A 71,595-nucleotide genomic window follows, 5' to 3' on the forward strand; every position below is an offset into this window, starting at 1 on the left:
TAATATGGCTAACTGACTGAGCTAAAAGAGGCTAACCTGTTAGCTACTGAGCCCAGCTAGCCACAGCGCTACCCAGCTCTTTATATCACGCTCTAAGAGTTACTTTGTTCACCAGAAACAGATTTTTTTCAGGTTTGTTGTCAATCAGGTAAAACTTCATCGGTGATTAGACGCGCTAACGCTACAGAAGCTCCTGACTCGGCACCATGACGCTAGGCAACCACAATGTTTTACATCATGTGGCAACGTTCAGCCAATCATGTAGCGTAACGCCACTGGCAGGAAGCAGGACCCCAACAGATCTGGTTCCTACAGCGTCACCTATGAAAGAAACGGGTCGGCGGTACAGAGGAAAACCACTGCCTGTCGGAAAAGTTCCCATTCACAGGTTTCTGCTCAGATTTGTCGGGTCGTGGCAGATGATGAAGGCCCGCGGTGGGTTCTAAGTCCACCTCCCAGAACCTCTTTTGTTTCCCAGAACTGGAGCGGGTGTGTGAGCTGGTTACCTTGCTGAAGTCCACCGTGCTGTTCTCCCTGCTGCCTCCACTGATGCGCCCTTCGCTGATTTTGTTGTCAAGGTTCCCTGGAGCCGACTGAGGCGACGCCAGCAGCCCTGCAGAGACGGACAGTCAGAACCACCTTCTAAAAACCCATCCTGACCTCAACCGCACTTCCTGCACATTTTAAAGCCCTTTCACCAATTTTCTATCACAATGTACTGAAAATGTCCAGATGTTCAATCATCAAACCTCAGGATCATTGTCTTTTAGGCCAGAACCGGAGTTTTGACTTGGAATCATACAGTTACTTTTCTGAGGCTGACGAGGTCCCGGTTCTGTTAATGATCTTTTCTGTCCCCCAACCCTGAAACTAAACCTAAAACTAACCGTTACCGGTTAATCGCTTCTAGTTAGAGTGGCTCAGGTTATCCTGAGCTATCTCTATAGTTCTGCTGCTATAGGCTTAGACTGCTGGAGGACATAGGGACCCCTTTTTCATCATTCTGCTTCATTCCATCTCNGGCCGACGACTCTTTATCTCTGACGCTTGGTCTCCATGGTTACGCCTCCAAACAGGAAAGCGGTGGAAAGTTAACCCATTTACTATGTTGTTCCCATGGCGATCATGTGTTGAGCTGTTACAGCCCACAATACAGCAACGGTTTACCATGGTTGAAATCAAGTTAAGGTCAAATTAATCAGGCTGAGAAGGAGTACAGTATGCGGTAGTCATAGGCAGTAGTCTGAGCCGCGGTAAAAGAGGCCGTCAATATGGCGGCAACGCAAACTGCTTACGTCATGACGACAAAGCCCTATTCTGACTTTAATCTAAGAATTCTGATTTTTTTCTCAGAATTCTGACTTAAATCTCAGAATTCTGACATTTTTTCTCAGAGTTCTGACATTAATCTCAAGATTCTGTCCTTTTTCTCATAATTCTGACTTTTTTTTCTCAGAAAGCTCAGAAATAAAATTTAAAAATCAGTTAATTATTTTTTTTCAGTGGTCCTAATCCTCTTCCTTAGGTTTTAAACCAGTATTGATTATTATTATTATTATTATTATTATTATTATTATTATTATTATTATTATTATTATTATTATTATTTTTAAAGCGGTCGAACATGACCGGGCTTCCATACATTAGCCTCATAAACACATGGTCGCAGCATCGCTTCATTCAGCCGCCGCCTGCTGCGCCCCATCGGCCTCCGAACCGAATGCTTTCTATCCCAAATATGGACCGGGAATGTCCAGGATGACGTCTTTTAGTCATGGGGGGATGCGGGCTTGTAACCACATTTATTTAACTACGCCTCCTCCGGTCTGAAGTCATGCTGGTAGGCATTGGACAGGAAGAGAGTTGGAAAAAGAAACGGGACGCCTTCCCTCCCTCCCTCTCTCCTCCTCCTGCTCTCTTAGCGGATAACGGTGTCTGACCAAGAAGTTATTCGGGACCGCGGGAGACAAAAGCGCTCAATCCATAATCCATCCGCGCCCACAGCGCATAGATGTTTTACCTTTAGAGCGAAAAGGAGCCGGCAGTGATCAGACCATGGAGGATTTAGGTGAGTAGCGCAGATGATCTTTGTAACTACATGCTGGAATATCTTGAAGGGAATCTGTGGGAAGGGGCGGTCTGTCCAAACAGAGGAAATTTGCTCTCTGTTGATCATGGCACTTAGAGAGCAGTTGGGATTTTTTTCAAAAAAAGATGTTGGAAGCCTCAAAATAACCAGTTTCAGCAGAAAGGGATGCAAAACAAATCTATCCTACAATGAATGCCTTTTATAAATGTATGTTTTACATTTTTTATTTAGTCCAGTTGAGTTACATTTTTTAGATGCATTTTTCAACTGATTCTACAAACATCCACACCCCAGGAGACCCTGTGATAGACCCTTTAGGCTCTCCTCCTTGATTGCACTTCCCAGAAAAATGTATGCAGAATTTCCAAAGCAAAAAACAAAAAAAAGGATATTAAAAGTCTTGTGTGCATTCGTAATCAGAATCAGAACCAGACCTACTTTAATAATCTCAGAGGGAACTATATGTTAAACACAAGGGTGGCTGTGTCATACTGTGGGGTTGCTTTTCATTGAACTTTAAATGCAGTCCTGCTCAATGAGAAGCAACCCCTCAGTATGACACGGCCACCATTGTGTTTAACATATAGAGAATACAAATGCACACTTTTAAGATCCTTTTTTTTTTTGCATTTGGAAATTCTGCATACCTTTTTCTCCATCTTTCAATAACTGTATTCAAATAGACTCATTTCCCAAACATGATTATTGTTGTTATCTGTACAGAGGTACCTCTAACATGTCTAACATGCTATTTCCCATATATATTGAGAAATAATCTGGATTTTTTTCTTACGTGTGTTGGAAAATACATCCACCACAGGTGAGGATTTCTGCAGCTCCTCCGTAGTTGTTACCGACCTCTAGGCTGCTTCTTTTATTAAAAGCTTCATCTCCATGTTCAAATGACGAGCCTTATCAGCAAAGCTTGAGGTATTATTTTAAATCGTAACCCCTCCTCTTTACATTTTTGTTTTTCTTACTTTTGCAAAGCAATGTATTCTAAAAATGTTATTGCATAGACGTGGCTTAGTATGAAAGCCACACATGCAAACATGACATGTAAACCAATAAATTACTCCACATCTGCGTGACCGCCACTGTGGTTCTGCTAATTCAAGGAAGTCTTTGTAAATTAGATTAGAAATGATCCACAACTGTCCTCTTCCATCCGTTATCACTGACAAGCTGAGGGTGGAGAAAAAAAACCCCCGCTGTTATTAACTGAGTGGCTCTGTTTGAAAACATGAAGGGGTTTCCTTTTCCTTAATTAGCAATGCTTTTTTTTTCTTTCTTCAGAGCGACATTTTCTTGGAGCTCCCTGTCTGTGTAGAGTAGGTGTGTTAGAAAGGACCTGAAATAGCCCAGAGCAACTCTTCCATTTCAGCAAGCCACATAGTTTCAGGGAAAAAAAAAAAAAAAAAAAAAAGAGAAGGGCTTTCTCTCTGCCGCCCATTCGCCATTTGCTTTTTTTTTCTTTTTTTATCTGAAGTCATCGGGCACTTTTGCTTCTCAAGCAATAAAGGGGGGCTGGCAAGATGTAGCTCATCTGGGCACATCTGGATCGGATTGCACACACGAGGCAGCTTCACTCGGGGCAACTAGGGTCGTGTTCATCTCAGTTTACACAGATTTTTGTGTATCAGGCGAAACTTTCAGCGAGTGAGACCACTTGTTAGAAGAGCTCATTGGCCAAGGCAAACAAAGTCAGCAGGCAGAGCTAAATATGGTCATAATTCCAATTAAGAGAAGTTCAGCTCCTTATATGTGCAGTCTGTGTGTGTGTTGGAGGGACGACGAGACACAGCAGGCATCTAAGCCTCCAACACATGGCCATACCTCAAGTGTGAATCATCTGGGTGAGAAAGTGACCACAACGACGATCCAAGGCCGGAAACATCCATGTCCTTCATGTCTCATATATGAATCAACTAGAAAATTTCACAAGAGTTCATGTGTGGTTCAAAGATTTTAAAGCTGAGGAGAGGTAGGGAGCAGAAGCTGTATTTAGACTTGGAGCATAATAACATCAAATCTTGCATGAAAGGTGATAAAATACTATAAAGGTCTACTACAGCTGCAGAGAGAAGGATTTTTTAATGGAACGTGCAGCTTCCTTCACAACCAATGGTAGCTTGAGTTTTGTTTATACTAAAATAAGTGCACATTTTATTGCAACGCATTCAAACAATAAAATACATTCAAGGTTGTTTATTTATTTTAACCTCTGCCCAAAGTTTTAGCGACCCCTGCAGTTGGTATTCAGGATAAAAAGTTGTCATTTACCTGACTAACTTTTTAGGAGAAAATTTTTCCTTTTAGTATTTCTCCTTTTTACTTCTATGAATCCATTCATTTTCCGTAACACTTATCCCTGCTGGGGATACGAGGGGTGCTGGTGCCTATCCCCAGCTGTCTACGGGCGAGAGGCGGGGTACACCCCGGACAGGTCACCAGTCTATCTGCAACGCAGAGACAAACAGGACAAACAACCATTCACACTCACACCTAAGGAGATATAGGGAAGCCAATTAACCTAACAGTCATGTTTTATGGACTGTGGGAGGAAGCCGGAGTACCCGGAGAGAACCCACACATGCTCAGGGAGAACATGCAAACTCCATGCAGAAAGACCCCAGGCTGGGAATCGAACCCAGAACCTTCTGCAGCAGTACTATCCACTGCAACCCCTTTTTACTTTTACTTGATTGATATTATTTTGAAGTATGAATAACATTTTTGGTTAAAAAATAAGATGTCATGACACCAAAATGGAAAATGGACACAAAAACACAGTGTATGTTAAAGTGAGACTTCCTGTTTATAAACGAGCAGTTTTGACATACAGGTGTGTGCAAACTGTAGCTCTTTTAACACTTAACAACGGTTCTTCATGACTTTGGCTGAAAAATTAAGAGCAGTAAATGCATGTTATAGCATTTTCTCTGTTGTCTAATTGCATTTATAATCTAAACTGACTTTAAATATGTTTTTTTCTCTAGTTTTTATGGGAAAATGTTTTTTTTTTGCTTTTTTTAACATAACTTATCCCAACTTCCAGCAGCCCATTGCAAATGTATTTAATCTCTTTACGCAATATCCTTTTTTCATGTTAAAAGCTAAAATTTGAAATGGCACAGTTGTAAAAAAAAAAAAAAAACCCAACACACCTCTCATGGTATTTATTAGATATGTTAATTTCTTTTTTTTAAAAGATCATGTTATGTTTGTAGCTCTTAACTAGTTTTATTAGCTATTCAAAGACGCCTCTTTGTGTTTTAAAGGCTACAGGCTATGTACTAGAAGTACTTTGTTTTGTTTTCAGTGGATCATTGAGTGGAGTTGTTTTTGCAATGTGAAAGTTATCGGTTCCGTTTTTCCATATAGATATGTACTCCTGGGCAAGACACTAAATTCTGTAGCAATAATCTGTGCATTTGTGTAAGAATGTGTGATTTAAAGCACTTTGAATGGTCCGCATAAATAGAAAAGCTTATTAAGGGTTCAATCAGTTTATAACTCTAGTATGTATAACTTACCTTATTTAAGAATTGACTTTAAAAAATGTAATCTAATTAAAAAAGCTCAACAACAAAAGTCAGTAACGCTTTCTTTTACAGTACATCAATAACCATGTAACAACATGGTAATAACATAGCAAGTTGCACTATAGAACTTGGTAACAAGAAAAACTTTTTTTGGGTAATTACCCAACTCTCAATTATTACAGTTGTATGCACATATGACTATGTAACATTGTAATTAGCAGCAGGTTACCACATAATATTTTCTATTATTGGCCACCACCTACAAATATAAAACTGAACTCAAGTAACATATTAATAAGATTTTGTTAAGAAGATTGGCTTGCTGTCTTCTAGATTTGGTTTTCTTTTAAATACCAAGTAATAAACTGCATGTTAATAGATAACACATTAATTTATTGCTGTCTGCTAAATTAATATCAGTTATTTAGTAATAACGGTTTGAAATCTAAGAGACGTTACCTTTGCCGCCTAAATTTAAATCACAGCACTTAGTAAAATTCTCCATAAAGTTTTTCTTGTTACCTAATAATATAGTGTAACTTGCTATGTCATTACCAGGTTATTACAGGATTATTGATGTACTGTAAAAGAAAGCGTTACCCAAGTCTTTCCCGCCTGAATTTTCTTTTACTTCAAGATTTCTTTACTTTTTTTTTTTTTTTGTACCCTTTGCATGACCATAACTGACAGAAACAGAAAAGCTCATATTTAAATACTTTACTTCATAGGAAGTTACTCACAGCCTTGGTTATTTCCTGACAGAACATGTTTTTACTCCAACTTGGATTATTCTTTTGAGGACTACTCTTTATTTCTACTTGTTACAGCAGACAGAGGGATCTATGATTTTTCCTGCTTACACTGAAAATAAAATGCAATCATTTGTGGCATCTACTTAATCATATTTAGTTGTTTTTAACACAATTGTTGTATCTCCTACCATGCTAACATGAAAAGAAATATGTTGAACTAACTAAACATGATTAAGCATACGCATTAAAGCTTGCATTTTATTTATTTTTTTAGTGTAGACAATCCATCTAAATCAGGGTCCTGCAGTTCCAGTGCTCAAAGTGGCTCTTTGTAATCTCAATAATGGCTCTAATGTGGCCTAAAATGATATAAAGAAGCTGATAATGTAGTATAATAGTAGTCATAGAATCTTTTGTCTTTTCTTAAAATAGTTGCATTAAATGAACCCGAAATATGTTTTTAGATCTACTTTTCTTGCCAATTAGCTTTGAAATTTTGTCATTTTTTTGTTTTTACATTAAATAATATTGCATGGAAGAAAATCAATTTTTCGTCTTAAAACTATTTCTGCTTCTCCTTATTTAAAAAAAGTTATACAAATAAACATTTAGTTGTTTAAATGCAGCTCATTTCCTATATGATATTTAACAAAAAAAACAAAACATGTTTGATTCCAAGGTTAATTAATATTTGCAACTCTAAACAACTTTTACTCAAGCCAAACTGGCTTGAGGTATAGATCATTACAGGTTGGCTGTATGGTTAAGATGCCTGAGGAGAAGAAGGTGTATTCAGCATCTGATGAGAAAACCACGAAGACCCACTTTTAGTTTTCTAATAGAAACAACTGGATGTTTAGTTCAAATTTGCTGTTATTTTGAACACTTCAAATTTCGTTCCTTGGAAGAGAAACAGCATCACATATTTTCCACCATACTGATTAAGTTTTCTACAGATTTATCTTTATTCAAACAGCCAGGATCTTTCCAGTATCCCGGAAAGTTTTGCAAACACGCACATATTTCTTTGTTATGCTCGGACAGGAAAGGACTTTTCTAAACAGCTAGCTTACATAATGTCTAATGTCTTTTACTGAAACTTAATGACCACAAGATCCCAAATATTGCTGCTACCGCCTCTCCCACCATTCTCCTGTCTGCATACTGGGAAGATAAATATGCATCTTTCTTGCTCACAGTTGCAGCTGCTTTAAGATTCTCCATCTTTGCTCAAGTTGTTTCCTCTGAGCTTTTTCCTTGTGAAAATCATCATACATCTGCCCTGCTTTAATTGCATATTTACCTTACTATGTAAAAAATGGGACTCTGTAGAATATCATATGTAGCTTATTTACAAACTTAAAAACAAAACATTTTTTATTCTTTACTCTCTTTACATAGAAATCTGGGATTTTATTGTATTAAAGCAGTACTAATTCATAAGGAGTGAATGTGCCCTCCCTTAATGTGGGATTATCTCTTATTTTTTATTGAGATTTTTACCTGTTTTTCAGGCAAGCTTACCAAGCGTGTGGTAACTACTGTTTATTTTCTGATTTCCTATGTTTAATTTATTTCCATTCAGTTCAAGAAGACTGAAAACTGAATTGAAAAACACAGAGAACATCTCCTGATTGGCGTTTTGATTAATAATGTTTAAACATGCTCATTTTTGCAGCCAAAATTGCTGCCATAAAAGATTCCTGATTCCATTTACACTCAAACTCTTTCAAAATAATGTTTTTTGTCAGGTTATCTACTTGGTAAACTCATACTTGAAACAGAATCAATGCTTTTGGAGGAATTTTCTATGTTTTGCTTTCATCAAACCGATCAGTGACAACTTGTTGACTTTAAACGAGTACTCACATATGTTTCCAAGCTGTGATTAAGGCTGTGCTTTATAAAAACTTGGCACCTCATGCTGGAGTAATGTGGGATCTATCACATGCCTCATGTCAGCCGAAAACGGTATTGGGCGAAATTACACCCAACTTTGAAGGATGCATTGGTTTATTTTCAGTTTAAATATTAAAAGTACAGGGTAATTTGATTGAAAATTTCAATATTATGTCAATTTTAAAATAATTAAAATTGATATTCTAAAGAGTAAAATCCTGCTTCTGAAAAGTATGTTAATTTCAAAGCACTAATTGCTTAAATGGATGAAATATTGCATCAACCTTGCATGGAGGTGAAATTTAAACCCAGGTTGCTATGATAGGGAGCTTAACACAATCTGCATCTGTCTCCCCATGTACTCTTAATAACACCCTATAGATTCTCTATGTTTCAGTTCAGTTTCCTAGGCAATCATTTACAGTACTTCTATGGTCAATGGACCAGCTTTCGGTACCTTGGCAGTCTAGGCTAGAATGAAGGAAAATGAAAAATAATTCAATATCCCCATAAAACTTGTCAACAGATGAAAGTTCACCACTGTCTGATGAAACTTCACACCCCAGATAGCAAAGATGTTAATTTAATGTTGAATTGTCATCAAGACAGTTATTTCTGGTTAGCTAGTTAAGCATATGTGGAAAAGAAATCAGTGAAACAATGTTTTTTTTTTGGTCGAATTCTAACGATTGAAATGCCAGTAATGAATCATTGTATGCCGTTTGAAAAACGGTGCATTGCATGCAACATATATGATGGCCTGCAACATACATGATAAGAAGCACTTTAAAGGGATTCATGTTAAAAAACAGATAAATAAGAATGAGGGTTCTACTTAATGATGATAGCTATAGAGTGTTTTCTATGCTGCCCACATGAGTTTTTTTAACAGATGGTCTGCATTACAAATGAAAAACCCTGAATTATGTATAAACTGTACTTTGTCCTAAAATATGGAGGCTGTTGGAAAATAGATTTGCTATGCAAATGTCAGAATAATATAGCCTGAATTTCTCAGTTTTTATGTTTAATTCCCTTTATTTAAAGTCTAATAATCAATTTTTAAAAAAACATTTTCACCTGATACAATAAGAGACTAAAGCTACTACATAGTCCAAATAAATAATGAGGAAAATATTACTTGTTTAGAAGATAAAACCATCTTTGAGTCCTAAATATCTACTTTCCACTACATGTTCTGCAGCTTGATGTTTTTGGAAATAAAGAACTAATGCTGTACCTTATCTGATAGCTCATTCCTAAACCTCAACAGCTCGACTTAAAGCATCTTATTGTTTTTCCCAAAACAGCTTTTCTTCTTCAGTTTTTGTCAGAGGATTACTTTCGGACTGATGCAACATGCAGCATGAGCTACATGGTTGTTGCACATTTATGCATGGATTATTTTTGTAGAACTAGAGAGTTCCTTCAGTGACAACCTTCTGCAGCCCAGGTTTACAAAATAGTGTTATCAAAGGTCAATCCTCCCAGCAACTGTTGAACTTTATACCAATCACCACTCCCAACTGATTTAAGGTTTGCATCCCTGCTGTTTTACATTTTTTTTTTTTTTTTTTACAAAGATAAAATATAAAATCATATTTTGTAAATTATTTAAAACACTCTACTCAGATGCACATTGCTTAAATGTGTGATATCTTCATACTGTACAATTTATTTTTCTCATTGTGTACATTAATCCATACTGCAGCATCCATTTCCAGATAACTATGCTTCTAATACACCTGAATTTCACATTGACAGATTATAATGAATATATGTATTCTAGTTGATTTTATTGGCATCCAAGATTACTAAGTATGTTTTATGTATACAGTACCTACATAGATATTAATTGTTTGTTTAATTTAACTAATTCTCACATTTGATTTTTTTGTCACACATTTAATCTATCAATAAAATGCGGGTAAAATGTGGGAAAATGCAAAAGATAATTCATTTTAAGCATAATCAGCAATGTAGAGAGCTGTATTGATTGGTATTAAAACAATAAAAATTTGAACATTATGTAATGTTGCTTTTGTTTTTAATGTTGATCAAATATCTTAAAGGTTTTTCAGTTGTATTTCATGAATTTTCGTCACTGATCTTTAAAACATATTATCCACCCAATGGTTGAGGGAGCTTTTCTTAAACTGCATCGCTTAAGGCTCTGCTACTCTGATGAACCTTATGCTCTTTTTTTAAGTGAACTGCACTGTAAGAAATGTCTGTGAATTCACAGTATAAAGTTTTGCATTATTTTGAAGGAATTTCTCGTCTTGTGTTTTTATGGATCTTTCAAGTGTACGTATCAGAGCCGTTTAGGTAAGAGAGTTCTGACAACTCCACTGACGACAATGGGCAACATTTTAGAGTAAGTTACATTGGAGAAACATTTAGAAAAAAAACAAACAAAGTAAAAACGTAACAGATTTTACAATTTTTTTTTTTTAAACAGGAAAATCCACGTAAAACAAAAAACAAAAACAAAACTGAAAAGGTCCTGGTAATGTTCTGCCAGGAAGTTTGTTGCTTTTAATAGATTTTTTTTTTTTTTTTTTTAACTGTGTGTAATTCCTCTTTTTGAACATCAGCTTATTTTTTTTAACGTGTTTTGCCCCTGGTGTTGGATGCTGTGCAACTGGAAGTATTTTTGCAGGGTTTTTTTTTCCTTTTTGATGCAGAGCAGCAGTACGAAGTGGAGCAGTAAATACAAGCCTTCACTTCCATCAATCATTATGGGCACTAGAGATCTTTCAGAAACAAGTAGAAGATCTCAAAGCCTTAGCAATGACCCAGTTATAATATTGCCAGTGCAATGGAAATATCAATAAAGGGAGTTGAGAGTGCTTGTGAACAGCAGATGGTGTCATCTAGGACATGCTACTGTAATGATAAGCCTCTACAGCACATATAATGAACTTTTAGCAGTTGGTTTTAATCCATTTTATTTACCCAGAGAGTTTACTAGCTCTGTTTTGGTAAGTGTTTATATTCCTCCTTCTGCTGTTGCAAAAGTCAAACTGCGTGTCATGTTACCAGTTCTGTTGTTGCTATGCTACAGACACAACAGCCAAATGCATCTGTGGCAATAATTGGTGATTTCAATGATGCCTCAGCCTGTGTTATGCTGCCAACATTCCAATAGCTTGTTAGCTTCTGTACCAGAGAAAACAAAACTTTGGAGTTGCTTTATGCAAATGTCAAGGACTCCTACATCTCTAAAGTAAGACCTCCTTTTGGGAAATCAGATAATAGTCTTTTTTTTTTCTGTACTCAGAGTACAAGCAACATTATATGAGACAACCAGCATTAAAAAGAACAGAAAGAAGATTGTCACACGAAACTGGCAAAGCCCTGCAAGGTTGTTTTAAGTCTTTGAGTGGTGGTGAGTGGTGGCCTAGCGGTTAGGGCATAGAGCTTGGAATCCTGAGGTTCTGGGTTCCACTCCCACAGACTGCCACTTTGGGTCTCTGACCAAGACCCTTGGCCCCACACTGCTCCCCAAAGGGATGGGTTAAACGCAGAGTGAATTTTGATGTGCTTTACTTGTGACAGTGTAATGACAATAAAAATGCTGGAAAAAAATATATATAATAAGTCAGACCTGTAAGTGTTTTATCGTCCACCTCTGCAACTGACTATCTTGCTTCTACGCATTTATTCTCAGCCAGATCAGATGATTGTGCTACTCCCTTCCCCTTCCACCTACCTAACTGTCTCTAGAAGTCAAGTGAAGGGGCAACTGCAGAGACCAAATCGTAGTAAGGCCCCAGGTCCAGATGGTATTGGGCCCAGAGTCCCGAAGACCTGTGCAGAGCAGCTCTGTGGGATTCTACAGCACCTCTTTCACCTTAGCCTGACCCAGGAGAATGTTCCAGTGTTGTGGAATATCTCCTACCTTTTTTCTGTACTAAAGAAAACTCTAAAGCTACTAAAGCTAACAGTCCTCAATGAATATTCACCTGTTGCCCTGACATTCCACATCATAAAGGTCCTAAAGAGACTCCCGATGGTCTATCTGAGCAAGCACACAAGCAGCTATTGGGACCCCCTGCAGTTTGCTTATCAATATGGTGTCATAGTTAAAGATGATATCATACACCTACAACCCACTGTCATTTAGACAAGGTAGACAGCAAAGTGAGGAACAAAGACGACTAGCAGTCGTTTGGTGCATCAGAGATGGACAAGAAGCTGAGTACAGTAGGTGGAGGAGTTTAAATCCCTTAATGTTCACCTGGACAACAAACTCGAATAAAGACACAAATGTGAAGTCATCAGCAAAAAAGGGACATTGCAGACGGGACTTCTTAAGTCATCTTACGTACCTCAGTGTTTGGAGCAAGATGCTGGATATCTTCAATAAATCTGTTGTGGAGAGTGCAATCTCTTCAGTGTTCTGAAGATGCTGCTTATCTTTTGTGTCTGTTGTGGAGAGTTTGATGTATTTTGCCATCATCTGCTGAGGTAACTGCATCAGAGCAAACGGCGTAAAAAAGCTCAACAAGTGGATTAAGAAGGTCAGCTTTGTTTAGGGACTTATGGAGATGATTTCACAAAGAAGAATTCTTTTTAAAATTATGGACACGAGGGAAGATCCTATTCTCAAGATTGTTAAAGATCGACAGTGTCTTCAGTCAAAGGGTTCTCCAGACCTGGTGCAAGACCAAAATCCTACAGAAGATTACCCCTGCCCACAACTATCAATACCTATAAAAACTTGTTAAAAAAAAAGATTAGTTACAAGAAGAATTTATTTCCCTTTCGCATCAATAACTTATTTTTTAGATGAATTGTATGTATTCAAAGACTGATTTTACACTTGTTTGGGTAACCTAGGAATCTTTTTTTTTTTTTTTTTGTTTATTGCAGATTTAGATTTGTATTTCATTTTTGATTTTGATTTTAAAAAACAAGCCTACTGCCTTTTTTATGTTTATTTGGAAAGCAGAGGCTCTATCCATCTAACCCTGCCATTAAATCTTTTTTCAGTGTTGAACCAATACTTGTTGAAAATAATGTTATTTTAAGAGAAACAAAACAGAGTCAAAGAAATCATGAATACTAGGTTGCATCTCCCTCTATAGCTGCCTCCGACTGAATTTAATATTCTTAAATATCCAGAATAAAAAAAGTATATCAAATTTTAAGGTTGTGAGACAGTTTATCCAAAACAGTAGCCTTTCTGTTGAACTTGGCGTTTGTGATTACTTTTGCTTGGAGCACATTTAACACACTCTGCAGAGACCAGGACCTGTCGGCTCTACATTAAATGATCCCAGGCAGCTGCAGAGACTGACTCCAAAGCTTGCATAGTTTCTGGGCAGCTTCCACTCCTGTCACCTTATGAGTGAGAGCTTGGGGGCGGCGGGAATCAGTTTGGATATCAGCAGCCAAGCACTCTTCCTCCTCTGCTTCCTCTGCACACTGGCATGTCTCAGATATGAATGTCTGTCCAAATAACCTCAGAAGGAAGACAGACTTGCCGCTTTTCAGTCATGACACTTCCGACTGCCCTGTCCTTTGCCTGATTATCTCTGAAGGTGCTTGTCGGGCTCTGTGTTGTGTGTGCTCTGACTTTCTGCTGTGTTTTGGTCACGCTTGCTGTCTGTCTCTCCTCAGGAATGCCTGAGCTGCCTAACTACCCTCTCAGTCCTCGTATTGTAGTGTTTGGTACGTAACTGTCTGTGCATGTTCGTGTTGCATCTTTGCTCTCAGTCAAAAATTTGCATAACCTTGATTTAGATTTAATGATAATCTTTTTTTACTTCTGCGTCCATCGACGATTACCTTCAACTAGAATTAGATTATGTATTGCTTGTTTTATATAAGAAAATAGGCTAATCTCTGCAGTCGCTCCAGCCAAAACTTTTAATGACTGATGCCCTCTTCCTTCCAGATGCCCTCCTTGCAGACTTAGAGAACACCAGCTCTCCTCTGCCTCGTTGTCCCGTCTTGCTCACCTCTGACCCTCCACAGAATCCTGATGCCAACTCCCATGACTCGCCCCAGGCTCGACCGCCGCCGCCTGCCTACACCCCACAGCAGGTTAGCAGTCGGGACTTAATAATTAATTTGATTTTATGGAAAAAAAAATTTCCTTACAATTACCAGTTGTCCTATTTTTGTTTCTTAGACTGTTTCTGCTGCAATGAAGACTTCAAACAACTCCAACCCGGACAAATTATACAGGTCAGTCCTGCATTCTTTATCCACTATTTTTAATTAAAGTTAGTATTAAAAATATGTGTCCTATCTAATCATAGTTGAATCGGCTTTTTTCTGAGCTAATTCTATACAATAGAAAAGACGTTTAGTCATAGTTGGGTAATATAAAAAAAAATAGGATGCAATGAGCAAACCTAAGTTCATGGTATTAATTTTATAATGGGTCATAATCTTCAAACCAAAGGAGAAGAAATCCAGAACTAGCTCACAGCTTCAGCTACTACAGCTAGAAACCATTGATTATGCACTGCAAAAAATTTGAATCTCAAAGTCTTTTTTTTCTTAAAATAAGTGAAATCATTCTTGAATTAAGGAGGTAAGTTAGACACTTTACGAATGGAACAAGACAATTTACAATTGAAATAAGAAAAAAAACAATTGCACTGTCTTAGTTCATATGCATAATATCTAGTTATCTTATTTTAACAGTTAAAAATACTCATTCCATTGGCAAATCATCTCATTTACCTACTCAAATTAAGAGTAAATACACTTAATTTAAGACATTTTACTCATTTTTAGATAATTTTTGCAGTGTGACTGAAATCTTGGTGTCATGATAGACTCAGACCTGTACCTTCAGAGGCACATAAAGGCAGTTCCCAGGTCAGCCTTTTATCACCTGAAGAACATCTCCAGGATTAAAGGACTAATGTCCAAGCAGGATCTAGAGAAACTCATTCCAAGTTCTGAAGTCCTCACACTGGCTCCCTGTAGTTCAGAGAATAGACTTTAAAAACCTTCTGTTAGTCTATAAATCCATGAATGGATCAGCACCTCGAAACATAACAGATCTGTCGTCACTGTATCAACCTCCCAGATCATTCAGGTCTTTTAGCTCCAGTTCACCCAGAACTAGAACCAAACATAGAGAAGCAGCATTTAGTTCCTATGGTCCACTGATCTGGAACAAAGAAATTACAGAAATCCTGAGTTCTTTTAAGTTTAAGTTAAAAACCCATTTGTTTAGAGCTGCCTTTGACTGGTGAATTTAAACTGTTAACTGAGGTATTATTAGTTTAAGTTTGTGGTCCAACTGTTTTATTTGTTTTACTACCTGCTTTTATCATGTTTTAATCATTACTTGCTTTTATTTTTATTTCTATTTTATTGTTTACTTCATGTATAAAACTAAACTTGCTGGCAGGTGTGTGTACTTCTCCCCAGCTGGGAGATCTAATCCACCACCAGATCAGTAGATATGTATTCAGTCTTACAAAAGGGCCTGACTGTGATGCGGTACCTTTTGCCATAGAGAGCGGCGATTCAACGATGCAGCTGCTTTTGATAAAGTCTGAGTACCAACATAAAGGTATAGTGGAGGATGTTCTTTTTCTGGATGGATCATCAAAATAAGTGGTCCTCTCAATTGTCAATCATTCTGGTGATATGTTTATGTAAGGCTAGCCTACGTGCTTGTCTCCATTTTCACTTAATGGTGGTGAGTCTGACATACTGGAAAAATTGCAAATCTTCTTTTAAAGATTGAATGAGCTATGCAAACAGCAACTTTTGAACACAATGTGCAAGAGGAGAAATGGGCTTGTGCATGCTCTTGCACGGAGCGGGTACATAGTTGTGCATGTGCAATTTCTTTTTGAAGTGGAGAGAGAGGGTCTTTACAAAAATTTGCGAAAATCCTCCTCTGTACCTTTAAGTGCCAATTACGTTGGTATAACTTACTTGATGTACTAATGTCAAAAAGAGTGTATAAAGAGGCTGTGGCCTTGGCATGAGAACAGGGTATACAGTCATTCAAAATGAAAAATGTGTACCGATATGCAACTCAGAAACTACCTCCTAATGCCAGAGACATTACCTAGCAAAAATTATACAACATGCAACTTTCTCTATGTTATGCTAGTTGCTTTGGTTTTTTGTTTGCACCGTCAGAAGATCAATCAGGATTGAATATTTCTCAGAAACCAGTTAAGGTTACCATGAACTGTAAACATGTCTTTCTTTGCTTTTCCTTATGAGTAGGTTGGCTTTGGACCAGATGACCTTGTGACTCATTTCTAGACGAGCAGAGCTCAGCAGTGATCAAGATAATCCAGGCCCTTTTTGTGGGTGGATGTTTCATAATTAGCTTAACACTGAACTCTCCTCTGTTTTGCAGCACTGTGTGTAAACCACGTTCTCCTCGCTCAGCAGATCCTCCGCCTGCCTTCTCTTCCTCCTCACTGCTGGGTGGGGGACTGAATGAACTGGATCATCTGCTGCAGGAGCTCAACGCCACCCAGTTTAACATCACAGGTCTTTGAATGCATTCACAAAGGTTTATCCAGCAGTTTTTGCTCCTGCAAAGTATTGATTTTTGTTATTTTATATGCAGATGAGATCCTGGCCCAGTTTCCTTCTTCTCAGAAAGATGAAAGGGACAAGATCAAGGATAAGGCCTCGACTTCCTCTTCCAGGTAGAACCTCTAAGCTGTTTTAAAGTATAGAATTGTTAATGCATCTAAAGAGAATCCACAATCATCATAAGCTAAATCCTTACATGCAATCTCAGTTGAGTTTAAATCACCTCAAGAAGATCCAGTTTCATGAAGTGCTGGGATTTTTGTATCTAATTTAACTTTGATGATTTGTCTTTTCTTGTTCAAGCTCGTCCAAACCTTCAGCAACCTCAGCCACCATGGAGCTGGACAAGCTGATGGCTTCACTCTCTGACTTCAGAGTCCAGACTACAGTAGGTTCTACACCTCAGTTTACACAACTGAAGCTGAGAAACTGAAAACTGGGAGAACAATTTCAGATCTTGTGAAGTGTGTTTGTACTGGTAGGAAGGGTGTGAAATGTACTGTCTGTTGCTGAGGTATGACAGAGGATGTTGCCTTTAAGGTTGCTTTTACACAGCAGGCAATGTTCAAATCTGATCTTTTCATCTTCAAAAAGAAACATAAACTGGATACTGCCACTTCCATATGTGGTAATAAATCAGATATTTATTAAATAGCTCATAAATAGTCGGTGGCCTGTGCAGACTTTTCTGTTATTACCCAGGCTCTTATTTCTCGTCTTCAGCACAGCAGTCGCTGCTCCACAGAAAAACATTATAAATGGTTCTGCTCTCTCTTTTCTTACCTTTCTTTGTCCCATTATGATGTGATCACTATATTTCCGGCTCCCATAATTTAATAGCTTATAAAAACAGACAGATCCTGGCACTGGGTCTTACTTCAATAAATCATGCGCTGCTATGTGACGTCAACACTGTCCTGCACATGTTGGTCACATTGGGGTTGTTAACCGTTCAGACTGGAGTTTGATGGGGGCTGCATTTTCGTAGTAGTTTGAACGACCATGCATAGAATAAAAAAAAATAATTTCAGCCCAAAAAATTGGAGTTGAGGAACAAGACCTGCAGTGGGCAGCCTAAATGGTAAATGGCCTTTACTCATGGACGTAATTTTGGGGGGGACACTTTTTCAAACGTGCGTGTTGGACCCCTGCATGTTTTACTGTCCATAAACAATGTTACACTACAGTACACAGAAATTCATCGAGCACTAGGACCAAGCGGAAAACTGCAGCTCCAACTGAAGCCCACAACTTCCTGATTGGCCCACTGGCTTTTCTTGTGTGATTGGCTGTCAAACATGCTGAGATTAGTAATATTAGAAAATACTTGCATCCCCCCCACTTATGAAATAAAAATTTTCGTCCATGCCTGTACTTATACAGTGCTTTTTCAAGTCATAGAACCTGACCAAAGCACTTTACACTACATTCAGCCATTCACCCATTCACACACACACTATCACACTGATGGTGGCTCACTGACAGAAGCGAGGCTGCCATACACAGGCTCCACCAGTCCCTCCGACCACCATCAGTAGGCAATGCGGGGGAAGTGTCTTGCCCAAGGACACAACAACATTGAAAGCCGGAGCTTGCAACAACCCTTTGGTTGCAGCGCAAACTCCTGCATCTGACGCTACTATCCCCCTAGCCTGGTGTAGGCTCACTACCCATCTTGTTTTTTTTTTTTTCTTTTTTCATTCTTAACGACACAGTGACCATCAAAGGATGAAATGTTATCAATTACAAACAACCTTTCAATACCCCTAAATATCAAATGATCCATTACTGATTTATTCAGAAATAGTATAATTTCTGCTGCCATAGCAACCACCTATTTTAGCATTTAGAAGAAAATTATTCAAGACTATAGGGTCTACATAGTGTAGGACAGAGGGAAAAGACAAGAGATTGCTGGGACTTTTAAACCTTTTTACAAGGTTTTAATGAAATTCTGCTTACACTATGCCAGAGTTCCTATGAAAAAATAGCTGCCTGTTCTTGCTAGACATTAACATGTGTATACTTCTTTATTTTACAAAATGAGCTGCATGAGAAGGTGAAACTAAAACCCTTTTTACTCTAAGTAGCCCATCTTTGGAAGCATTGAAGCATAAGGCTGATCTGTAATAAAAGACATTTCAGTTTGAGTTTTGGATAATTTATTCTATTTTTCTGATCATTAAGAATATTTATCTTTTGCATGTCAGTTATTAAGTGGATGATCCATGGCATGCTGCTTTAATGATGGCAGGGAGGAAGTTGATAAGATCCTTCAGAAAAAAATGGGGGTGATTAATGTCTTTCTGGCATAAATAGATCAACATACACCGCCCTCTTGTGGATTTTCTCTTCTTGCTTTAATGTTTTAGATCATCACACACATTTTGATGTCAAACAAAGACAACAAACCGCTTAATAATGATTTGATTTATCAGGGGAGTAAAACCTAGTAAAATCAACTTAGCTCCATGTGAAAACTTATCAATCCCACTCTTAAATAATATCTTAACTGCCATTAATGACATTTATTTAGTTGAGTTTCCGTAGCCACGCCGAGGCCTGATTAAGCTATGCAGCAATTGGCTATTTAAAGATGAGCTGAAAATACAGTAAACAGTAAGTATTGTTGCTTGAAGTTCTTCATCCTTTCCTGACATATTAGCAACTAAAGACTTTCATCATCATCACCATCAGATTTATTTATATAGGGCTTTAAAAACAGCTACAGCTGAAAACAAAGTGATGAACATAGCTAAGAATATTAAAAAATAAGACAATAATAAAAATGTGTTTAAACTAAATAATGACAACAACTAAGTCCTGCCAGTGTTAAAAACCAGCAAAGTAGCAGTACTCTTACTTGAGTAAATTTTTGGGTGTTCTAACCACATCGGATGCCATGCTTGAAGAATTAAAAAGTGGAACTTGCCTGACGACGAAGTAGAAAAAAGTATCTTAAAATGCGAAACTGAATCTTAAAAAAAAAATCTTGAAGCATGAGAAAGAAAGTCTGTTAACAGCTCGCAGCTTTGGAACTCAAATAAATCACAATAAGAAGTATTTGGCATAAAGAGGCAAAATGTGGAGCAGTGATGAAACCCTTTCAGGTGTGAACCTTCTGTCTAATGTGATCCACACTAAACCGACTAATCCAAGAACTCAAAAAAAAATTATTCAGAGCAACATCTCAAGCATTTTAGACCTTATTTCCTTGGGTTAAGTTTAAAGTTCATTATTCACCACTAAGAAAGGGGCTATGGGGAAATTGTATCTATAAAACAGTTCCTCACATTTTCTGCAAAATATGCCAATGATCCTTAAGACTGTTGTTAAAATAATTGAAATAATTGGATGATTCGTCTTATCTTGTTAAGTTAGATCTAAGATTAATCCTCCATTTCTCAAAATGATCATACTAAAAGCCAAGCATGTTGTTTGTGTGATGGTGTGGCGCTTCAGGACTTGGATGGTTTGTTAGGATTTATGGATTAATGATTCTGCTCTTTAGTCAAAAATCCTGAGGTAGACGATCCAGCCGTTTGCTGGAGTGCACTTAAGTGGCAGAACAAATCAAAAGAAATCCTGTAAGATAGCCTCTAAATAGCTCAACAAATAAATGTTTTAGCATGTTTGTGGTTGTTCTAAAAACCCTCTAATTAGGCAGAGTTGGAATTATTGTGCATGGAAGGTACGGCCAACGTGATGTCTAAGACTCATAATCAGTTTTGTACTGGGTGGGAGATGAAGGCTGGGATATGTTTAGGTTTTTAAATAGGGTCACAATGGTTTGGAAATATATCTAAACCTTATTGAAATATTCAGTAAAATGCATTTGTGTCACATTAAGATTCTCTGAAACTGTGTTTAGTCTGATTCATTTAATATATTCCTTATTAGATGTAGTAGGGACTAATTATTTTGGAGGTGAAAAATAAGCTAATTTATCTTCATAAAGTTGTTTTGACTTGGGTTATAAACAAAACGCAGATGTATATAGGAAGAGCTTTGATCCACTCGTGCTTTTTCCAAAAAAACTGTGGTCTCCGAGGGATTAAGGTTAAAGTATTTTAGAGTTTCTTAACAGCCTGTGCTTAGATCAGACCAGGCAGATTTATTAACCCATTCACTGTTCTGTGTCCTCTATCAGCCGGCTGCACCTGCCAGCCCTGTGGTCACTGCACCACAGCGGCCCGCCACCCCACCGCAGCAGCCCGCAGCTCCACCCCAGCCTTCATCCGGAGGCTCATTGGACAGCATGCTGGGACTCCTCCAATCAGACCTGACCCGACAAGGAGTTCAGACGTCCTCCAAGGGAAACTGTTCGGCCTGTCAGAAGCCAGTCGTAGGGCAGGTGAGCTTCATCATCATTTGTTCCCTGTTTTACACCATTGATATATATATTTCTATATCTATGTCTCTGTAATCCACACCATGTTGTCATGTGACACAGGTGGTGACGGCTCTGGGGAAGGTGTGGCACCCTGAGCACTTTGTGTGCACAGAGTGTGAGACAGAGCTGGGCAGTCGCAACTTCTTTGAGAAGGATGGGCGGCCGTACTGCGAGTCAGACTACTTCATGCTTTTCTCCCCCCACTGCGCTCACTGCAGCAAACCCATACTCAATGTGAGCCACTTGGACATAATATAACACATAAAAATTCTAGAACGCTTGTTTACCACTTTTACCTTCACTCTTGTTCTTTTGTGGGTTTAGAAAATGGTCACCGCTCTCGACAAGAACTGGCACCCGGAGTGTTTCTGCTGCGTGAAGTGCAGCCGCTCATTTGGAGATGAAGGTGATGAATCAGGCTGAAACAGAAAGCAAACTTTATTTAAAGTAACTTCTGTAGGTTTGCATCATTAATCTAGCATTTAAGCTCATATAATAACCAAATTAGATAGTTTTCTAAACAAAAATGTCTACAGTTTCCATTTCATGTAAAACAACTCCTGATAAGAATTTAAAAGAAAATTTCAAACAATTTGCTAAATTTCTTTGTAGGAAAAAAAAAATCCAGATTTTAAACTCTGTTAATAAAAAGTTGACTCACCATTAGAGAAGCCATTGTACAGTTATGTAGAAAAACCTCAGAACTGAGTGTGATAATAGGCTGAACTCTACCAGCCTGCTTTGTTCCACTTCCAGTTTTTTTTTATTTCCTAATCACCGCTCCTGTTTTAGATATTTTATATTTTGTAAGGATATTTTACTGTAGCTGTTCCTGACATCACAGATTTACCTGAATCATATCAAGTTTTCCTCCCTTTCCAAATGTATTTCTTCAACCACCTTTCCCACAGTGATTCACTAAGAACTCAACAAATGTTTAGACACAATTAAAAGACAAAGACTAAATAAAAGGACAGAACTATACCAAAAAAAAGGGTTTAAGGGTTTTTTTTTTTAAAAAGGACATTTATATTAGTAAGTCTTCATGTCATGGGTCAGAACAGAGGGACGCAGTATTCATGCAAGACAGACATTGGGATAACTTAAAGCATTTATTCAGCAATAACGAACATTTTGCGGATCTGTAGCAGCAGTGGCTAGGGTGTCCAAGGCAGGTAACTCTAGCGAGAAGAAACACAGGTTAGTGTCCACAAAAACCTGACGGAGGATAATATGGACGTGTGAGTCACTGACCTGGTGTAGAGCTCAGTCCGTTCCCAGAGAACGAGGTTGATCAGCTGAACAAGATACAGCTCCTACCGCACAGAGAGTTCCAGATGCTGAAGTGTTGAAGGAAACAGAATTGACAGGAAATCAGATCCAAACAGAAAGGCAAGATAATCCAGAGGGCAAAGTCAAGAGGCATATCGAGGTTCAGTCCACAGTAGAATCTAACAGGATCCAAAGACAGGTCAGGCAAACAGATCAGAACAGGGGCAGGCAGGCTCAAAGGTCCAAAGACAGAAACGGGTCAGGATCAGGCAATCAGAACACAATAAGTAAAGCTAGAAAAACTCTCACACCAAAGGCTCAAGAATAGTCTGGCACTGACAACTGGAAGCATGCACCTTAAATAGAGGCAGGAGCAGGTGGCTCAGATTAGCAGTGATAAGAAAACTGGGTAGAATTGGACAGGTGAATGAAATGAGCAATTAAGCCAGTCATCGGAGCAATGATTATGACACTTCAGCTTGATTTTAGTAAGTCCCGATTCCAAAAAATTCATCCTCTCCAGTTTTAGATCTTCTCCATGGCATTATCACCTTATTCGGGTTTGAAGACCTGAGGTTTTGATTTTGGATCATGTGGCTTAAACATTTTATATCTCCAATTTCATCTCCTATTTACAATCTCCTATTTTCACAAAAACCTTCTTGGTTTTTGTGAAAACAACTTGTTTGAAACAACTGTTTCAAACAAGTTGTTTTCAAGGATGTAGAAGAGATGTCAATTAAAACAAACACCTAATTTGGCGCTACTTTGTGATGAAATCTAATCTGTTGTCTGAGGAGGAAGGGGTTCATCTGGCTCAGGCTTTATATGTTTTATGTTCAGGTGGATTACTGACTACAGCTTCTGAAACTCTTTTACTTGAAAACTTAAAGCATAAAATGCTTCATTTGCATTTATTTCTTAGTTCGGGAAGTAATTTTTCCCCTTTTAATTCTTTTTGCAAGATTTAATTTCCCCATTCAATAAATGTGAATAAATGCTACTGCAATAAAAAAAGGTTTCTTTATTTTTTCTAAATTCATATCAGCAGGTATATTTAATTAATTTCCATTACCAGCTAAATTTCTTCACTGTGCAGAATAATTTAAAAAGGTCCATGCCTTTTTTTTTTTTCTCGGTTGCATTTACCAAATTCTTGTGAGCACTGCTGCATATCTGTTTCTGAACTGTTGTAAAGCTGCGGCTTCCTCCTTCAGGTTTCCATGACCGAGACGGCCAGCAGTACTGTCAGCAGTGCTTCCTGACCCTGTTTGCCTCCCGCTGTCAGGGCTGTAGCCAGCCTATTCTGGAAAATTACATCTCAGCTCTCAACTCTCTCTGGCATCCACAGTGCTTCGTATGTCGGGTGAGATTTTGTCATTTAATCAGCAACGAGCCTGCGTGCTTGGTTCTATTAATCATCCCAAGGTAAAAACTTGAGATGATAAATAGAAAATCGGAGCCTCCTACAAGCTAATTGATTGAACCGCTTCAGTTTTTTTTTTTATTTAAACCCTATTTAAGATTATTAATTCTAGCTATATGTTTGTTATTTTCAAACCAAATTATTAGATTGTTTTTTTTTTGTTTTTTTTAAGGGGGGGCTAAAGTCGAACTAAAACCTGTAAAACTTTCCACAATCAGTACTGTTCCCTTTATTGGAGCATGATTACTATCACTGTTTTTAGCTTGTTGAAACTATTTAAAGAACAAAACTTAAATGTATAGTGGAAGATGTTCTTTTTCCGGGTGGATCATCAAAAAAAGGGGTCCTCCTAACTGTCAATCATTCTAATGATATATTTACGTAAGGCCGTCCTACATGCTCGTCCCCATTTTCACTTACTGGTGGTGAATCTGACATAATGAAAAAGTTGCTAATCTTTTAGAAAGTAAGCTCGTAAACAACAACTTTTAAACAGAGCGTGCACGAGGAGAAATGGGCTCGTGCAACATGTTTAATACGCGTTCCCTCTCGGGAGCGGGTACAGGTTGAGCATGTGCATTTTTTTTAAGTGTAGAGGACAGGTCTTTTCAAAAATTGGCGAAAATCCTCCTCTATACCCTTAATTATACTACAGTCCACTAAAGTGACCATGCATTACTTTCTAATATTGAAGGCTTTTGTGAAACTACTTATTGGGTTTGGAGGATATTTCTTCAAATGATTTCATTGGATTCATTTATATGCAATCCATGAACACTAGAACAGTTCTGTAAAATCTGAGTAGCCTTTAAACACTGTTAAAAAAATTTTAAATTTTATTTAAATCCTAAGTCTCAAAAACATGCCAAGTATTTCTTCTAAAGGGCTGCATGGTGGTGCAGTAGGTATCCTTGCAGCAGAAGGGTCCTACACTTAAATTATGTCTTTGAGTTTGCCTATCTACCCCGAGTTAACTCTCGATAGCCTGGTTAGATGTTTTCTGTTTGTCTGCTGTGTCTGAATCCTCGTCTTGATCCTCGTCCCCACCAGGAATGCTACAGTCCCTTCGTCAATGGCAGCTTCTTCGAGCATGATGGTAAGCCGCTGTGTGAGGCCCACTACCACCAGTCCCGCGGCAGCATGTGCCAGGCCTGCCAGCAGCCCATCCTGGGGCGCTGCGTCACCGCCATGGGGGCCAAGTTTCACCCCCACCACCTGGTGTGCCACTTCTGCCTGAAGCCCCTGAGCAAAGGCTGCTTTAAGGAGCAGGAGAGCAAACCCTACTGCCACCCCTGCTTCATCAAGCTGTTTGGTTAAAGGCACTTCTCCAAAGCTCAGCTCTGATCCCTGAATAAAAAGCCATGTGATGTATTTTTTTTTTACAATAGTTCTTGCTTATTTAGTGCACAAGTAAAGATGGAGCAGGGCTCTTTGCAGATCACCCAACGCCTCACATGTTTGTTTATTAGAAAATTTGGGTGGAGACAAAACTTTAAAAACAGTGCCAAATGATTCCCTCATGCACTAAAATTGAGTTGTTTTTTTTTGCCAAAATAAAGAATCAGATAAAATGTATTGCGCTTCAGTTCAAGAGATTTATTGTTATGAAAAAAAGAGTCCTATAATATATTCGCTTTTCAATGCAATAAGTACACGTTTCACAGCATTTGCATTTATGTACTGTTTGCTGATCGCTAAAAATGTTTATGTAAACTATCATATGGTTAAAGTTAGGTATCATTCACTTATTCTTGCTGTCTGCAAAATCCCAGAGGCTTTTCTAGAAATAAAGATGATGTTTTTATGATGTTTTGTCTTTTTTTAAGTTATTGTTGCGAGCAAAATTAGAATAGAAACACCGATTTAACTATCTATACGATCCATAATTGTCTTTTTTGCACTTATTCCTAATAAATAAAATATGTCAAGAGCTGAAAAAACTAGAAGAGCCTTTGCAGTGTAAAAACAAAAAGAAGCAATGAAAAATTGCTAGAACCAGGCCTGTCCAGGGTGGCTGATTTTGATGTTGCCGATGACACAGGTGGTGAATATAGATGGAGGCCTTTTATTTTCAACCAGTTGGTAATGGTATTACTAACACAAAAATGGGGTGAACTGCCACTTTTGCTTGGTGGAGGGGTTTCAGTGCTCAGATGATCCCAGGTGCTATGTTTTCGGTGGGTTAAATGCCTCTGGTAGAGTCTCCCAACAGGCTCTGGGTGAAGGGTCAGTCAAAGATCAAGAAGCCCTGGTGATGAGGACAGAATCAAGGCACATGACATTCCCTGGTACAGTGACCTCATCCTGCAGCCAGGCCCGAAGTTTGGGTTTGTCAAGGAACACCTGGTTGTTATGTTTCTTCTCATGGGACCCAGCCAGGCCAAGCCCAAAGGACTGATGTGAGGCCATCCCCCAGCCAGCCTATCACCTGCCAGGGGACCTATGATGAACCAGAGCTAAGAGTATTGGGCAGCAATCAGAGGCTGAGGCCTCTGTGCCCTTAACAATGGCCGCTATGACTCTAGAACCCTGCTCATTGAGAGAGGCTGAACTCTCTTCTGGGTCGGTTTCTCTCCTACCCAGTTTTAAGTTTACCATGGGCAATGAGTGGCTACAGTTGTTGGATAGTACTCAACTCAGGTTTTCCATCATTCTGCTGGGTGACTGCACCCATGTGGGAAATTATAACAGCCAAGAGAATCTAGAGGGATGTGATTGGGAGCTCTGAACCAAAGTGGGGTTTCATTATTGGACTACTGAACAAGTCATGGATTGTCCATAATGCTGTTCCAGCATTAAGATGTCCATATGTGCACTTGGAACCAGGACACCAATCACCATGTGGTGGTGAGCTGGATACGCTGGAAGAGGAGTAAGCTGGGTAGACTCTAAAGGCATAAGGAAGAAGTGAGAATCTATTGGGAATGTTTGACTTGTCCGCCCATAAGACCATCTCCCTGATTCAGGGGCAGGCTGAGGACATGGAATCAGAGTGGACCATGTTCTCTGCCTCAGTTGTTAATGCTGCCAGCCGTAGCTATTGCTGTAAGGCTCTGGTTTGGGTACCAGCAGAAAGTGCCTCTATCCAAGACCTACAACATGAGTTGGGGCAGTTTGCAGCCGGGATGAGGAAAAGCTGGATCAGAGGCTATGGTTATCGACTGGAAAAAGATGGCTTGTTCTTTTAAGGTCGGAGAAGAGTTCTTGCCTCGAACAGAGGAGATCAAGTATCTTCAGGTGGACAAAAGTAAAGGAAGAAAGGAGCTGCATATTGGAAGACGTGTCTGGAGAAAGGGAAGTCTGGGCATCTTTGCTGAGACTGCTGTCCCTGCAACCTTGTCCCGGATAAGCAGTTGACGACAAGAATGAGTACAAGTACAGTAGAACTCCAATGCAGTAAATGCAGAATATGATATGTCTGTTGCTAATTAATGCATTAAACTTGATTTAAAAAATGATTTTTTTTTACTCATAATTATTTATTTTCTATGTATTTTAACAACATCCAAATCACTTTCCAACATTTTTTTAAACATAATTAAAGTATTACATGTTTGTTTTTTGGAATAGATTAGGAAAATAAAAGCCAATGAGTCATTTTGACTTAATTTTGTCATAATTTACAAAAGATATTAGTACTCATTCCTTAAACCATCATTGGTGGTATTATTGAACTGATTAGTAACAGTATTTTTGAATTAATTAGTAACAGATAAAATTAATATTTGATTGGTTTGTTACTATCAATAGTCAATAATAGTCGTAATGAAATGAATTCAAAAATAATATAGATTCAATCCACACAAATGGATTTTTGAAAGGCTTTTTATCAGTTATGACGATTTTCCACTAACAGCTAATAATAAAATTGTTTGGATTTTATTACAACATAATAAAAAAACATTTGTAAAGCAGAAACATAAATGTAATAAAGAATACCATGTAAAGTATATTATAATGTTGATAAAATATGCTAAAAACTAAACTTACCTTGCTTAAATATTTCCTTAAAGGTTTGATAAAAAGCATTCGTTTTAGAATCATAATTATATGTAAAAACACTGGGCAGTTCAGGCCTTTTGGCTAAAGATGCCAGGAGTCCCTATGCAGAGTCAAACTAGCAACTCTACAGCTGCAGGATCTTAAGCCGATTTTTGGGTCAATGATATTTCTTTACACAAATAAGGAATGTTAAACTATTGTTGTTTATGTGTGTTTGTTTAAATTTGATTAATGTTTTAGTTAATATTTTTCTTTACCTTCTCCTTTTTTAAGCATGTCAGATTCTTTTTTTTTTTTTTGGCAATGTGGCAATAAGAATAATTAACTTGATGCTAAAAAGAAGGCCCAACAGATTTTGCTTTCACAAGTGAAGCTGTACGGCTGACATTTATACTGTGGTAGCTGAAGATAAGAATATGGGCTTTCTGTATGGAAGTGAATCTCTAAGTCCCTGGAGCCAAACACCTGTAGTTGTTTGTGAGAGTTAACTTTTGCATGTAAAGTTTATCCAAAGGAAAAATGCTCAATAGAGCACCAAGGCGAGCGCCAGGGGACCCAGGTCAGATTCTTTAAACTGCCGCTATGTTTAGTATAAAGCATGAGAATAAATGGGTGCAAATTTTATTTCTCTCTTTTTATATATATATATATGTGATTTTATTTATTTATTTATTTTATTTTCTATTTTTTTTAATGCCGAATAATTAACTAACAAGCATTTCAAAGTAAACAATGAGCAGATAATGCTGATTTGGACCAGCAGAGGGCCCCAATCTCTCACTTTTCGTTTGGAAATTGCGTTTCACTGTTTTTATTTTTTTTTTTTTTTGTTTGTCGTTGTTTTCTTTGAACTTCCAAACTTTTCAAATCGAAGGACGAAAAGTTAAGAGACGCAACGTGCCAGCAGCACAAATGAGCTCGTGAGGCGACAGCTGCGTGATGACGTTTCCACGCCGCCCAGGTGTGTTCATTTAGAGGTTAATGAGCGTCTCCTGGTGTCCGAGCTGAAAAAAGCAGATCATGCTGAATGGAAAGGAGTCGTGAGAGCTTGGATTCAAGTGTTGTAAATCTTTCTAGGAACACCATGAGTGATTCAGAACAACAAGTAAGTGGTTGTCATTTCTTATTCAGTGTATTTGGTCAAGAAGCTGTGCAGGTAAAACCTGATCTTAATTAAGTTAAATAAAGGTCAAATAAAAAATTTACTGTTTTTAGATGAGTTTTTTTTTTTTTTTCAACTTCAGGAATCAGATAAAGTGAGTGAAGCTCAGTGGCCTGAGAATGGAGGGTCATGGAGTGACACAGAGAATGAGGCGGGGATGGACAGTGATCTGCTGCAGGCCATGGCTGAGGAAGACGAGGAGATAAACATCTTTAACGAGGAAACATTTGGGATGGGTAAGACCATGAAGGCATTTCAGGCATATGTTCCTCTGCCTTGCTCTGCTGCAATAACTTCCAATCTCATAAGGGTACAGAAAACAAAAAACCAAAGGAAGCTAATGCAGTCTTTGAGTATTTCATAGTTTTAAATGGAAGAATTGAATACAGTTGGAGAATAATAAAGAATTCAATTATTTTTTTTATAAATGATCAGCATGTGGTCAATTCAGGTCACTTACTCAGTGATGGTTTAGTTGAACTGAACATTTTCATAGAACAGTCCTAGATTTTGGGTATAGTGAATAAATATTAACAATGAAATGTCAAATGCATTTTATTTTTTTCATGCAAGCCTGTCCAAAAAAACTGAAACTAGCAGCACATACATCTGCGTTGGAAAGTAAAGAAGTAAAAAATGCTAGTGACAAAGATTGCTTAATTTATCTGACTAGACATGAAGAATTCATTAGATAAATATTGAAATTGTCCTCAAAATGCACAGCCTGACCAGATTTATTAAAATCTACTCAAACCTGACTAAATGTATGCAGGAGGAATAAAAAATCTTCTCAGATGGATCATTTTCTGAATCATCAAAACTAGCTGCTTCTCTGTGGGCAGAAGGAGGTGCAGATGTAACCAAGTTCTTGAATTTTTCTTTGTTTTTTTCCACCTTGTGGTGTGAAAACGTGTGCTTTAACCTCTGGAAGTCCATAGACCTGTATTCCGATTCCATATTGTTGAAGCCAAAATAGTATAGATTTGCTGAAGTAATAATTGTGTGTGTATTTATCCTAGATGTTGACCCAAACGGGACGGCAAACTCCTTAGACAATGGTGGTATTTCATTCGGAGAGCCACTGCCTTCGACACCACCACCGAATACGGACCCCAAACCCTTGTCCCCCAGCACATCCCCTCCATCCCCTCCCAGGCAGAGGCCTCAGTATCTGCCACAGTATCCAGCCCGGGCTGCCCAATGGCAGCGGATCAGAGGACCGAGGTGGAGGGGAGGACTGGGCAGGGGGCAGATGTTTGATGACCCAGCTGTGATGAGGATAGTGGAGGGACGTCCAAGCCTGATGGTGATTAGAAACTGCTCTGAATTTGGTTTACATTGTTAGTTTTATAACTATTCTGATCCTTTTTGTTGTTGTTGTTCACCTTTAAGAGTGTCGACAGCGCTATAGTGGACTGTGGTCATGCAGTGTACAGAAATACCTCTCTGGACAATGTAAGAGCTAAAACTAGCATTTCCTTTGGCTGCAGGTGGCGCTACCTAAATATCTACTAATTTTTCTCTCTAGAGAACGCAGCCCCCCTACTGGAAAAACAGGAGAGCACCTGCATCGATACTCCAGGTTAGGAGGAAAATGTGGTTTCAACATGACAGGTTTCAATTAAGGCTTTATCTTTGAGTCCATTATCTTATTTGTTGGGTTTAAATCTGTAGGACAGTGCCATAGTGTGTGTGATTGGCCACAGAGCGCGGGGTCAACGTGTGAACTCTGACCTTCTGGACCTGTCATACCCTGTCTCTTCCTATGGAGAAAAGAGAGGAGGACCCTACAATCGAATGCTGTTTGGCCAAAGAGGGCCCTCTCAGGCAAGTTATACTACTGACCAATTTCAAAGGTCAGGAGTGTAGATCCCTTTGAAATTTTCTCTCAGATTTATTATTATTCTAAAGAATAAAAAATGGACTCGCGTGGACACCATCCCTTTTTATTTTTCCCCGTCACCAGCTTACGTGCAAGAATTTTATTTGTTTGCATTTATGTTGATGTGGTGTTGGCAACATTAAGTTTTCTGTGGTTTGTGTAATAGACCAGGAAAAAATTGCATGTGATTCCCTGATTGGTAGAATAATTGGAAATCACATTTTAGTGAGACTGATGCTGGCAAGCTAAAGTTGGCTTCCTCCCACCATTGACATCCATACAGGAGGATCATAATCGAACTTTGTGGAGAGTAGCTTCTTGTGGGCTTGGTTTTGTATCATGCAATACAGATTTAAAAAAAATAAAGACGTTAAACGGCTGCAGGCATGTTTCTTTGGTTTTGTGTCAACTCTTATACATTTTGGTTTTGCAGATGCATTCACCAATGATGCCAAGGTCACCCATCTTCTCACGTCAACCATTGACCCCACGGCAACATTTCAACCAGGTTTTATTAAGAACCTTTTACTTTAGATTGAGCTGCATGAAACGAATAAATAAAAATAAAAGGTGAAGTACATCTCTAATTGGTGAACTGTTTACTTTTTATGCCAAATCAGACAGGAGGCTTCATGTTTCCACCAAATCGTCCTTGTCCCTCAACTCCTCGGCCGCTGACTCCCAAGATAATGCAGCTTCGTTTCGGTGCCGACTCTCCTAGACCGTCCCCCTTCTACAGCCCCTCGACCAACCGAGTGCAGCCTTTCAGGTAACTTTATCATCCTTTACCTCTCAAAGGGCCAAATTGGATGTTTTGGGAAAAGTTAAGAATTAATTTGGCATGCTTGTTGCTTCAAATTTGTTTGCATCCCACCCCAAGGAAATTTGAATGAAATGGTGCAAGATTTCTTGCTGGAATTTCTTCTGCAATAGGTCAAGTTAAAAAAAAAAAAAAAATTATGAGCAATTTACTGTCAGTTAGATGCACCAACAGCTGGAATCAATGAACCACCAGATGATGCTACAGCAAATAGATCCTAGTTTGTTTAGAGAACATCTGTATGCCATGTTATATTAAACCTCTGTACGTTTTTTTTTTTCTTTTTCTGGCCTAACAGTTACGGTGATCCTGTCACACAGCTCCATCCTCAGCACAAACGACTTCTTAGTCAAAAACAGCATCTGTTTCAAAGGTTGGTCCTATGTTAACCACAGGGTTTATTTAAAGTGGCATCAGAAAAATGACATTAAACTTTTTAGGAAGTCTCAAGGCTCTGACCCTTACTGTAACCTCATGACGACCAAAGAAAAGGAGTGGATCATTCGCCTGCAAATGATTCAACTGCAAAGCGAAAATCCATACCTTGATGACTATTACTATCAGGTAGTAAAATAAAACGTTTATATAAATGCTTATTTTGTTATAGTGAATTTTCGACTTGCGCTCTTGACTAGGAGTATTATCGCCGATTAGAAGCCAAGATGGCGGAAGAAGAGCTTGGCATGAGAAGCAAGAAGGAGCCACCTAAGCTCACAACGCCGTACATCACAAAAACTGATGCATACGCACCAGGTTTCCATTTTTTTTTTTTTTTCCTAATTTTAGTCTCAGGAATGTTCTGCTGCTGGTTTTTAACTCTTAAGCTCTTCTGGTCTCTCAGTTTTCCATATCGAAGGCTCTCTGGGTCAAGTCGCTGTGTCCACGTGTTACTCTCCTCGTCGTGCCATTAGTGCAGTTAATGCAGTTCAGACTCATTGTCCTCTAGAGGTCAGTTGCTTAACGCTTGTATGTGCTGTTGATGAGGTCTTAACATTTTAATCTGCCTCCTTTTTTTTATTTTTTATTTAAGGAACTAAAAGACACCAGACAACAGCGACTGGAGATTCTCAGCAAAATAGAAAAGGTATCGATGGCATTTACCTCTGTCATTTTGTTCTATTTATTATTAAATTCAGTTTCCCTCTGCTGGTCTTCTAATGGTAAATTGCCTGTACTTATATAGTGCTTTTTCTAGTCAGGAGACTTGACCAATGTGCTTTACAGTACGTTTAGTCACTCACCCATTCATGCACATACTGATGGCAACCTACATTGTAGCCATATCTGCCCTTCGGGCTTACTGACAGAAGCGAGGCTGCCGTACAATGGTGCCACCGATCCCTCTGACCACCATCAGTAGCCAATGCCCAAGGACACAACACGGCACAGGACTGTAAGCTGGAGGCAGGGCTTGAATGACAACCCTCTGATTGCAGGGCAAACTCCTGCACACAATGATACTGTCGCCCCACTGCTCTGGTCACTTGAACCAGATGGAATAAGAATAATTCTCCTGGCAAATAGACGGGCACCCAAAGATCATTAGCCCTGAACTTAAAGATTTTTATTTTTTTTTAAGATTTGAATGACTCAGAAGCTTCAGCTTCCTTAGCAACTCTTTACTCCCCAGGTTTCCTTATAACTGATTCATTCTCAGATCTGCCTACTGTACATTACAGATTTTCAGTCTGTAATGTACAGTAGGCTTGGTATAAATTCAATGCCTGCTTCATCCCTCTTTACAAAATGCCAGTGATCTATTGGCCCAAAACATTCAGTTCCAAGTGGACCATTCACAGAACACATTTCTAAAGCCTCCTTAGTTTGTATGTGTAAGTTAGAGCAGACTTGTTGGTCTTTGAGTCTAAGGATCTACATTGAAATCTCAGTGTCTGCTGGGTGGAAGCCATTTCTGCAACATCCAGGTGGTTGTGTAATTTTTACCCTTAAGTTATGAACTATGCTTCTCATTGTATCTCAAAGAACATTCATGGCTTCTGTGTTTTCATCCTGGTCATTGTTTTTTCACAAGAGCATTTATTTGTTAGTTTATCCAAGAACTTAGTTTAGTTTTCTTGCTCACAAACTCAATTCCTTATTAGAACTTGCTGCACAACATATGAAATACATGAGGCTGGTTGCTTAATACCACCTTCATATTTCTTCAATGTAGCACAAAAATTTTGCCCAGAGGACTTGAGGAAAGAACAGAATATATTTTGTTCATTAAGTGTATATTATTGCCTTTAGTCAATTTAAAACATTCAATGAAATGTGACTTCAGATATTTAAGTGTTCTAACTGAAAAGAATCGAATATCAAATATCTACACAGGCACTGAATAACTCTGAAACTACAGCAGTCATTGAAAGTGGCAGTGGTTTGATTTGGTTTAAATGGCAACAATATTTAACATTTTCTAATTTATTACAAAACCTTAAATCCTTAACTATTCAAGTTTTGGATGCATTTGCATTTCAGGGATTTTTCATAGCTGTGTTTAAGAGTAAATTTGGAGTTTAAAAACTAATATCTCGTGGAGAGGACGAAGGAGATTTGTCTACTTCAGGAAGAACCGGCCTAACCACGCTCCACTGCTCATCAACAGCTCAGCTGTAGAGGTGGTCAGCAGCACTAAATTCCTGGCGGTGCACATCAGACACCCTCACCTGGACTGTAAACGCAACCTCTCTGGTCAAAAGGGCACAGAAGCATTGTTCTTCCTCCAGAGGATGAGGAGAGTCCACCTGCCCCCATCCATCCTCACAACCTTCTACAGAAGGACCATAGAGAGCTTTCTGGCCAGCTGTCTCCCTGTAGTGTGGAGGCTACAGCTCCTCGGACTGGAAGAAAGTGAGAGGTGTGGTAAGAACAGCAGAGGGGATCATTGGGGCTCCTCCTCCCTCTGTTAAAGAGATTTCATCCCAGTGCTGCATGTCCCAAGCCCGTAACATTATAATTGACCCCTTACATCCCCACCATGGACTGTTCTCCCTGCTGCCCACTTGGAAGAGGTTTCGAAGCAGATTCTGCAAGTTTTTCCAGACTGACAGATGGCTGAACTGTTGAGAAAACTCTAAAATATGTCAAAGACTCTGCATCTCACTGAGAACAAAACCAAAACATTGCATATTTTCACCATACATATTTGATGTTCAAAACTTCCATATCTGTGTTTTTGTATCATGTCTCTTCTCCCACACCGTTTAAATTTGTTCAATGCTGCACTTTATGGAATGGAAACGTTCTGAAAGCTGTACAATACAAAATTTAGTTTTTGTATACAATCTGTGCATACAAAATGACAAAGTTTGTCTACGTCTAACAAGTGGGAATAAAAACCTGCAGACTGGTATATTATGCAACTTCTTTGGCAGACCTCATCTTATTAAATGTGCAGTCCACACTATTTGGTATTGATTTTCTTCTACCCTGCAGTTGTTCATAGTTCTGCTTGAGGTGGAGGAAACGGAGAGGATGAAGACCCCAGTTTCTTCTGAAGCAGAAGATGCAATGTTGTTGGAAAAAATCCAGAGGAAAGTTGAACACATCTACTCAGAGCTACAGCACCATGATTCTCTGTGAGTCTGTTGGGATGGTAGACTTATAAAAACGTATGGGGGTTGACCTGTCCACCTAAGTAGTTCTCTTCTTGGGTTAGATTTAGTACTAAAGTGTGATTTGAGTTTGTAGTGGGGTAATGGTAATTATTAATTATACCATAGAAAAAATGGAAGACGATAGAACATCCCCATAAGGATGTTTTTTAACTAGTCAACATGACGTATGTGGAATAAATGGTTAATTTCCCATTTAGAGATTCGGGAACAGAATTTCTTCCTGTCTTGAGTGTATCGAAAGGCAAAAAGCTCCTTGCTCGTCTTCTGCCGTTCTTAAAGAATGATTCAGCGATAAAGATCTTGCACATCATTGCATCTAACCTTCCTACAGTGATGAGCAAAGATACTGAGGAGGTGGGTCAGAATTAAATGCTTTTTGTAGGCACTTGGCTTGGGTCAATTTGGATCCAGTCTTTAGTCTTCAACAGTAAACTATTATATCAAACCTTTTACTTTTATGTATTTGGGAATTAATCAGTCCTTTTAACTTCAGACCCTTCCAGTGCTTTATCTGCCGCTCCGAAACGTGATTGGTGGACTGACGTTCAGCCAGCTCATCAAAGTCCTCAGAGATCTTACGTCTTCAGAGTCTCTGTCAACATTGGAGTGCCTTTCTCTGGCCTGTCAGAACAAGGTGTGTTTTGCTCTGAATCTGATCTTGTTCTTGAGGTTTTCTCTAATGAATGTTCTCCCTTTAGTTTGGGCTGACCCTGCTGTATGCTCTTCTTTCCCACGGGGAGAAACTGCTTTCATCAGGTGTTCCTCTTGAGCCCAGCATTGGAGACTTTGAGACCTGGTGGGGAAAATTTTTAAGCTTAAATTCTTTAAGTAAAGTTGAAATGTTGACATTTTCACATTCCTGTCATCTTTGTAGGACTGACATCATTTTCCAGGTAGCAGGGCAGTTGTCCCAGTGTTCGCTGGTGGAGCCGCTTCTCCTTCCTTCAAACCTGCTAACACTCTTTTGCAGGTATCTTGACAAGCGTACTGTGCATCAACTAAAAAGCAACTTGGAGTAAGTCTTTTAAAATATTACAAAAAACATTAAACCTGAACATGTGAATACATTTTTTTACCATTTCAAAAATTCTTTTATTTAGGTCTGCAACTGGGTGCCTGGCTCTACCATCTTAAGAAGAATGGTATCCAGAGAGATGCTAAGACAAAGTCCAGGTTATGGTGAACCCTAGATGGGAAGAAGCTGTCTTTGGTGCAAAGTATAAGTGAAATATTGTGATATACCTTTTTTGCTTTAAAATCCTCACCCTCACATGTCCTCTCACATTCCTTCTTAAATGGTTTCCCCTTTTTATTTCCTTTAATTGTTTTACTTTATCTCCCTTTAGCCTTCACAAAGCAGCTTGTTAATTTAAACTAATTTCTTTTAATGTTTCTAACAATCGGCTTATATCTGACATTTATCTTTATTTCATGGCTCTTGAAATGTTAGGGTGATCAATTTAAGATAAGTTTCAGTAGATATACTGACTCGGATTATTTATATTTGTGAAGCTGAAACTTTGTTGCTAATATATAAACATCAAAGGAATTTGTCTACCCAGCATTAGGTAATGTCGTTTTGGGTTATTTTGTAAATATGTATTGTGTATACATGTGTTATGATGCTAAATGGGATGTGTGACATATTTTTCCATCTTATGTTTCAGTTGTGTAAAAAATTTTCTTTATTGATTTTGAAATGGGAATAATTTAAATTGCACCCCCTGTAGAGCACTTGCAATATGAATAAAAAAATATCAAATTTGATCAAGAGCCTGAAATTTATGTTAGTAATGCACAAGCTAGTGCGTCAAGTTTAGCATGGGAATAATTCAAGTGTTTTTGGATGCTGCAATGCTGCAAAAAATGTGACTGAAACTGTACATGAATTGCTCAAGTTACTTCAATTACAAAAGTTATTCCTAGTAAGAAAACGTTTCATTGCAGAAGTGCTCCATCAGTCAAGAGTGACAAAATGGGGAATGCAGATGACTGTCTGAACTCCAGGCTCACTATAAAATCTGTGTTCTAGATGAAACTGAAAAATGCACAATCTTTTCTGAGTCAACAGCAAAAACCTTAGTAATGCTCATGCCATATTTGACACACTCTGCATGTTTACTGGTTGTGGATTGGGCCTTTGACTTTGGTGTTTTGAAGCAGAGACATATCACAAAGTTGCAGGACACCAGACTTGAAGGATGGTAATTAAGGAATCCTCCACTCCTTGTTAAACACATCAGTCTGGTTTTGTTGGTCAATCTAGGTCTAGTTGGATTCAAGACACCGTGGTTGGTTAATAGCTTTACTATTACACTTTCAAAGGTTAAAATGACATAAGCCAAATGACGTTACCAAAGAGTACAGTTGGAATAAAGGAGCCCTGTTTCTGGATTAAAGTGATATTGATCCTGATTGTGCACTTCATAATGCCAACATTTCATCTGGACTGTACCTTGCAGAAAAGGTAGTTAATGCTGGCTGGTATCCTGGGATGGACCCACTGGACCACAATCATTGGGGTTAAATCAAACACTTGGTATAATGCAGCTACCACCATGGTTGGTAGATTGTGTTTAGATTGGAAACCCTATTCTAACTACTCCAAACCTAATTTTTCTTTCATGGCTAAAATGTTTAGTCCTTTTCATACCAGGTACAAATTATTTTCTTTCATCTCTGTTTTGTTAGACCCAATATCCTTTCATAACTAGAGTCTAATATGCAACTATAGATATGTGTTAATGATACTAATACAATATTTATTAATATCTTTACCCTTTTTCAGTCAACTTGCTGTTTTCAGGGCTAACTATGTCCAAAAGGGGGCCTTTACCTATACTAACATTATAATGTTGAACATTTCTGCTGGTGTTTGTGTTATTGAAGCTGCCACGAAGGTCAGAAAATGTTAAAATATCTATTTAGTTGTAACCTAAACACCATCTTGGAGCCTTGCTGGGCAGTTTGCCTGACCTGGATGTTCAGTGAAGAAAATAAGTATTTGAACACCCTGCAATTTTGCAAGGTCTCCCACTAAGAAATCATCGAGGGGTCTGAAATTGCGACGAGAAAATTATCTAAAAATAAAAAATCCAGAAATGGCGATGCAATTTATTTATTTTTTTTTTTTTAACTGCTGCAAAGAAGTATTTTAACACCTGTCTCAGCAATAATTCTGACCTTAAAGACCTGTAAGTCTGCCTTCAAAATGTCCAACTCTACACCATTTATTTGCTGCATTGGTAAGGATCAACTAACATGGACAAGACCAAAGAGCTGTCCAAAGACACGAGACAAAATTGCACACCACAAGGCTGAAAAGGGCTATGGGGAAATTGTCAAGCAGCTTGGTAAAAAAGGTCCACTGTTAATATTTAGATAATTGAAGAAGCTAAACAAGTGTCAGTCTCCCTTGGACTGGGGCTCAATGCCAGATCTCGCCTCGTTGAGTCTCAATGATCCCAAGGTGAGAAATCAGTGCAGAACTACACGGGAGGAGCTCGGACCACAGTTTCCAAGGTTACTGTTGGTAATACACTAAAGCCCCATTTACACTACCCTTTTGGAACCGTACCGGCCTATTGGGCAACGCCCTGACCAGTGCAACTGACTGATGTAAGCGTGACAGAAAGCCGGTGAGGAGTGTAAACAGCCTGTCTGTAAAACAGCGAATACATCCTCCTTAAAAATGAATGAGCGTAGAGCCTCTTCCTGCTCACATTTCAAAGAGAACCCCAAGTCTAATCCTTCCAGAATTGATTCCAAAGCTGAGTCAAAAATCCCCATCAGAGCCAGCGGTACTTCACATGATTATGCCGAGAGGGCCGCTGCAGATGGGCTGCGGTTAGCCCTGGTTGCCGTTGGCTTCGGAGGTCCCCTGATTGCTGCGGTCTTCTCAACTTCAGAAATTGTTTTTTTAATAACCCATTAAATTGATAAATGGACCTTATAGTGACGGTTTAAAGTATAATATTCTCACCTCAAATGATCCTAAAATTTACTTTTATTGAACAGCCACTTTCAATGGAGCGCTCCAATGGAGCTGCTGATGCTGCAGTGCATGCTACAGTTCAATAGTTGTTGCCATCTTCCTTGTGCTTTCTCCAGCGTCGTGCAGCTTTGCCGTCCCGCCCTCAAAACCCCGCTCGCTTTGAATCCAAAAAATAAAAAAACATCCCTGTGTTGTGATTGGCCCGCCAGTTCTAGGGCCTGGGGCATTGATCGAGGCTAGACCAAACTTGCAGGCAAAAATGATTTTGACCGCTGGCGGGTGGGGCTAGTTTACCAGGCTGTGTGCAAACCTGGTCGGAAAAACTACAGAAAATGTTTGATCTCTGTATTTGCAAGGAATGGCTACTGTACTGTCAAAAACCTATTTTCTTCATTGTACATACATGGACATAGCTGCTTGTGGAATGCATTTGGAAAAAAGTTCCCACAACATTTTCATCGGCCCCTTGAACCCAAGCACCCCCCTTTTCATCAAGCTGTCTTTAGTAATTTGTCCTTGTCATTGACGATTTACATCAAAGCCAACAATGATCTTTTCATTTTAAACCTTGAAACTCTTGAACACAAAGTAAAATGAGTATTCAACTCAGACATTCTGCCCATTGCAATTTGAAAATTAACATGTCTGTTATGTTACTAAAAAACTGATCATCCCAAGGCCAAAAAAACAGAATCAGTGATTAAATGAAATGCCTATTTGGTGCCAGGTGGTCAAAAGCTGGACAGACAATTTTAAGTCTGTTTAGATGTCAAGTACGTGAGAGTTCTCTGTGAGGGGAAGTGAGACATTAACCCCTGCTTGACCTCATAAGGACAGGATTTTGACTTCAGGTGAGGAATCTGTGTGAAAGGCGAGACATCTTTCTCTTTTTGTAGCCACGTTTAGCTTTAAATGCACAAAAGGACAACTCCAAAGTCTCCATGTTGGAAACCACAGAAAACTTGTAGGCTATTTTTACTCATTTGATAAGGGAAAATATAAATAAAAAAATAACATTGAATGGCTTCTGTTATTAGACTGGATCAATGTTTAAATCCATTTGTGATTATAAATACTAGCATCTATTTAAACCGGTTGATTGTCCATACTTTTTTGATAAATTTGAGATGGGAGCAATCCAGATACCTGATGTTGGTCAGAATCATTCTTTAAGCAGTTGATCTGTTTGGGACTATCATTACTGCTTTCATCAGCTGCCAATAAATAAGGGCAATCGGGTTTCTCCTCAGGAAACCGGCTGTCTAAACTTTTAAAAACCAAGAGTAATCTCTTAAAACAAATCCCAAAAGCAGCCAGTGCAGATATGGCAGTCATTTGCTCACATAGGGCACAGCTTCCAATTGAAATGGCTTGAATTGCAAACTGCATCAAACCATTTGTCTAATTAAGACTTACCAGAATTGACCCAAGGTTCCTTATTCGGCATTTTAATGACCAATTGCATGGCTACATTCTGCTAAGCTCTATGCATTTTTTTTTTTTGCTTCATTTTTTAACAGTTTAACAAATCATGTAATATCTCTCACTTGCTTTTAACATGAGGTAGGTTCCCATATTGGCACACGAAAAGACAAATTTTGCTTTCTAAAAATGGATCAATGGAGAATGGAAGATATCCTAAGAGGGCACCTTGAGGAACACCACATTTCAGATAAGCCGTAAAGGAGGAAAATGACCCAGTCTTAGACAGACTTGATCGTCATTTTGTACACACAGAGAGTATACAAAAAAAAAATTTGTTCGGTACAGCTCTCAAGACATTTCCATTTCTAAAGTGCAACAGTGATAAAAGGTAAACATAAGAGTAGTATATGACTTACAGTTTCCAACATTCCCACATGGGAATGTCATTAATTTGAAAATGATTCCAGTAGTGTCAGAACCTATAGGAACAATAAAATAGGATTTTTCCAAAGTGGCTAACTAATCCTTTATAATTGAGCTTTATTATTCTCACACTGGACAAATTAACCTCTGCATTTAACCCATCCCCTTGAGGAGTAGTGGGCTGCCGCTGTGTGGCGCCTGGGGAGCAGTGCGGGATTAAGCGTCTTGCTCAGGGACCCAGAGTGGCAGACTGTGGGAGTCAAACTCAGAACCTCCAGAACCCAAACGCAATGCTCTAACCACTAGGCCCCATTCAGCCAGCTGATCATTCTGGCTGCACTCTGTAAAGTGGGAATTTATTTCAAGTGGGCAATTATTTGTTCACCTTGAATGCATCTTAGAACAAGCAGGGGAGGATCTGGAGGGGATGGACTCCCTGGACCAGAGTGTATATTAGTATCCTCCCTGCTCGGGTGCATCTCCTACTTTTCGACCTTCTTTATCTCCTGTTCTGTCTGAACTAGGTTTGCTATGGCAGGACGGCTGGTCATTCGAGGAGTACTGATTCTTTGCTTGGTACAGGCAGCACACACAGGGGGTGAGTTTCTAAGGCTCAGATATACATTAAAAGTACTTTTGAATTTTTTCATTTTACTATCAAACCAAAGTATTACATGATTTACATATTACTTAATATATGTTAAATCTCTGACAGTATAAAAAGGATATTCAAAAGTTTGAGCACTCAAGATAATGGGGTATTCTATGAGATTTCGCCCCACTTTTTGTTTCAATTTCAACCATCATTGTGCAATTCAGACTTATAGTGAAACAACCAAGAAAAATCCCTGAGAAAATGTTTTTAATACATGGACTGCAAAGTAATGATGCTCATAGATTAATTTCTTAGCATAAACTTTCTTTTCAATTCTAGTCAGATTGTTTTAAATCCAGTTTGCCCTCATCCAAGGAAGTTTTTTTTTTTAATTGGATTTTCAAAGTTGTAATCCACACCTTAGCGTTTACTTCTTTAGATGGACAATGTTTCATTTTTGGATCTTTACACCGTGATATATTTATATATGATGACCCCTGAGGCAATATGCAAAAGTTCCTAATTTGAAATGCTTTGTTGTCTTTCTTTACACACCTTTGCTTATATTCCATTTAAATATATAAATTGTTATTATAATTGCACTTTTTTCCAAAATCATTAGTCACCTAAAGTTATCACTGATACTGCCTGCAAAGCTCAGAATACCTTATATCTTTAGTACTTTTTCAATAACACACTCAGATAAAACTTTTTTTTTCTTAACTAATTGACAAAATCTGAAAACCTTCACATAGGTAAAAAACAGTTGTTTTTTTTATTACTTTGATCTTTTTTCTTCTTTTGTTCATAAATTTAAGACTGGACAAGAAAAGGTTTAACTAAACAATTTAATGTCTAACTTTAGGCCTTTGGGCTTTTGATTGTCTATTTTTTTATTTGTTTATCAAGCTAATTAAAATCGAGAACTGGGAGGTTTTTGCTCAGCTGCACCTTAGAAAAAGTGGGTCGGTTTTCTACCATCTTCTCATGGATTATCGTCTCTGTGAAATGTGTTAACATGTCTTTTCATGTCTGTTTTCTTTTGTAACAAGAAGGAGAATTCTTGAGTCTGAGTTATGAACTGACTTTCTGCCAAGAATGGAGATGATGGAGTTGACAGTTCTGTTAGACTTCGTCAGACTCTAACTCTTCTTGCCAAGTCAAATGTAGCTGAAGAAGATGCATGCTTTTTAATGTCTGTCTTATCTATATCTAATCCAATACCCCTTACTAAAATGCAACAAATTGCAATATATTATCCCTGCAATCAACAAATCTTGCCCTCATGAAAGCTTACCAAAAAAAAAAAACTCTGCAAACGGGTAACAGAACAATCCTGGGGGGAAAAAAAGTTTTAACAATGTATGAGGCAGCAGGGCAAAACCTAGTCAAACCTTAAGTGGAATGATTTCAATCAAAGCTAATGTCAGTTAATTGGAAATATTTGACAAGACTAAAGATATTGCTTATAGATTATCTTTGAACTTCCTCTTTCAATTATGCAAAGAATAATGGACATATCCGTCTCCAGATGTGCATAGCTGGTAGCGACAAACTTAAGATTTGTAGCTGTAGCGATACGCCTGAATGTTCTTCATTCAGTCTTAAAGCCATACATTTGTTAATCTTTCCACATTAAAATTATAGCATCGGATATTTTGCAATGGTCTTTCACCAAAAATCCTGATAAATAACCAGATGGAACATGAATGAAACCTAAACTTAATTTCGGCACTTTGGTAAGAAAAGGAGGGAAAAATCCAAGTGACCAGAAAAAGAACCACCTTAAGCCTGAAGTAAGGGTGCATTGTATTGATTTCAACCAGAATTTAAAAAAAACAAGTCTTTTAAAGTAAACACAGCCCTTTCTTATTATTGAACTAATTTATTACAAAGCCAGTGTTGTGCATTGAGACAGGCGACTTGGTGACTGGAGGGAAGTATGAGACAAATGTCTTTCAAGTGGTCGGGTTTGTCTGTCAAATTTCAAACAGCAGTGTTAAACTAAAATCCGAGAGACAAGATCCACAAAGCTCAGTGTGACCAACCTACCTTAAGGTTTTTGTTTTAGCTGTGACCATAAGATGCAGCCATATATCTTCTGTCTCAGTGACTCGACCTTTAGGCTTCAGTTTGACATTCAGAGGTAGCTTGACTTCAGTGACAGCAGCAGTCTAAATCTAACATCTACCTGTGAAAGGAGGATGGTTTTACTCATCCACACAGTCACTCCAATTACTTTCAAAGGTTCTTTAAATGTTTGTCAGAGGAATCCCTACAGTAATAAAATGCTTTAAAAGAATTCTTGATCATTTTGACTGATCAGCTTATTGTTTAAAGGCTCAGCCTTCTTTTTTTATGACATACTGACGCTTTTAAAGATATATTTTATTATTTAAGAATCTAAACAGGAAAATCACTCGTCTTCTTCTTGTGATCTTAAATTAGCTGTTATTTAAATTGTGTCCCAGCTCATTTTGCCCTTCAATGTTCACCACTTTTTCAATTTCAGGTTCCAAAATCTGTCAGTTTTCAATATTTAAGTGATAAATATTTACTTAGTTATGTAGGTGATGTATTCAGTTTTGTGATTTCATCAAAAAGGCCTTAGGCAAAAAAAAAAAAAAGTAAAAATGAAACAGTTTTAGTAGCCTCGTGGATTTTTTCTTTATGTCTATTATCGAATAATTTCTTCTTTGATAACGGATAGATTAAGACATTAGGACATTTCTTTCTTAAATCCTGATCCAGACTTTGAGTATTGCACTTTCATGGAGGAACTTCCATCATTATATTAGGCCAGACTATGAACGGTGGTTTGGCTTTTATTGTTTGTATTGCTTACAGCATTTATTATGAATTTACTATGTATTTTTATTCAACTGTGCAGCACTTTGAACGCCTCATATGTCACAACACTTCTTAAATAAACGCTTGATGGATTGATTAAAAATGGCCATTAAATGACATTCCTAATTTTAAAACACATATATGTTTAAGAAGGAACCTAAGAAAAATACTTAGAGATAGAGGTGATGTATGTTAACCTTAACAATACACAAAAATGGAGACAAAAGTTTCATGAGTTGTGAGAACACCTTTTTCTCTATTTGGTAAGGTTTTCTTAAAATTGGATACTAAAAAGACAAATTGGTTTTGCAGCTCCAAACAATCTATGGTGAAAAATTTCTTTTTTTTTTTTTTTAGTAAAAATGAATAGAAAATTGACAAACTACATGACTTTAAAGTGAGTAAATTAGTAAAGAGTTAAGATTAGCCAGCCTCAGAGGGCCCTGCACACTAGATAATATCTTCATCAGCAGAACTCTCTAATTTTTATACGTTACAGTAAGTAGATATTGAAATGATTATATCCCTCCATCCATCCATGTGTGAACTTCATCATGCTATTTGTCTATCCAAATTATTTTTGTTGCTGAATATAATGACTTTATGTTTTATTCTTATTCTCGTCAATCATGTTAATGCCTGAGACATTATGGCAAGTAGTTGAAACCTTTGTTGTAACATTTTTTTTTTTATTAAACATTAACAAGCTGAACTAAACTGCAAAAACATACAAGTAAAACTGGATTGCAGAGATGAAATTGATGCAAAACCACTTTTTAATAAATGTATTTTGTTATGATAAGGTTATAGCGCCTCATATGGAGCTTCCAATGGACAAGGACCTCATCCTAACGGTGACCCACTTAGTTTTTTGTGCTTGAAATAACTTACAAATGCAGTTTTGATGATTTTTTTTGTCAGAACACATCTTTGGTCAGTTAATTATGATTTCTAACTTTTTCAGGAAATGTCCCTCAGCGTGGTGGCAGACTGGGATCATTCCTAATCCCATCGAAAGGTAAAGAAGAGCTGCAAGATTTAGGTTCACACTTATTTGTTTCATTCAAATAATACTTATTTTTTAATATCAGGTGTTGGACGGACATTGGGACAACAAAATGGACACACTGGGTATCCAACAAAAGGAAATGGTTAGTGTGGAAATTAAATTGTATTACAAGTTGAAATGATTTCTTCTCAGACCTTATTTATAGTTTTGTCTTCAGATGCTGTTAATTTTTAATTGTTTTCAAAATCCTTTATATTTAATAAAGTGTCGAGATATAATTTTGTTTTGCTGAAGGTTATGGAGCTGTTGCTGGGATGAACAAAGGATCCGGAGTCAATAGTAGGTTTCATGTATTCATTCTGTAAATTCTATGAAAAAAGTTGATCTTCCATTGCTGATATGAGACTAAACGGATAAAGTAGTCAGATTTTATGCTGTGGTCAGTAATGTGTATATCATTGTAGTTCCAAAAATCCAATCCAAAACTGGTAGGGCATGTGTGCCATATACTTTATTTGTAAATTCTGTAAATTTAAGAGCAATAAAACAGAGTATGAAAGGAGCAGATTAAGGTGCACAAAAGTATTTTGAGTAAAATCTACTGAATACATGTGGTTCTATTTACTACTGTATAATATGAAAGGAAACTTGGTGGTACCTATAATTTTCCAATTTGAAGAGATTTTAATCTATCCTTAATAATTTTGATCAAATTGAAATAAAAAAATATCAATCATTGTCAGCCACCTGTGTTGAAGATTTTCTTTTTAATAATTTTTGAATTGCAGGTTGAGCTGCAAAAAATCATTCAACAGGCTCCAAATTGTCCCCAGACCTCCCGTTTGGAGACTCCTTCAAACTTCACTTTGCTGTGGAGACATTTTTAATACCCTCATGCTTCATAGTGCTGTTTTATTGAATGTCCTCCAAGCATTTGTTAGATATCTGGGACCAGATATTCAGAAGGTTTGAACATCTTAAAACACTCAAAACGTGATGTCATATGCAGAGCAGATCTTCAGAGAAGCTGCAAAGGGATTTGCATTTGCCATTCAGCAGACGGCATCTACAAACCTTTTTTGTGCGTGTGCCTTTATCAATATGCAGATCATATTCTAACTAAGCAAACTCATAGTAGGATATGCAAATGTAAGCATTTACCACGTGCAAAGCAATTTTACAAATCTGAAACTCAATTGCAGCCACAGTCTTTTTCTTTTTTTTTTTATCTCTGAAAGTCGGTACTACTCAATCACCAGACAAAGAAAAGCTTTAACTTTTTTCAAATGTTGTTTTTTTTCATTACTTTTTTAGGCTACCCATATGAAGTGTACTATAAATATCATTCGGCATTATCATTGTTTTTATTAAAATAAGTATAGTTATATCTACACGGCTTAGAACCATATTTGTCTTTGCATGTTCTACCTACAGCACATGGATTCGGCTGAACCAAACCAGTCTGCTCAACTTACCATTTTTGCAGAAATCTTTCACCTCAAACACGCCCGCTTATTGCATTCACACACAAAAACTCTCCACATGCAATTTAGAGCCCCTTCATTGGAATATTTGAAGATTAGGATCTTTGATGTATCTACAAATGTAAAAAAAATTTTGATTTTGGGAAATAAAATTATTTTGTTTATTTGAAATCAACCGATTACTCATGAATTATCTCAGTGACATGTACAGTGGAATAAAGGATGCTCTGATTTACCAAATGATACCAAGTAAAGTTGTTTTTCAACATCAAGGACAGGTGTAGTTTCCTGGAGCAATTAAAGGAAAATAGAGTTAAAATTACCCCCCAGAAATAAATATGTAAAGGTGTCTTTAAGTTTTTACTGAATTAAAATTTCAGTAAAAACGTCATAACAAACACCATTAGGAATCAGTTCTAATGGAAACAAGAGCTTGCCAAAGGTTGCTAGGTCCACAATGAATGTGTAGGAACGCTGGCATAAAATGGGCATCAAAAGGTTAAAAATTGTGCTGGATTTTTAGTTTTAGATCCTAATGCAACATGGAAACACAGAGCAGATAATGGCACAAGGTTTTTTCTATATCAACTTTCATACAAAAGTGCTGGCCCTTTTCTTTAAACAGAAGAAATATTACTATCAATTCTTACATTCTACAGTTCTATTATACACTAAAAACCATAACACCAATCTCTGCAAATAAACATAACTTTTTTGTGCCTATTCTGATAATCTAATGCATCTATTCTAGGAGGAAATCAAGCCGTCTTATCCTCTAGAAGTGGATCCATGACTAATGGTACAGTAGATGTGGTGTATTAAATATTTCAGTTTTACTGATAAAGCTGAGCAAAGCATAATCAACTATATTTACTGTAGGATATGGACTGAAAGCTGGCTCATCAATTGGACAACAACTGAAAGGTGGGTTAACTTGTGTTTTAAGAACTGCTCACACTCAGAACTGCGTGTTTTAAATCAAGTTTTATTCTTGTTTCAGGTTACACTACTCAGAATGCTGCCTATGGAGGACAAGGAACTAGAGGTGATGTTATTTAAGACATTTGAATGTTTGATGTGTCATAGAAAAGGTTTTTAGGAACTAAAAAATAAAATGGAATAAAAAAAAACCTTATTCGTCTCACAGTGGGGAAATTCAGGTCTCTCAGTTGTAATAATACAATGTCGTCTGAAGCAGCAGTTTCAAAACAGGGAACATGTATGAGTACATTTCAGTTCTTTTAAAACGATTTTGCAATTGTTGATATCAGTTTTGTTGAGGGAGGGGGAAAAATGGCTTTCATTCATCACCCTCTGATTAGACCCTCTGCCATAACTTTGTCCTCTGCTCCTGACATGTTTCTAATACACTTTTCTTTTCCAGTTGACTAAAAACCACACACAATTATGAAATTTACAAATTCCTCTGATATTCAGTTCATACAAATTGTTATCATCAGGACATAAATACTGGATTTCCCAGCAGTATCATCAAACCAACAGTGACATTGCCTTCTTATTGGTGATGTTAGAGGATTAGACTTTACTATTAGAGCCCATATTTATGTCAACCTCTGCAATATATCAATAGATTTTTTTTAAGTTAACAGCATTGCATTAGCTAAATTAAGAAAAAAATCCATCAAGTTAACAAACTAAAAATAATTTATTGTATATTCTCTTAGCAAATCATATACATTCTTATTACTTATTCCCAAAGTTCACAGAAAATATAGTGATTTTATGCAAAAAAAATATTAGATTTCTGTCATTTTGCAGGTAAACTGTACTGCAGCTGCTGTTCAAAACAGATTAGTGACAAAAAGTCAATAGGAATAAAGGAATAAGTATACCATTTCCTGAACAAAACGCCAAACAACCCAACTGAATGATGCTGCTACCACCGTGTTTTACAGTGGGGATGGTGTGTGAACATTGTGTGCAGTGGGGAGTTTGTTTGTTTTTTTGCCACACATACCACTTTGATTGAAAACCAAGAAGGTTCAATTTTGGTCTCCTCTAACCAGAGCACCTTTCTCCCCTTACATGGCTTGCAGCAAACTTTAATTTCTCTACAGTTCTTTTTAAAGGCAGGATTTGATTCTCTGCAGCTCAAAAATAGTCATCCTAAGCCTCTTTGCTGCTTCTCTGATCAACTTTTTACATTCTGTCAGTATAAACTGCTGTCCAAGCATAGTTTTGCAGTTGTCACACCATGTTTGTTCCGTAATGTAATAAACCTCAGAGGCCATTACACAACATCTCTATACTGAGATTATATCAGTCTAATGGGGTTATTTCTGTGACTTCTAGAGACAATTGGTCAGTCCAGATTTTAAATGGAGATTCTAGAAAACGGTACCTGCATGCTACATAGTAAGCAACCATCCAGTTTTCTATAAGTGTAAATATGAAACTGGTCATAGTTAAAAAAATTTGGGACATTGTATCATAAGATTTTTTTTTTTTAAATACTAAAAGATTCAGATAATAGAAAACATGTTATGAAAAATGGAGCTGTTGCTAAAGGTTTAAAGAGGTTTATATTGTATATCTCAAATTACAAGCAGTGCTGTTTATCACTCTGGAATTCTTTGTCACTACAGGAGGAAATCTGGCCTCTTTACCTGCAGGAGGTGGAGCCGCTAATGGTAGATGTAGAATTTCTATGAGTCTCTGTGGTGAAAATAGTTAGTCTTTTATTTTACTTATTTTTCTTCTTTTTTGCAGGATATGGATATAAAGCCGGAACAGCAAATCTGCAACAAATGAGAGGTGATAAAACCCAGATTTGGGTCTCAGTGTTGCTCTTGAAAGTGAATGTCTATATTTATATTTATAACATGTGAACAAATTATTATTTGGCTATTACTTAATCAGAAAAATACTATACAATATATATGTAAGATGTAAGGACCACTTGAGATGAGTATTTCAAACAAAAATGTGGACAGAAAATTACTTTGATTTTTTTGTTTTTATTATTATTTAAGTTACATCTAATATAGGTCATTTGAAAAAAAAAAAAGATATAAGACTGGTTTAACATAATTTAATTGAAAGAAGAGCAAAAAAAGAACAATAATTTGTTTTTGTATGTTTTCTACAAATATAAATATCCAATGAAAGCAATAAAGCAAATAACTTGCTCTAGTTTATTTTAGGGGGGCTTCTTTCCTACATGTAGAACAGATTTTGTTATCATTTCTATGTAAATATTTGAGTAAAATTTACCATTTTTCCTGAGGACAAAGCTAGTTTTTTTGTTCTTATCCTTATTTTCAGTTATATTTCTAAAGGAAATCAACTTAAAAGACTCTTTTAAAGTGTGTTTTAACTGTTTTAAGACAATATGATTCCTGTATTTCTTGCAGAATATGGAGTTATATCTGGTCCATCCAGCAGACAACAACCCAGAGGTTGTATAAGTTGTTACATTTACTCATACTGTTCTGTTAAACCTCTCTTTTAATGGTATTTTACTCTTGCAGGAGGTTACGAGGCTCCAGCTGGTAGATATGTCGCACAAGGAACCAAAGGCAATGGTAATACAGTCTGTAATGAAGCATATTTCAAGTCAAATCAATATTTTTACATAAAGTTGTACTCATAAGTCTACAAACTTTGGCAGAATTTATTTTTTGCCCTTTTTTTTAGAATATAAGACACAAGTACTTTTCTTCCACTCGTGGTTAAGTGTGTTTCCTCTTTAAACCGTAATATCAACAGAAACATCCCAACGTTCAATGAGATTGAGGTTACCATCTCCTAAAATAGTCTGTGTTTTGGATTCTTTTCATCTGGCCAAATGTTGGTTTTTCCCTTCTTAGTTTGACTTTGAACATTGTTTATAGTTATTTTTAAAGCCTATCTTTTCTGTCTAATAACTATTTCTACCACCGTGCACATCTACAGTAAAAATGTAATCCTAATTATCAACCAGTGCTTTTAAGTTGAGTTAATTATTCCAACTGGTAAGCATTTTTCTTATCTAACGAAACCCAGCTGAGTGCAGAAAATTACAGAATTTCAACATTAGTTAGCTCCTATTGAATGAGCCTATAGCAGAAGTGGATAATTGCTTCTTAGCGTTAGTTTAGCAGTCATCCCTGATACTAAACATGCATATGACAGCAGTGGAGAGAAGACCTCCCCTTTAGCAGGAAGAAACCTCCTGCAGAACCTACTCGGTGTGAACCACCATCTACCAGGACTGACTGCACTGGAAAAACAATCTACCTACTCAAATTACCCTTAATTTGAGTAGGTAAATTAGATAGTTTGCCAATGGAATGAGTATTTTTAACTCTTAAAATAAGATAATTAGATAATATGCACTTGAAAAAGGACAATGCAATTGTTTTGCCTTATTTTAAGTGTAAGTTGTCTTATTCCATCTGCAAAATGTTTCTTTTACCTCCTCAATCAAAGAAAAATACACTTATTTTAAGAAAAAAATATTAATCTAGATTTTGATTGTTTCCACAACCCTCCCACATAGAAGGCAACGCATGTAAGAGTTAGTGAAAGAAATAGCTTTTTCAATTGCTTCGTCTTAGCGACTCAAATTAAATACAGTCATGAGTATCACTCATAGAAAGAGTTCACAAAGGTAATGCAAGAAATAGTTTAGGTGAAAAATCAAAGCTGATGTGGAGCGATTACCTCAAAGAATCGTGAAACTAGTCTATTTTTAGCGTACTTATTATTAGTAAAGACAATATTAATGTTTTCTATAACAATGTAACTTCTGCTATTTAATATAAACCTATAATAACAACCGTAGACCAAACAGAAAACGTCTATTTTTATTTGTGCTTTTTTTTAATCACAGGTTATAGTGCTCCTGCAGGTGCATATGGTGGACAAGGAAATAAAGGTAACTGTACTTGATTATATTAAGAAATAAAATACCATGCATAATGAGAGCATAAAAGTGTCCTTTTAAGCTCTCATAAAGTGAAGAACTCGGCTGTTGCAGGTTACGCTGCTCAAGCAGGTGGATTTACATCATATGGAGAACAAGGCACTAAAGGCAACGGTAATCTCTTTGTGGACACACTGATCAAAATAGGCTGCATGTTTAATATTTTTGTTAGAGTTCCCAAAACCTGATACAGTCTTTAACAGTTTGGACTAAATTTGTGTTAAACCTTCTGAAAACATTTAGCCGTTCCCTGTTAATAGTATGAAATTAATTATTCCTTAGGTCAAAGCCTTGCAGCTGGACCATCCAGTGGGACCCTCACAAGGCAAGATGGTAATACATTTAAAAATTACATGGTAGCTATTTTGTTCTTCCTCTATTGGCTCTCTGTGCATTAAATAATTCATTTTAAGATCCTAATGTTGGCTTAAAAACGGAAACCTCTGTACTGCTCATCACAATGATGAAATGTTTTCCCTTGAAACCATAAAACGATTCATGATTCATAAAAAACTATGTTAAATTTGAAATATGTGATGATTAAAAAAAACATAAATACGTACTTGAAGCATGTTATCCTTATTTAGCAGGTCAAGGAGGACATGGAGGGAATCCCATGAAGGGATATACCCAACCTCCTTTTAGGCCAGGTAATGTGGCTTTTATTTATTTTAAGAAACTCATAACTCAGACTATGACTAATCTTTTACATAATTTTTTCTGTCCCAGCGGTGGGAATGGGATATTTCAAAGGCCCCCAACCTGCCAGAAACCAAGGGCAGGGTAAGTGGAGGTAATTTCGCATTGCTAAGCCTACCCAACAATATATTAACTTGTTTGTATTTGTTATACAGCATATGCTGGTAATGGCTATAATGGGTACAGAACTAAAGGTGAGTAGATGCCTTTTGACAGTCAAAGACAATATCACTATTTTTATTTTCATAATCCAAAAACTAAAAAATACATTTAGAGGTATAAATGTCTTTAAAGGCACTTCTTATATTTAAACAATGTTTAAAGGTTTCAATGGCGGCTATGGCAGTGCTGGTTTGGGTCTGGGACCTCGGTATGGAAATGGAGCAAAGGGGCCAATGAAAGGTATGATTCTGCAGAACAAAAAATACTTCCTGACCATGTTTTTATACATAGCACGGAGTGAAAATATATATTTTTTAGGTTATGATGGATCAGCTGGTATAGTAAACGGACAAGGTTCACAATTGAATGGTAAATATTATTTATGATGCTCTATAAAACAAAAAAAAACAAAATAACAATTTTAACTGTCCTAAATCATTCGAAAGGTCGTGCTGGAGTCAGATCACCAAATGGTAATGGAGCCATGCCAAATGGTAGTTTCTATATTTATTGGTATTATTAGATATATGGGGTCAGATTCATACTAATTCTCATTTTCTGTGTAACTATTTAGGTTATGGAAACCTAAACAAAGGAGCTGCAAAGGCTGCTAAAACAGGTGATTGTTTTAGCACATTCCCCATGTGCACTAAAGATTTATTTTATAATTGTTCTGTTTTACCCCTCATTTTTATTCCAAATGTTAAATTGTTGATGATTATTTCAATTTTCTTTTTAACAGAATTTTCCAATCACTTCAATGGTCGAGGTGCCATTTCTAAAGGTAAGAGCATTTCTCACATCTGACTGTCTAAGTGCATTTCCTAACTTTCAGCTGTCTTATCATGCAGTATTTGCAGTCAGCATATTTCTGATGCATTTTATGCTTTAACTGTTTGAATAGAGATTACCATACCACCCTCAGGAAATTGCATGAGCCAGCCTTGTAGTCCACACATTTCTGTCTGATATCTATCATATGAAAGATTCAAGAATGCATTTGTCCTTTTCCCTGAAAATACACCTGGCATTTCACAAACAGGCATATTTTATGTAACTCTTTCTGAAAAACAAACAAAGAAGAAATTCAGTCTGATTCAATTATAGATACTAGGAGAATTAAAAAGAGATTAGATGTTTTTTCACAAAATGTATCTACACTTCTTGCTTCAGCTTTATATTCTTTGAAATTAAATAGCCTTTAAGTGCTGTAACAAAATAAACTAATGTCAGATGTATAGCGTAATTCTGACCCATTAACTTGCTCAATAAATGATCAGCCGGTTAAATTTTTCTGGTATCGACAGATCTTTCATGCAAATAGAAGTTTCTGCAGGACTGTTTGCTTTCTGCATTCAGAGTTACTGTATATCTGACTCACTTTTTACGCTGTTTTTACAAGCGGCACATAACCAAAGTGCAAAGCAGAAGCCAACATGGTTGCCTTTTATTTTGATAAGACTTGTTGATTATTTGGCTCAAAATGCGAGCAGTTCTGAGTTAGTCTAAGGGAGACAGAAGTGACCTAAAAATGTTCCACTTTTCAAGTTCAGCGCTTTGGTGGGAGCATCACTGGATTTTAGATCAGGCAAAAATGCAAATAAAGACAGGTGGCTACAGCAGCCAGTACATATTCTCTGTCTAACCCTAACACTAACCCTTATATCAATCAAAATTATTTGAGCACCTATAATAAGGCCAAAACCACATAAAGAAGGCTTTAATTTTTCAAAGCAGGCTAAATGGAAACCCCACATCTTATTGGGGGTAGGAATATGTAAAATTACACACCAACAACAGCCCAGTGGAGTTGGTGTTCCTAGGGAATTAAGAAATGCATCGCACTTGCAGACTTGCAATAAGATTTTGACATGCATATTATGTATGCTAACACTTTATTAAACATGTTTTTTGTGTGTCTTTTATGAGCAATTATAATATAATTAAATATCTTTTGGTAAATGAAGGGTATGGAAATTCCAGGGGAGTTGCTGCAATGCCTCAACAAGGTAATGCTCATGGTTCAAGATTTTATTAAAAGTTGTGAAACTCTTACGGACTTTTCTTTTATTTATGCATTTAATCTTAAGGGTATTCAAACGGAGCAAGTCCAAATGGGTATGGATACAACCCTATAGGTACTGGATCAACTTTTAATCATTATGAGATGTAATATTTCCTGGTTTACTGTTATACCACGATAACTGAGCGTGTATTTTATGTGTTTAACCCAAGGTTATGGAGCTGCTGCTGGAGCTGTCAAAGGATTTGGTCCCCAAATAAATGGTGACTGGTTTTATAATTATTATTTGACTGTTTGAGTGTTGTTATGATGAATTTAAATTTTTATCATTTATTGGTTGAAAATTTTTTTTACTTTTCCTTATTTTATGTTTTCCAATCTTCGTGGCAACTTGGTAATGTCATGTGTAAGGCCAAGGAGTTAGCAGAGCTGCTGCACAGGGGGGGCAAGGACCCAGACCTGAGGGTATGTCCTCTTTACAAAGATTTAGGTTTATCAAGTAAATCCCTCTGAAATGTGTCATATCAGAAAATGCAAATTTTCTAATTTTGTCTAATTTTTGAATGGCTCTGAATGAGAATACCTTTTTCTTGCCTTGGCTGTTTACATAACACATGACTAATAAAGCATTTACCGTTTCTTCTTTAGAAAGCATAGATTTGTCTGTATTTGCACCTTTTATTAATTTCAAATGTTTTTTTTTTAGCTTTTTCTAAAAAAAAAAAAAAAAGTTTTAGAAAACAGCATTTTAAAATGTATCAGGATTTTTGTAAATTATTTCTTTTTTTGGTTTTCAGGCTATGGATTGGTTAATGGAAAAGGTCAAGCTTTAAGAGGAGCAGATGTACCAAATGGTAAAAGCCTTAAAGGCGGAGTTCTGCCTTCTCAACAACAGACTGCAGCATCAGTGAAGGGTGGAATACATCAGCAGGTTATAACTCCAGGTGAAGTACCTGCTGCTCCCAGTGCTACCGGTGGTGTCCACTACCAGGAGGCCAATGACAAGTACCAACAGCTGCATTCACCTGTGTTACAAAACAAAATGTACAAACAGACACAGCTAAACCTTGAGTCCAATCCAGAGTCAGCTCCAGCACTTCCTGCTGCCAGATACACCGACCGTCAGCCTGGACCTGAACTGGCACCTGTGGGTCTTCAGGATGGGGGTCAAAAAGGAACCATATATGGAACCGTACCAGAACCAAGAGCGGTTCTTCCTCCAGGCAAGTGAACTTATTTAAACATTTGAGTCATTTTCCATGCTATAAAACTATCCTCTTTCATCTATTATCAATTATTTTATCAATTATTGTAAAGAAAAAATTAAGTACATTTTAATCAACAATTAAATATCTGAAAAATACAGTAAATACTACTTTTTGTAAAAAACAAAAAAACAAAAGTTTGTTTATTTGTAAGTAATTTACATTAGAATTATATACATATTTATATGGGGTTAAACATTTTTATGCTTTAGACTTTTGTAAACATACTTTTATGTCTTTTCAGTAAATAAAATTTTTGTTTCAGATTAAAATACAATGTTAAAATCTGAGAAATTAAACTAATAATTGTTTTGCAAATTTATTAAGCATATATCATTTTTGTTCTTAACCTGTAATTTGCAGATAGCAAAACGTGCTTAGAAGAGGTTTTATTTTTGTACAGCACATGAGCCAATTAAGCTAAAAATAAGATTGGCAAAATACTGGATATATTAAGGCTTTTTCATAAAAAAATACAAATTATATATATTTTTACATTTTTTAATTGATAACTGTCCTAAGTGGATTGTTTGAGTCTGTGGACTCCAAAGATGATTTTTCAGATGTATTTTAGTAGCCTTTCAAATAAAAAAATCTCTTAAAAGTCATTTGAAATCTAGAAATAATATTACTCCATTTCAGATTACAATTCTTACACATATTGTTGTATTTTCTTGTCATAATTTTGTACTAAACCAATCTAAAACGTTATAATCTAAGATAAAATGAATAAAAAATAAAATTTAAATAAATATTTTTTGTGTTTTTTTTTTTACTAAAATCCACATTTATCACTGATTTTACTTTTACTGATTAACATGACACCAATGTAGTATTGATTTTCAAAGATCAGCAAATCACCACCCAAAAACTTTTAACTGTATATTTGAAACTAAGCCACTAAACTGATAACTTATTTTCAACATATTAAAGTTGAATCCTAAATAACATGATGATTGCGCAGTGTGCTGCAAAGAGATGTTTACAGATGGTCAAAAGCAGCCATCTCAGAATTTATTTAAACAATTTCCTTTCAGATCCCATTGAGTCTCTTAAAACACCTCTGCTGTAAATTATGTAAATTATGTCTGACCTTCCCTGACTGTGAGGATTTGTTATTTATATGGTCATTATATTGGAAGGAAACTAAATGGTGATGACATGTGTGGCCTCTAGGTTATGTGGCTGGAAGTGCTGTTCCTGAGCAGAGCTCTGCAGAATCAGATGTTGTTTTTGGTGTAGATGGAACAGGTGACCATCAAAGTTCCAGAACCATAAAAAACAAAGCTATTTCTGGGTCAGCTGAGAGCACAGATAATGTCTCTCCTGAGGAAACACAGAGTGTGGCTGCAGCAGAGAGGACATACGTCAAGAGTCGGCCTGAAACAGGACAGGGAAATCTCCCAGATGGGGAACCTGGTAAATGATTCCTGGATGCGAGCACGTTGACAGACTCAGACTGCATGTTCAACTGAACTGAGGAATGAAGGGTTTGCTGAGTTGCACATTGCCGGTCTAACCTGCCTGATGTTTAAAAAAATCCCACTCTTCTCTGTAATGTCTTCCTCACCACCGAGGATGCTGCTCCACAACCTTTTTAAAGAAATCAATGATATATATTCTACTAGACGAAATGGGTTTTCTTCTTTCTTGTGTTTTGTTTTCTTTGCCAATAGTTTTACAGATAAATCAACGCATGATTTTATTCTTTTGCATTTTGTGCATGAATTGAATTGCAAGTTTAACACATTTGATATATTTAATCAAAATGAGCAATCAATGCTGCAAAGAAAGGTTTTAGAAAAGACTTACATTTCTGTCTCTTGATTATTTGTTGTCAGAGAATGGCAGAGTTTCTGTCTCTGGCGGTCAAGGAGCTAAACCGGCCAAACCTGGTGAACATCCATTTTTTCTCCCCTAAATCTCAGTTTGATGCAGTTTAGTTATGAGGTCTAAATTGATGAATAAACATGAGTAGAATATTTGAAGGATAAAGATAGTTGGATTGTTTTTATATAGTTTAAACCTAAAATTGATACATTATATTAAAAACAAAGTTTATTTTTCCTTTTATTTCCATATTTTGAGTCCTTATTCTTATTCTTTTGTTTTTGCAGACTGTGGACCATATGGACAATGGATGAAGAGATTAAGATCTGGTAAATTTACAGAATGACTGAGTGTGTATTTATTTCAATGTGATCTAATGATTTAATGAGGATTTCCTTAAATTATCAAAAAGTTTAGAACCTATGTACTGCAAGCAAGAAAAATACCATTTATCTATAATAGTCTGTTTTTTTTTAAAATACTTTCCATCCCCTCATTAAATGAATTGTACTAAAAGACAGTCATAATCTCTAATAATTCTCCTATAGTTCTTTTAATATGAATTTGAAGATTTCCTCATACCTCCCTCCTCACTATGTGCGGTGGCAAAATGAACATAAGTGCTTATTCAGCCTTCTGAACACTTCTTGTTTCACTCTTTTCCTTGTTGATAAAGCTCAAACTAATAAGTTTATAACTTTAGACAAATAGATGCTCTCATGATGCCATTTCTTGACTTGTAAAAAGCAACACCCATCAGACATCTATGTTTCTTGTGTTTTATATATTAAAAAGTGAAGAAAAAGTTATTAGATGCTTGAAATCATTTGCATATTAGAGTATAGATTTAAAAAAAAAGACATGGAACATATTTTGCAAAGGCATTAATCGCTGTGCTACAAAAAAAAAAATCTTAATTTTTTTTTATTTTATTTAAAAGTGTGATTAAACCTTCTGGTGTGGAATGCTGAAAAGGCAAATGAAGGTGAAGGTTTCGAAGTCCTGTTTAGTTTTGCTCTGTCACTCTTCTGTGTGGTGCTTTATGAAACAAGGTGGTGATGAAGCAAAATAATACCTGCATGGTTAACATTTGCCCCGACTAAACAGTCTATTCTTCTTACCTCTGTGTATCTGTGTGCTTTTATTTACCTTTTATCTTCCTGCTCGTACACCTGAATTTCCTTAGTGGGAGACAACTTTTGATATTTCTATTTTATGCTATTTTAAATCTGGGAAGAAGCTGTACAAATAGTTAATTTTTTCTGTTTTTCATTCTTACTTTCCTTGTAATTTAATTTTGGTCCTTGTTCTTATTTTCTATTCTCTCCCTTTTTGACTTTTCTTATCTTTTGTCATATTTTCTTTTTGATTTCTTTTTATTTTCTCTCATTTTTTCTTACTTTAATTTTTGCTAAAAAGTTTTCATTTGTTCTTTAAATAAACCAACTTAGTTTTATTCTATCTTTAACAAATCTTTAATTATAAATTGATTTGATTGTGAGTGTGATTTGAGCTTGCCTGAAAAATAACTCATTCATGTATGCAGCAATTTCATCACTTTACCTGCTTTTATAAGCTTTTCCAACAGGTTTCAGCCTGAGTTTTAGTTAAGACATGTTTATCTGCAGGTTATAAAGGTAATCTCAACATTCCAGGAGTTGGTAATGGACATCGAGCAGGTAAATTGACTTGGTTACATCTGTTACATCTCATTTTTTTATCATATTGAAGTTCCATAAGTGGATTTTCCCTAACAGGTCTTGGGTATCCCCATAGTGGAAAAATTGCACAGCCTGGTAAAATATTTTATTCTCTAATTATTATTATTATTAATTTTTTTAATGATCATTAAAATGTTTTTGGTAACTGATCTGCATGATTGAAGGTTACGGACAAGGAATCCAGCCTGCAGCCGGTTATGGACATTTATATGGAGGTTTGGTGCCAAATACAAGTCTATACCTGTTCAAAATAGGATTTTGTTGTTTTTATATGCATTTTTTTGTCACATGATATGAGATGATGACATTGCATGACTAAAGATGAGTTTTTTGTTGTTTTTTTTAGTAGGAAACATGGGCTTAGGTAAAGCAGCCAAATTAGGTATGAAGCCTCCTCTAAAAATCTGCTGTTTTAATGTTTCTCAGATTACCTAACATCTGCATTTTAACTTTATTTATGCTCTTTATTCAGATCCTGTGAATAGTTTTGGTGTTGTTGGACAGCCTGATTATGCAAGTACGAAAATTTACGCACATTTTGTTTAGAAAATCAGTTGTGGTTTATGTTAATCATCAGAAACTCAATATTTTTTGTTGGTTTTTTTAGCTCTTGGCCAAGTTACACCCATTGAGCAGTCAGGTATGAGTAAAGTTATATATGTGAAAAATAATCGGAGCCTAATGTCACTTAATGTGTGAAAATAATGCTAATTTTTCAGGCGGCACCATGCAGGTCTCATTTAGTGAAGCCCCAGTCATCTCTGCTGGAATTGATGGTAAGACCATCATTCTTTTGCTTCTTCTGAGCATCTTGCAGCAACAGCTTAACGAGGTTCTTCATTTTAATTAAGGAAAAAGTCAGCTGGAGGCTCAGGCTGCAGGCTTTCTTCCAAATGGAGCGCCTCCTAGTGGCCAAACACTTGGAATGGCTTCAGAGAAATCCAACGCCAAATATGGTGAGTTCAGTGGACAAGTGATTCTCCAAACTAAATTAGTATATTATTCTACGTGTCCAGTAAAACTGTCAGTTTGTCCATGCTTCCTCAGGTGCTGCTGGGCTACATATTGGCCAACCTGTCAATCTGGACAATAATGGTGTAAGAAATTATGGTATGTCTGTTACAGCTGCACGTTTTGACCTATAACTTCTGGACTTAATAAATACATTTTTGTCTTATGTCTCTTTAGGTTATGGAGTTAACCCATATGTGCCTGCAGGTGAAGCCAAAGCAAATGGAAAATATGGTGAGAACATGTTAGATTTGTAATAAAACAATTGATCATCTGGGATGCATTAAACTTTTGACTCCTTTTACACAAAGATTTAAAGTTTTCGTCCATTTCATCAACGTAAAATTTTCAGCGCCAGTTAACTTTATTTTTATTTAACATTTACACTTAATGATAATTCTTTTAAATACAGCGTGCTGTAAAACAACTTGTCTTCATTTAGATTTTTTTTTAGATCAGATTATCAGAGTATCAAATACCTTGAGCCAATACAAACAGCTGTTTAAATAAATATTATTCTCTAAGGGAATAAAACTATCAAACTACCCTGGGCCTATGTAAAAAAAAAAATGAATTGCTTTCAATGAAAAACACAAACTGAGATTTGCTATATTTTTCTTAGTCTTGGTTCAATTTTAAAGGACACACCCAGGCCTCATTATTACCAGACCTGTTGAACCATGACACAGCTTATGTAGAACACATCTAACAACATGAAGAAGGCTAAAAGATTCCCAAAATCACTGCTACTTGCTGCTTAAGAAAAATTATAAAATGGAAATAAAAAGGTCATTTGCCAAACTTATTCCTACAAGACTTTTAGGAAGAAGTGATGAGACAAAAGAAAAAGAAAAAACCTTTTTGGATGATGTGAGTCATGTAACATATTGCTATTATAAAACAATAGCATTTCAGAAAAGGAATATAAAACCAGCAGTGAAATATGTTGGAGGTAAAATGATGGTTGGAGGCTGATTTGCTGTCATGGGCTTAGATGACCTGTCATTTCTGAAACTGCAATTTATCTGCAAGTCCACTCCTGATTATTTAATTAAAAGATGGATTAAAGTTCTGCAAGAGCGTAATCAAAGTCTGGGCAAAGATAATAATGAGGTGTTACTTTAATCAGCCCATTTATGTGAAAAAAAATATCCACAGTGCAGTCTAAACTGAAACAATTCAACAAAGAGCCTAACTTCCTACCGAGCGATATAAAAACCAACTGGTCGCCATTGCATGTGTTTGATGACAGCTGTAGCCTCCAGGGATGACATGTCTAGTTATCCGGTTCATGGGATGGATACCTTTTCATATAAGGCCAGATTGGTATGGATTTATTTTTTTTTTTACAGTTATTAAGAATTAATTCAGATAAACCAGCCTTATCTTTCCTATATCGATATCCTTTGATTATAACTGCTCAAATTAAAACAGCTGTTGTTCATCCCTTGCTGTACAGTTTAATAAACTAGACAGCTGAAATATCACTCAAAATGTAAAGAAAAACTTTTTTCATTGCTACCTTTTCAACATGCTTACAGAGGGCCTTGGTGTCAGTGTAAGGGAGGACCCTATGTCAGCACAATACGGTCAGTCTAAAAATAAAAATGAAAGCTGCATTTGTTTTTTTTATATTAAACGCCTGACTAGAAAACAGCTTCCTCATTACAGTTTTTTTTTTTGACAAATGATTCTGATTTTTTTCAGGACAAGGAGGGATTCTCAACAGTGGACAGTTTTTAGGCCTTGGTAGTGAAGGAAATATACCAGGAAAATATGGTACAAAATTAACTCCTTCTGATTTAAAAGCGAAAAACAATTTACCAGTAATGGTGTTACCAATTGTCCTTCATCCTTATCAGGTTATGAGACACTTCCTTATGATGTTCAACCAGCTGGCCTAACTCCTGGGGCAACATCTACAGGTCAGTATGGTTAAATATTAAAGAAAAGCATATAATAATCTGAGCATGCAATAACCTGTTTCTCTATATTTGACACCCAGTGCAATAAATGTATATATACATAAATATCCCTCTATATAAATATGCAATAACCCTGTATAATAATCCTGCTATTAAAAAAAAAAGAGAAAAAAAAGCTGTCATATTTGGAAGCACTGTATATAGCCCATGCACCTTTTCTTCCCTTGGCATTTTCTTCTATTTTGACTATTTGAACTGGTGTAACGAGTACATTTCTCCACTGTGTCAATAAAGTCAATCAATTAATCATGTCAGCAGTGGAGATACATTCACTAAATAGCCTTCAGCTCACACAAATAAATAAAAAATCCAAACATTTAGATAATATTGATGGCATAACTACTGAGATCCTGATCAATTATGACCAAGGGAAGTCCAAAATTGTCACTGTTCAGGAGACTTTTTTCCGTATATGACCAGCTGAGAGCTTATTCCACTAACCTTGAGTGATTGCAGTTCCATGTAGATTTAAAAACGTGTCACAAACACTGACAGTATAAAGCTTGAAAAAGGCAAGCTTCAACATACGCATGCATTGATTGTTTAGTTAATTATTCATATCCTGTAATGCAGGTCCCATTGGATCACCATACCATCCTGCACCATCCGGCTTTGAAAATAATGGGAAAGACGTATCAAAATATGGTAATTATTTATCAAACGCAACAGCATTAAAATAATAATCTAAATATTATCAACTACGAAGTATCAACCACTTAGCATCCTTTTAGCTGCACTATAGTTCTTTTATACTTTTTATTCATAGTTCTGATTGTAAATATTTCAAAGATTATGTGAGAAGCTATTTTCTTGTGGTGTTTCTAGTTTTCTTTACTTAAATTAAATTTTCTTTGAAAAAATAAAAAATCATATTTATTTTAGGTAATTGCAAGGAATGCTGCAAGTTGTGATACGGCTAATTAGATACTGTAACTAACTAGATAAAAACTAGTGTTGCGCCGATGCCATTTTTTGGCCCCGATACCTGGATGTGCAGTTTTGGCCGATACCATACCGATACTCTCTGTTTGAAACTGATGTGTGTGTGTGTGTATACATAAAGAACCGCATACTACTTGGATGTAGAATAATGGCCATCATGTCTTTGTCAAGCTGCTGCCTACCTTTGTGAAGCAGGAAAAAGACTAATACAAAATAAATCCAGTAGAGCTTTTTATTGCCCACCTGGAATAGGTGACAATAGTTGAATAACTTTTGGCTCTCAAAATGGTATCGGTGCCCTGTTTGTTGGTACTCGCCGATACCACCATTTTATTGCTCGATCAGGGCCCTGTCCGATATGGTATCAGTATCAGTGCAACACTAGTAAAAACAAATTATTGTAAAGGATTTTTTCTTTTCCGCTAAAAACGTTAGAGATTTCCCAAACAGGAATGGCTGAAATAGCTCATTATTAGATCGTTCATAGTGGCTCCTGATGCATTTGAGCTGTAATGTCATAAAACTCAACTATGTTTTTATATTTAAAGGGAAAAGGAACAGCTTTCATTTTGAATCTACAAAGAAATTTTGCAAGAGAAGACATTTATGCTCACGGACGACTGTTTGGTGCTGAATTTCTTTTTTTTTTTTTTGTGCGCATGACAAGAGGCTAAAACTAGTGTGCTTTTTTTTTTTTTTAACTTTCATTGCTTTCAAAAATTTAAGAATTTATCAAATGTATTTATCAAAAAAAGAGGATTAGATAAATATTAGCATTGAAGAATTATTTACAGTATAGAAATATTTAACTGATTCTAGCTCGATATTTTAGTTTCATATTTAAATAACCCAAAGCAGATATGCATTAACACAGTTAAATATTTTTCTTTTTCAGATCACATTTCTTTACTTTATTCACCTGAACTACCGTAACTTGTATCACCAGTTTCATACTGAGTCTACTGTGTAGATTTTATGAGAAATTGAAATTGCTCATTGGATTGGATAGGTTGTACATATCTGGTCTAGGCTAACTTTAGCATGTTTACTTTCTGTTTTGATACGACTTGTTAATAATTCTGCTCCTTACATATTTTGATATAGTTTTTCTAAATCTGGTCTGAACATATAAAAACATGCACAGTTCTCCTGCTTTATAAAATTAGCACTTGAATATAGTAAAATTTGATAAATGGTGTTTTAGCTGCTCAGACAGACGGGGAACTGCTGCAGTCAATTCAGTTTCTTTTTGTTTGAAATTTAGGGAGAAGCCAATTTAATTGGAGCAATAAAAACAATGTGCCTGGAGTAAAATACATTTTTTGACAGCAGTGAGTGTGCAGCTTGCACACATCACTAGTGTTTTTTGTTTATAATTTGAAATGTCCGTTTTATGTGCCATCGGCTATAGGTGACAGAGAAGTTCCCTATGTTCCACAGATTCTTGGATTTGGGGGAGAAGCACAAAATGCAAAATACGGTAATTTGATTTTGGGTGTATCTTTTCTTTTTCTCTGCAACTCATAAATGACCCCATTTCCATTTCCCAGCAGGTGCACAAGGAGTTTACCAGACACAGCCTCTTGAACCTGCAACTGGAGGTAGAAAACATGAAAAATGCATTGTTATGCCTTATGCGGTTTGCTTAATGTATAAAATATGGTAATATCATTGAATTTGCAGATATGACTGGCATGATGTACAACCACCAAACTACAAAAACAGAGTCGGCAGGAAAACCCTATGGTAACTATATATTTATATTTGTTTATATGTGTGTGTGTATATGTGTATATGTATGTGTATATGTATATATATGTGTATATGTATATATGTATATATATGTGTATATATATGTATATATATATATATATAGTTATTCTCTTCTAACAGGATATTTTTGGTTATATTTTCCTGACCATTAGAAAACGTGGGGTACATTAGAGGAAACATGAATCTAGAAGGTAAAGCACACATCAAATTCAGAACAAAAGCATAAAGAAATGTATATAATTGTAATTTGTATATAAAACCTCCTCTGTTGCATTTCCTGCAGCTCCCACTTCCAGCCCTGCCACGGAGCACTCGCACAACCTTCCAGGTTCCTTTACAACAGATGACAGCATGCAGGATTTAACCAATGCTGATGGCAGAACTGCTCCAGAGTCACAAGGCGAGCATCATGTTTCTGATCATGAAGACGAGCAGCTGCCACGTCAGATTCAAATCCAGCAGCATCTCAAACTACATTTTCACCCACAAGGCAAGTGCCGGAGCATGTAAAGTATTTACACTCATTTAACAGATCAATATTACAACTGATGTGTCTTACAAATATCTTGAGATTTTTTGTCATAGAAAGTTGATCACAATCATTCTTGTTAAAACCTTTTTTTTCTTCCTGATGCTTTTCATAAACATGTGCGACACCAAATTGATTAGATTTTTCTTGCAAATTAACTTTCTTGACTCTAAGAATTTTGTCATGGCAAAGAAGTAAATAAGCCAACGTAAAAATAAAAAAATCACAAAGCTTTTAACATTAGCTTTGATGATCCCACCAATATATTTTGCAGTAAGGTAGATGGGGTCACTGTTTATTGTTAGTTTTTCAATCCACCCATTAAAAGCAGCGCATTCATCTAACTGCTGAATCCTCTGCATGGCTTTTGGACAACTTTAACAGAGCTGTCAAAATCTAAACAGAAGCTGAGAACTTTTGCATGTTAAAAAAAACATAGCTGATAGGACATAACTATGTAATAACCAGGTTATTTCTAGTTTTTTACTTTCACACTTTTGCACAGACAGATCTTTTTGTTGTTGTTGAATTATTGTTATTATTATTAGGGTAGTCAATAATAGATGTACAATTTTACGATCCAACAATTTGTGAATAAAAATGTTAAAATAAGTGTATTCACCCTTAATTTGTGCAGATAAGTAAGATTATCAGCCAATGAAATTAGTATTTTCACCCTTAAAATAAGATATTAGATAATATGCACTTATAATAAGAGCCTGTAGTTGTGTTCTCTTATTTTACAATTAAATTGTCTTATTCCTTTGGCACCTACTTGCTCAAGTTAAGAAAAACAATGCACTTATTTTAACAATTGACTTCGATTTCAGTTTTTTGCAGATGAGTAAAGTCTATTTTCTTTTTTACTAGACCCAAGGCATTTAAACAGATATTTTCATAGATATTTTTGTAGCTTTTCTAAACTTTTATGATGTGCATTTCTATTTTTAGGGGAAAAGAAATTTGATTTGAATGGCTTCTTTGGGAATAGTGACCATCAAGGTAAGCATCATTTTGTCTAAAGTAATATGTTTCCTTCATTTTACTGTCCTTGCTTACTAATAAATGTCTTTCCTCCTAGATTGACTCGGCTGAGAAAACACAAAAATGCCTGCCATTTTTCCCAACCCGGAAAACTTTACTATACAAACAAACCCAGTATGATGCTGCCCAGCAGGTGATGGTTTGTGACCACTTTGAAAGCTGACACTTTGTGCTATTCTTCTGTTATTACGCTGTAAGAGAGAATGTGGTAAAATCACTCCAATAAAATCTACCTATACATTGATTTGATCAGCTTTTATAATCTGTTAGATGTCAGTCATAATATTTTTTCTAAGGAAAGCAAACAAAGTTCCTCTTTAAAAACCAGATTAGCTGAAATAGATGTATTTGTTTCAGTAAAAAAAATTAAATTCACTATGTAGGGGTCTAAATTACCCTTATAGGCCCACAAAACCTAAGGTGTGCCTCTGCTGCCAGCATGCACACAGACACCTGACAGATATTAAACACCTTGAAGTTAAATTCTGCTGCTTTTATCTATTAAATATTCCCAAAACCCCCACTGTCCATTGCATTCTTACTTGAAAAACTGCATTGTTAATTTCAACCTTCTCAAAACTATGAAATCCATGCCTGAATGCCTTCATTTAAACTCACCTGTGCACAATACAGATGAAAATATTTCGGATTAATCATGGGATGCATGGAAGCATTTTATTAGTGTTTATAAGCAATATTAACAAAAATGCTTATCTGCAGTGAGAAATACAACCACACACCATAGTTTGAATATGAAATCAAAGATGGAAGCAAACAAACCAACAAAGGGGGAACTATAAAGGAGCCTGTTTTTGTATTTTATTTTCCTCTTTGTATGCAGAACTCTTTCACCATAATAAGCTGCAGTTTTGTTTTACTTTATTTCCCAGCAGGTAATGTTTTTATTTTTCATTTAATGTGTGAAAATTCTATTTTTTTTCTTAAATAAGCTCTTTTTTATTTTGCAAGGATGGCAGAACTTTTCCTCTTAATTCTATAATAGTGTTTCAGTGTAATTTATGAAAGAGGAAACTGTTGTTTTGTACCAGGCAATGTGTTTATTGTACAGAATTTGATTAAAAACAATCCAGTCCCAACTTCTGTCTTTTGTTTGCATCTTTACCAGAAAAAGTAAAATCAGAAAAGCATTGCATGATTTATTTCTAACATTTTCACCAGTTTTGTTTTATTTTCACCATGTATTTAATTCTCTTCTGTGGAGTTAAAGCGTGAGTTAGTTATTAACAATGACAAGGAGAAGCTGCATCAGTGCACACGTTCTTTTGCAGGGATTACCTCAGATTAGGAAGCAAAACCTACTGCTGATTGGTTGTGCTCAAACCATGCGACTTAGACAGCTCAACAAGTTGCCTGCTTGGAATTACACCTGTCCGACGATGGGTCTCAGAGAGCTGAGGGCTGCCGGTGGCTGAGCGTCCTGAGCACAGCCTCTGTTAGGATGTAAATGTAGAGGAACTCGTAGAATAGGGCACTGCCTGCACAGAGTCGTGATGGTTCTTTATCAAGGACCACGGCTCTTGGACTTCACAAAGACCCCTCCTCACCTGCAGTTCAACAAGTATGTCCTGACTGGATACCGGCCCGTGTCCACAGCCAGGGAATGCCTCAGGAGCCTCTTCTACATGCACAACGAGCTAGGGAACATTTACACTCATGGTAGGTCTTCATTTCAAAACTCAGTGGTGCTATTCTGATTTTAAAAATCCACTCCAGAAATGGTCAAATTACATTTTAATAGTAGAATAGGTCACCTCAGCACATGGTTTGTACTTTCACTTATGCCGGTTACAGGCATCCTTGAGGGAGGTGTAATGAGGATCTGGGGTATTAGCTCTAATCTGCCCCTGGGAATCCCATAGTTGGAAATATCCGTCAGTTAACTGGGTCTTTAAAGGTGACTGATGCTGCTGGGGTTAAGGAACCAGCAGAGAATGGGACATAATATTTGTCCACTTATTTCAACCTTTTATTTATTTTTAACTTGCAGAAAATAAAAGCAATTGAAATATAAATGATGGCATGACCTTAATCACTCTTAGTGGGAGGAAGTCAGTGGTGGCGTTAACATGCCCCATGTGTTTGAGCTACTGCCATTCAAATTGCCCACTATTTTAAATAAAAACCCAAGAGGGACCATTTTCTGTTTCTTTCCCAACTGGAGCTGCATAAGAGGATGCAGCTGTTATGATTAAATGTAAATACTGAAGGACATTCTTTCATATTTTCCCATAACTCAATATGTTTTGGATTCAGAGCACCTTTGCAAACCTTCCTTTTATAACCCCTTTAGGAATCCCCTTCCTCCTCTTCTTGGTACTGCTGCCTTGCAGTATCCCCTGGATGGAGGTGGACAGCACCTGGATATGTGTGGCCCACTACCTGGCCTGCCTCTGCCCCACCATCGGCTCAGTCCTCTATCATTTGTTTATGAATCACATCGGAGGTCAGCATGTCTACAACACTCTGCTCTCCCTGGACATGCTTGGGGTCTGCCTCGTTAACACACTGGGTAAGGCTCCTATGATTCCATCAATGCAAGCTCAGACCTTTAGATATGATTCAATGCTTTAGACGCATCTCAGCTACAGTGATGGGTTTGGGTCAAGAATGCTGATCTGTGTTTCTTTCTGCAAGGATTGTGCATGTTCTCCCAGTAATGATTGCTGGAGGTAAACAATGTATGGGATGGATATATATTGCTTAAAATTCTTGAAACCAAGTTTTGTCTTTTCTGATTCACCTAAGAAGTAAACGCGCATTTATAATATACGTTTAGTATAATCGTAATCATTTGAGAATCTATGTCACTTGGATCATGAATACTTGAAGATGCTTTTACTCTTTATTTCGAATAGAAGACCAAGACATTAGCTGCATAAGATGTTTCTTTGCAGCCATTATGATTGAATGTATATATTAAATATATTGGCTCTTCATAGGCTGCAGCACATGGCCTTCAAAAATCTAGTTATGTCCTACAATGTCAGGGTGCTTCCTGCCAAGGCACTAAATAAGAATCTCAGGGTTTAAAAGCAGCAAGTAAGTGAGTTTGAATTAATTTATGTGGTTATAAACACTGACAGGGGTAACCATGGTTTTAATTTATCCCCAGTTCTGCTATTTCATGCTGCAACTTAGCAGCTCCAAGGTTTTTGTCTTCATCAACTTTGCAGTCACAGACATTTTTTCCGGTTTTGCCAGAAATGCTTGATTTAACTATTACAGTAAAGTCTTGGATCTCAAATTTAAATCCTCGAGGGCTGCTGTTCCTAAATCAAATGGCCACAATGTCACCAACAAGCTGAGCTCACATTTGTATTATTGTTCAGGTGGATTCACATATAAAAGTGTGAGGCACAGGTGCATCCTTCGGAGCAGAAGATATCTGAAGCTCCTGCGGAGTTATGACTGGCTGCTGCTTCTTTGATTAGCGCCCTGCATGGTGGCTCTGTCAGGCGTCTGTCCTGGTGGCTCTAAATTCATTCCATCTCCAGATGATCGACTGAACAGAGCTCTGCAAGATGTTCAAAGCTTAAACAACCCCACTTAGATGTCTCTAGGACTTTTTTCCTGCGGTGTTCCTTCGTCTTCATGACACTGTTTTCCAACAAAGGATTCTCAGATTAAATCAAAGGTGGAGTCTTCCATTTGTTTGACTTCTCTGATCTGTTTTCTACTTTAGCTCAATATTTGTAAAGAAAAAAAAATAATATATATATATAAAATCTTAAAAGGATTACTTTCGGAATTAGAGCTGCTGAATTAGAGGAAAGTATCCATACATTTTCAAATAATATCTAATGCAGTTGTATGAAAGTTCTTTTAAGAGATTTTTAGAGTTTCCTCTAATAATCTCAAAGTCACATGATTAGTTTGAAGTAGCTGCTAATGTGTATTAACCTGTTGTCACCTCTCTTCCTGCAGGAGCTCTTCCCATTATTTACATCACCCTCCTCTGCTATCCCACCGTCCAAAAGATTGCCTTGTTGGCCTACATCCTCCTGTCAGCCTACGGGATCTACTGCGCCACCACGGCCCACACCAACTTCCTGCGACTTCGGGCTTTTGTCTGGCAGGCATTGTTCCGCTTCAGCCTCTTCCTGTTCCGGGTTTACGGTAACGGGGCGGGCAGCCCAGACTCCCTGCGGCTCTTCGTCATCATGGACAGTCTGGCTGTACTGGGAGGGTTGGTCAACGTCGTCCAGATCCCCGAGCGCTTCAGCCCCGGCCTGTTTGACAACTGGGGCAACAGCCACCAGATCATGCACGTCATGGTGATCTGCTCCATTATCTACCTGCACTGGGGCACCATGGAGGATTTAGCCTGGATTAACAATTTCCAGTGTCCTGTTGAGTGATGCAGAAGTTGACTTGGTGGCTCTGACCCGGTCCGTTTCAAAATGCACTTTAGTCCTAGTCGCTCAAACTCTTCAGCAGAAGTTCATAATGCCAGAGAAAAGGGGAACCAACAGCACTGTTACTG

General features: G+C 37.0%; 3 protein-coding genes and 3 long non-coding RNA genes across 7 annotated transcripts; all 6 read left to right on the top strand.

The window, feature by feature from the left end:
• The first annotated feature begins 1,740 nt into the window (after nucleotides 1-1,740).
• tgfb1i1 (transforming growth factor beta 1 induced transcript 1) lies at nucleotides 1,741-25,723 on the top strand. 2 transcript variants are annotated; one of them, XM_015389845.1, is made up of 12 exons: nucleotides 1,741-2,068; nucleotides 13,914-13,964; nucleotides 14,191-14,339; nucleotides 14,428-14,483; nucleotides 16,639-16,775; nucleotides 16,855-16,936; nucleotides 17,127-17,211; nucleotides 20,974-21,177; nucleotides 21,277-21,450; nucleotides 21,541-21,622; nucleotides 23,706-23,854; nucleotides 24,965-25,723. In XM_015389845.1, exons 1-12 carry the CDS (start codon nucleotides 2,056-2,058, stop codon nucleotides 25,229-25,231), a joined length of 1,449 nt encoding a protein of 482 aa, XP_015245331.1. In that variant the 5' UTR covers nucleotides 1,741-2,055; the 3' UTR covers nucleotides 25,232-25,723. The 2 variants fall into 2 exon arrangements, with proteins under 2 accessions (XP_015245331.1, XP_015245332.1); XM_015389846.1 differs by lacking the exon at nucleotides 13,914-13,964 and having other exon boundaries at nucleotides 1,742-2,068.
• Nucleotides 25,724-28,977: 3,254 nt separating this feature from the next.
• On the top strand, nucleotides 28,978-36,601 carry patl2 (protein associated with topoisomerase II homolog 2 (yeast)). The gene is made up of 19 exons (XM_015389816.1): nucleotides 28,978-29,021; nucleotides 29,161-29,314; nucleotides 30,098-30,384; nucleotides 30,471-30,533; nucleotides 30,607-30,660; nucleotides 30,753-30,905; nucleotides 31,394-31,468; nucleotides 31,581-31,729; nucleotides 32,079-32,153; nucleotides 32,221-32,344; nucleotides 32,416-32,533; nucleotides 32,622-32,728; nucleotides 32,811-32,864; nucleotides 35,219-35,361; nucleotides 35,598-35,754; nucleotides 35,894-36,034; nucleotides 36,099-36,196; nucleotides 36,275-36,415; nucleotides 36,501-36,601. The coding sequence occupies exons 1-19, from the start codon at nucleotides 29,001-29,003 to the stop codon at nucleotides 36,532-36,534; spliced, it is 2,148 nt and encodes a 715-aa protein (XP_015245302.1). The 5' UTR covers nucleotides 28,978-29,000; the 3' UTR covers nucleotides 36,535-36,601.
• Nucleotides 36,602-41,736: 5,135 nt separating this feature from the next.
• LOC107094288 lies at nucleotides 41,737-45,692 on the top strand. Its single transcript, XR_001481670.1, has 3 exons — nucleotides 41,737-41,840; nucleotides 45,491-45,541; nucleotides 45,652-45,692. It is a non-coding gene; the product is annotated as an uncharacterized LOC107094288 (long non-coding RNA).
• Nucleotides 45,693-49,779: 4,087 nt separating this feature from the next.
• Nucleotides 49,780-52,129, top strand: LOC107094286. The gene is made up of 5 exons (XR_001481669.1): nucleotides 49,780-49,831; nucleotides 49,911-49,955; nucleotides 50,555-50,599; nucleotides 50,672-50,725; nucleotides 52,015-52,129. It is a non-coding gene; the product is annotated as an uncharacterized LOC107094286 (long non-coding RNA).
• A 10,396-nt stretch (nucleotides 52,130-62,525) lies between these two features.
• On the top strand, nucleotides 62,526-65,349 carry LOC107094285. Its single transcript, XR_001481668.1, has 5 exons — nucleotides 62,526-62,597; nucleotides 62,681-62,743; nucleotides 63,377-63,448; nucleotides 65,157-65,225; nucleotides 65,296-65,349. It is a non-coding gene; the product is annotated as an uncharacterized LOC107094285 (long non-coding RNA).
• Nucleotides 65,350-68,187: 2,838 nt separating this feature from the next.
• LOC107094280 (progestin and adipoQ receptor family member 4-like) lies at nucleotides 68,188-71,569 on the top strand. The gene is made up of 3 exons (XM_015389809.1): nucleotides 68,188-68,768; nucleotides 69,403-69,621; nucleotides 71,037-71,569. Exons 1-3 carry the CDS (start codon nucleotides 68,603-68,605, stop codon nucleotides 71,468-71,470), a joined length of 819 nt encoding a protein of 272 aa, XP_015245295.1. The 5' UTR covers nucleotides 68,188-68,602; the 3' UTR covers nucleotides 71,471-71,569.
• The last annotated feature ends 26 nt before the right edge of the window (nucleotides 71,570-71,595 follow it).

This window comes from Cyprinodon variegatus, unplaced genomic scaffold (genome assembly GCF_000732505.1).
Source record: "Cyprinodon variegatus isolate N-32 unplaced genomic scaffold, C_variegatus-1.0 Scaffold475, whole genome shotgun sequence".
Lineage (NCBI taxonomy): Eukaryota > Metazoa > Chordata > Actinopteri > Cyprinodontiformes > Cyprinodontidae > Cyprinodon > Cyprinodon variegatus.

Excerpts from the sequence above, each read along its gene's own strand:
- tgfb1i1 (XM_015389845.1), top strand. Across the intron at positions 14,340-14,427 it reads CTGCCTACACCCCACAGCAG|ACTGTTTCTGCTGCAATGAA; the intron begins GTTAGCAGTCGG and ends TTTGTTTCTTAG. Across the intron at positions 16,937-17,126 it reads GCCTCGACTTCCTCTTCCAG|CTCGTCCAAACCTTCAGCAA; the intron begins GTAGAACCTCTA and ends TTCTTGTTCAAG.
- patl2 (XM_015389816.1), top strand. The coding sequence starts at position 29,001 with ATGAGTGATTCAGAACAACAA. Across the intron at positions 29,315-30,097 it reads CGAGGAAACATTTGGGATGG|ATGTTGACCCAAACGGGACG; the intron begins GTAAGACCATGA and ends TATTTATCCTAG. Across the intron at positions 32,345-32,415 it reads TTGATGACTATTACTATCAG|GAGTATTATCGCCGATTAGA; the intron begins GTAGTAAAATAA and ends GCTCTTGACTAG.
- LOC107094280 (XM_015389809.1), top strand. The coding sequence starts at position 68,603 with ATGGTTCTTTATCAAGGACCACGGCTCTTGGACTTCACAAAGACCCCT. Across the intron at positions 68,769-69,402 it reads AGGGAACATTTACACTCATG|GAATCCCCTTCCTCCTCTTC; the intron begins GTAGGTCTTCAT and ends TAACCCCTTTAG. Across the intron at positions 69,622-71,036 it reads CTGCCTCGTTAACACACTGG|GAGCTCTTCCCATTATTTAC; the intron begins GTAAGGCTCCTA and ends CTCTTCCTGCAG.